This window comes from Lissotriton vulgaris, chromosome 6, assembly GCF_964263255.1.
Source record: "Lissotriton vulgaris chromosome 6, aLisVul1.2, whole genome shotgun sequence".
NCBI lineage: Eukaryota > Metazoa > Chordata > Amphibia > Caudata > Salamandridae > Lissotriton > Lissotriton vulgaris.
This window is the reverse complement of record NC_141694.1, coordinates 575,776,403-575,848,491: the sequence shown is the minus strand read 5'-3', so window position 1 is coordinate 575,848,491 and position 72,089 is coordinate 575,776,403.

Below are 72,089 nucleotides of genomic sequence, written 5' to 3'. Positions count from 1 at the left end.
TAAGATACCAAAGGCGTTTAGCAAACATAAACAGAAAAAAGGTGGATAAACCACAAAATTGATGCACAGCAAGAATCAGAAGCTTTCACTGGATACTGCATTTAAATAAGATTGATCTGGAAACTATTACCTACCAATCAAAAACGGAGCCACATCAGCTTCTGAGTACAATGGAAGGAGACACCTACAGTTTTAATCAATAGACTATTCCTCCACAAATTGAGTGGGCACCGACTGCTGATGGCTGGGGGACAAATTAGAGCTGAAATTTAGAACTGTTTGGGGGTTTTTGGGCAAGAAGAATTGGAGTGGTGCATTCAATCTATCTAGGTGGATGCGCAGACAGATATCACATCCATAGATAGATATCGGACGGCATTAGCTCATTGTGCGAGTGCTTGCTCCGGCTCTGAGGGCCTGCCCTCGCCAGTGGAGACAGCGGATGGGTGCCCCTATCACCAGACGCTGCCCTGAGGACTTCGACCTGGCCACTGATCCCAATTATTTTTGTGCATGCTGAGTGACCAGAACAATGGGCCTATGGAGGCAAGATGAGGATGGAGGCAAGATGGCAGTGCTGGCCTGCAGCTCTCTAAGGGGCATATTTACAATGCTGCGCACCATGGGGCAAAAATGGCACAGATGCGTCACGCATCTGTGCCGTAAAGGTGTCGCATTGCTCGAGTTGCGTTGCATGCGCGACGCAGCTCCAGCAATACTCTGGGGGGGGGCCCATTCTACTAATGCTGCATCAAGCCTTATGCCTGCTTCAAGGCGCAGGGTTTTGATGTAGCATTGGCCTAAAAGTGACTGAGTGAAATCTTGTAGATTTCACTCAGCCACTTTTAGGAGGCGTTCTTGCGCCGGAACGCCCCCCCCTGCACCAGAACGCCTCCTTAAGGCGCAGGGCTTTACAATGTGAACCATCTCCCAGATGCGTCCCGTTGTAAATAGTCCACACCATGGCACATCTTTTGCGCCGCCGCTGCGTCACAAAAGTGACGCTACGGCCGCACAAAAGAGGCGCAAGGGGCTTGTAAATCTGCCCCTATGTGTGGTGGGCCCGTGAGTCGCACGGAGCTCCAAGAGAAAATCTGCTCCTGCAGTCGGAGGCCTGGGGTCTGCAGCACAGCCCGAGACCTGGAGTGAGTCTTTAAGCTGCGGCTTGGAGGGACCCGTGGCAGAGAGCAGCAACATCGGTCACGGGCAGGCGCTGGAGCTTCCCCAGAGGGCTTGCCACAGTGCTGTGGGTGCACTTATGCCTGTATGACATTTGAAAGGGGGATCTGATCCCTAGCCCTTGAGGCAGTCAAGACCGGTGGATGACTGGGGCCCTTGCGCAGGTTTGACTGCTCTGCTAGGCCAATCTCAGGGCATGATGTCTACAATCTGGCTTGATTCTCCCCGTGCAGCGCAAGATGTACCTGCAGACTACCGCACACCGCCTCCGCCCACCACCACCTGGCCTTCTACTCCTATGGTCAGCACCATCTCTAGGATACTTCCAGGCCCAAGAACACCAGCCGTGAGTACACCTGCACCCGATGGCCTGGCGAACAAGCAAAACAATAAAGCGATCAATGGCAAGAAAATCATGCTCTGTAAATATGAAATATATATCTGTCCAAACCTAATCGCTTCAACTTTTCTTAAAATGTAATCTTTAGTGAATTTGTATCTTGTATATTTTTAACACTAACCACTAGTATCTGTAGTCGACATATGTACTTACGTCCATTCTTATGTGAGTTCAGAGTTTATCTGTTTCGTATCTTTTATTTAAGTCATGCACTCTGAAGTCCTTCTGTAATGTAACAGGTTCTACTGTAAAGCGCTCTGACACCTTCAAGAAAGGTTTATGCTATATAAAAACGCATAAATAAATATCAGATTAGCACATTATACTACATTTGATTCATACAAAACATGCTAATTTTCCTTTTTTGTGGTTTCTTCTGTTTCTTCCTAGTGTGACAAAACGTAGGGCCAGATTTACAAACCTTTTACACTTGGTTTGGGTCACAACAGTAATGCAAACCTACGCAAAAAGCTTTTTTTAATTTACTTTCCAGAGCAAAACGTATTTTTCACTGGAAGGCTGCCTAAAAGTAACCAAAGCAACGCAAATCACTGTTTTGCTTTACTTTGCTTTGGAGGGGCATTACATGGGTGGTACATGGAGGTTCCCATGCTACCACCCATGCTTTTTGATGCAAAACCTAGGGGCATATTTACGAGTTCTGGCGCATCTCTGCATATCAGCAGAGATGCGCCAGAACAAATGGGTCACGCAAAACTACCCTTGCGTCACGGCAGATGCGCCGCATTTACAATGCGGCGCGCCGTGGCGCAAGGGTAGGCAGATGCGTGACGCATCTCGTGACGTAAGGGCGGTGCATTGCTGGAGTCGCGTCGCAAGCGCAACGCAACTCCAGCAATGCTCAGGGCCGCCCAATACTTAACATGCTGCGTCAGTCCTTACGCCTGCTTCAAGCAGGCGTAAGGAATTGACGTAGCATCGTTGCGGAAGTGCCTGCGTGAAATCTTGTAGATTTCAAGCAGGCACTTTTGGGAGGCGCCGGAACGCCCACCCTGCGTGGGAACGCCCCCATTGTGGCGCTGGGCTTTATAACGTGACGCATCTCCCTAGATTTGTCACATTGTAAATGCCTCGCAGGGATGCACCACATTTACGCCGCTGTCGCGTCACGCAAGGCGGCGTAAACGTGGCACAAGGGGATTGTAAATCTGCCCCCTAATCTACTAACAACAGTAGAGGGGTTTTGCATCAAAAAATAACTACACTTTGATGCACGCATTAAAAGGAAAAATACCTTTATTTCTCTTCCCTTTTCTGACTTTGCATATGGAAACCCTTCCAGTACAAAACCTATATTGGATGCACCCAGACACCCCTGCTGTATGATGCAAAGGTTGTGTTTGTGTGGCACCTGATTGTGAGCCAGCCCTAGGGAGAGGGGAGGAGAGTGCCATTTCTCTGTATATATTGCGCTTTCCTTCTATATCTGTTACTCAGCATAGCACCTTTGGGGGCTGCGGTTCGTTGTGTGACAGGGTCGTAAATTTGACCTATAATGTATCCTTAGTTTACCTCTCTCGTTGGAAAACAGATTATAACATTTGAAATCCAGACCTATTTCTATGTATTGCAGTGCACCTAAGCCCATATAATTTCATGCGCCCAGTGAAAATTCATACCTTTGTGAACCCCGTCTTTAAAAACGAGCTCACGGAGTTATTGTATTTCAATTGGTATCAATCGGAAATTACGATTCTAGAATTGTAAATTAATGCAAAAAAGTTAATTGCTTTATGAAATCCATTTTATGAGCCCACCAATTATTAATGGGAAGTTCCCAATGTAACCTAAACAAGATGAAATTATATACCCTTTGCTAAACGTGGGCCATATGTGAATGTTTTAGAACATAAAGCTTCCCACCTAAAATGAAATGCAAGACTGCTATCTGTTTTCTTATTATACATTCATTTCTCCATAATATTTAAAATGTCCAACTAAGTTGACGAATACATAAATATTGACTGCAGCTGTTGAATTTAATAAAACCTCTGGTTAGAAATCACAACTTAAAAAAATGTATGATTGGAAACTTGTGGTCAAGCTTGAACTTGAAGGAAATATTTTAGCACTATCACTATATTAAGTTGCAATCAATATTTAATTTATCTTCTCTGAAATTACTTTTGGGAAGTGCACCAAAAAGGTCGTATTTACTCAAGCCAGAAAATAAGTCGGTGATCAGCGAGGTGGATGAAGCAATTGAAAGCTGACATGGGACAGGATAATGCCAGCATTGTAATAGCACTTACAGATATTGGTGGATATTGGGCTCACCAAGGAATACTTAAAAGCAGCTGAATGCTGCAAATAGTTTAAAATTAAAAAACCGAAGTGAGTGTTTTGTTGCAACAGCTGTACATACACATATTTAAAATACATCAATGTCAGAATGTCTAAATCTCTCGCTGGCCACACCTATAATAGTGATTTTTCTTGACTGCTGTACAAAACTAGCTGCAATGATCCACAACAAAAATCATACCTTAGAGAATCTTAAAAATGGTGGAGGAAAGCATGAATGTGCATTTCTTTCTGGGGAAAAATGCATTTAAAAACGCATGTACCTAACAGCATTTTGTTTCATCTGAATGAATTCATCTTTGTATCATCAGCTTTAAGTGTTGCTCCCGCTGAGCTTCAATTACTGCGCTTGCATTTTCACCCTAAAGCATAATTCACATGCAGTTCCCCAAAAACATTGTACGTGTACATCAAGTACAAAGATTAGGTAAATGAATTTATAAAAGTACTACAACCTATTTGTCTTTCAGTACTTTTTAATGAATTAACAACATAGCAAACAGTAATTTTACATACTGTGATGTCTTTGCCTGGCTAAAACATTATGGGGCATATTATCAAGGGGGTTTATCTCCGCTTTTCTGGCTTTAAAAGCCAAGAAAGCGGAGATAAAATGATCTCCCTATTACCTAGCTGTCGCCAACACCAGTTAGCGACAGCTAGTAGGAGATAGCGACCATCTTGGGCCCCACTTTGCATGTCAGTGATATTTATCACTAATGACATGCAAAGTGGGCGTGCCAAGATGTTAGCGACTGGAAACAGTCGCTAACATCGCTATCTCCTATTACCAACTTTTGGAGATATTCGCGCTAAGCGCGAATATCTCCAAAAGCTAACACCTGCCCTGAGCAGTTCTTAGCCATGTTATCCAATGGGAGGTGGATTACATGGCTAAGAGCATTAGTTCTAATACCAAGGTTTATCTGCGATAAAAATCGCCGCAGCTCGGCGATAATTTTTTCACGCTAACCAAGCAATAGCGATAATTATCGCTATTGCTTAGTAATATGCCCCTATATTCTTCAATGATGGATGCTAAGTGGCCGGAGAAATATCTTTGGACGTCTGGAAAGTCGTTTTCCTCTATGTGTGACGCAAGATCGCAAAGTAGTATAGCGAAATGGATACTGCCCTTGATCTGGAGCTTTGAGACCAATATCACTGACCCGCCACTGGCCAAACATATCACATACTTTGCATTTTTTTTTAAATGAAGCATCAGAGACTCACATGGGAAACTATATTGCATACCTAAGTATCCAGTTACGTTCTTTCCCGTTTTCTTGTAAGGTAAAGGCATTACTAAGGCCCTCATTACGAATTACTTCTTAATTTTGATGGAGCCGCTATCGGAATTATGGAGCAGATTAACCAAGCAGTTGCATCACCATTATGCCATGCAATGGGACGCAACGGCGACGCAACAACTAAGCAAGAGTTATCAGGCCACACAAGGTCACTTTGTACGGCCCTTCGTAGCTTGATAAATCTAGAGTAAAAATGTGAAAAATGCAAGTAATCATGCACTCTATACAATACCGATTGGAATTCTAAAAAGTTAATTGGCATATGTAGCCTCTAGAACGTGTGGGAATGGTGTTGCCACTGCATTGGTGAAATCAACACTGCCTTGCTAAAGGTAACGCCATCCTGCGGCTCTGCTGTGACATAATGCATGATTACTTGCATTTTTCACTCTCCTGTATATATCACTAACTTCACTTTATTGATAGCAACATAGTGAGTACTGAAGGGATCAGTTTCAGTCCTGATGAAGAAGTCCTGATGCTTCGAAACATGTTAACTTGATTAGAAGTAGCCGGACATTACACGCAGGACATCTCAGAACCATTGTTTTTAATAGTACCACCCCTAGTGACGGGAAGACCCCTATGATGAAGCATGACACCAAGGGCCCTTCTGGTGTGTGAGGGGCATTCAAGCAAACACTGTTGGGCATATTTACAAGCCCCTTGCGCCGCTTTTGTGCCGCCATTGCATCACTTTTGTGACACAGCGGTGGCGCAAAAGATGCACCATGGTGCGGGGTATTTACAAGTTGCCGCATCTGGGAGATGCGTCACGTTGTAAAGCTCTGCACCAGAAGGAGGCGTTCCTTTCCTGCGCAGGGGGGGGGGGCGTTCCGGCGAAGGAACGCCTCCTGAAAGTGGCTGAGGAAATCTACAAGATTTCACTCAGTCACTTTGGGGCTCATGCTGCGTCAAAACCCTGCGCCTGCTTGAAGCAGGCATAAAGATTGACGCAGCATTGGAAGAATAGGGCCCCCCGGGCATTGCTGGAGCTGCGTCGTGCTTGCGACGCACCTCCAGCAATGCAACACTTTTACGGCACAGATGCGTCACGCATCTGTGCCGTTTTTGCCCCATGGTGCGCCGCATTGTAAATGCAGCGCAACCATGTTGGTGTAGGCATGGCGCACAATAAATGGCGCATCCCTGCTGATATGCAGGGATGCGCCACTTATTGTAAATATGCCCCTGTGTGCGTCCAACCAATGTAGGAAACACACGTTTTTTGGCATAGTGATAAACTCAATCAATAGAACCTCCTTTACAGGTGGATCCTTGTGTTTTGTTATAGATTCTTAGAGGAGGACATATCCACCTCCAGTGTCCTCGACGGACACTACATCTTCACTCCCCATTCCTGTTTTTTGTAGCTGGCTATTTGATGGCAGACAATGGGATTTTCGACTACATGACAGATGTGTGGTAGAACCCGTACATTATCATCACACAGTGTCCGGCAATGCCAGATGTGGGTGGCCAGTTACTACGCACAAGCAGAACCTGTTGTGTCCTCTGTCCTGTGGTGTTGTTGTTGCACTTTGCACCACATTGCCGTCATTGCTGCTGTTCTGTGATTGCTACGTGTGTGTGCTGCATTGTGGGGGAGTCACCCCTGCAGCTCTGATTTGGTTGACCCTTGTCCCTTTGAGGCGTGTGCTTTTCGAGGACTGATATGTTTGCGACTTGGGTCATTTGTGCTCTTGGACAGATTTTGGGGCCTTGTGCATTGTTTGTCTGCTTCGTGTATTGTACGGCATGGGTTGTGGGTGCACATAGATATGTCAGAGTGTGACCTGCTCCCTTACGGATGTGATCCACACTGGGTCACCTCAATGTCGAATCGTGCACCATGTCATGTATTTTGGCTGCTGCCATGCTATTGGTCATGCAGTGTCACTTGCATAGTCAGTGTGGCTCACACAGCCACTGCTTTTCTGGATTCATCACATGTGCATGGATAGGTTGTGTCATTGGTGATTTGGAGGGGGCCCATATGTGCACATGGTGGATGGTATGTGTGCTGCAGTGTGCCAAGGTTATCAGGGACATGTTCCACAGTCATTGTGCATGTGCAGTGTGCTATACATGATTGTGCATGTGTGCCATTGTGCCCATCTCCTCCTTCCCACCAGTCTCTGGTCATTACTCACTCTGTTGCTGTTGGGTCAGATCATATCGAGCTGTGTCCAGACCCCCACTCCTGCCACCTTCTCCACAACGGTGACTGTGGCCGCCATTTCCTCCAGCTCATCCAGCTCCTCCTGTGGCACAGGACTTCACCCTCCAGTAGCTGTTGCTGCCGGGAAACATCATTTACAACGATGTCTTTTCCACGCTTGACGTTTTAAACGATCCACTTACCCCGCAAACGTCTCTTCAACGAGGGAGCCTTCAACGACCGTCTTGACCACGAAAAAACGTTCAGCGTGGGTTGGGGGGAGACGTGGTATTCCGTCCAGTCGTGCTGGGGGGGCTGGGGGAGGGTTGGGAGGGGGGCTGGGGGGGTCTCCCCCCCAAAAAATAACAAGCGAGCGAGCGAGTTAGATTAAAAAAAAAAACGCTCTGTGGTATTGATGAAGAAAAAGGAATGACCCTCCCCCAAAGACGTGCAGTGTACGTAAAAAAAACAGTCCTTTTTTATTTTAGAAGACGTGTTTTGACGCTTGTTTCCATGGTAGATGGAAGTAAGGGGCTGCAGGAGAAAGACATGCAGGTAAGACGTTTCTACCGTGGTACAATCCTTCGTTGTCAATTCCAGCGTGGTAAAGCCACTTGCGATGTAAAATTCGCGTGGTAATGCCATGCGTGGAACTTGTATTAGTTGAAAAATCATATATTCGTTGCTGCCTTCCTGTTGGCGGCAAGTTTCTGTTTGGTCTGGCTTTGCACATCATGCCAGCGCATCTTGACCTCCTCCATTGACCTCCTCAACACTCCGACTGCATTGACGTTGGTGACGATGGTCTGCTATATTTCCGTTTGTGTTGCCAGTGCTGCAATGGAGGTGACGAACTGTTGTTGAAAGTGTTCAGTCACCTCTGTGACGATGATCCGGTCTTCCAGCGGACTGAACCCCATCTTCCTCTTCCTCTTCTCCTTGCCCTTCCCCGAACACGGGGTTCCATGCTGGTCATCCGTGGGGCTTGTGGGGTTCGGCTTGTACTCTGCACTCGGTCCGGATGCATCCATGGTTTTAGTTGGTTTTGGTGTGGTTTTTTTTGGCTTTTATAGTGCATTTTCCCGCATGTCGCTGCTTTACGCTGATTTTGGTATCGCGCTTTGGGGATTTGCAGCTTTTTTGGCGTTCATGTTTTGCATTTTTTGTTTGTCACATTGATTTTTATGAGGTCTTTTGGCGCGTTATCATGCTACTATCGCATGGTGCCACCGGGGTGGGAATTGGACGTTAAGACAATGTTATTTTCTCGCTATAGACTGCAATATGCAAAGTTGCGTTAAGCTATATTTGCGATGGTTAGCACACGTTCTTGAGAATATGCCCCACAGTAGGTTAACTTAGTTGTCATCTTCCTTCCATGGCAGGTGTGCTTCACTCATCGCCTTGGTAAATGCTGTGTTTGTGCCTCTAAAACTTTACCTAATTCCATTTAACCATCCAGTCATCGAATTCCTAACCCTCTCCCCCCAACTTATAAGATATATAGTGCTGTTATCTATTTCCGTCATCAAAAAATCTCACACCGGGCGAGGCAGATGTTTTGCAGATGTTACAGTAAAAAGTACAAAACAACTAACCATAATATTAGTAATGATAGGTAACCATAATAAGATAAAATCCCATATGTAGGAAAAAAGAACATGCATAGTGGTACCAACTGCAAGCACATGTTAATATATTCAAACAGTCACACAATGGGGCTGATTTCTATGTCGGATGGACCTGAGTCTGTACAACATCGATCTGTAACTGGGAACAACCAACATCTTGTTGGCGGTCCGAAACCAGCAATTAGGATGCGATCGAACACTGTTTGGTTACACTACTATTCTTTTTAATGGGAACATGCATTCAGAATGGATTGCATCCTCCCATTGTAATGAGCAGAGGTGTAGTTCATCCCTGCACCCGGTGGCAGACACCTCAAGGTGCCGGCCACCGAGTGCAGGGATCAACAGAGGACTTGTGCCCATTGGGGCCCTACTGGGGTCCCACAAAGTCGGATTCCTACAGCCTTCCTGTGTCAGAATGGCCGGCACAGAAAGGCTGTGGGAATCTGCCATCGTAATTCCTCGGGCGGAAGGAGCTGTCCTTGGGATTACAGGCCCCTTTCCAAATGGCAGACGGGCTCTTTGAGCCCGTCGTAAGCCATTCGGAAATCCTGTTTGGATTCATTTTTGACCGACTCCATCCAAATGGGTCGGTCAGAAATTAATCCAAACAGGAGATTACGATGCTGCTGGAACATCTCTGACCGAGGGTCGGAGCCATTTCCTACGGCATCGTAATACGCCCCAGAGTTGTTGGTTCTCTAGAGCCACTGGTTTTTGGGTGTGAATCTGTGTGAAAGTATTTATTTTTGTGCAGATAACTCACACATTGCTTTTTTCAGTACATGGCATTGAATAACATATGAGATGACTACCTGCATAATGAAACCACTAATTTTAAATAAATTAAAAACAATGTAAACAAATGTAAAATTATTTCTAGCTAAAATATTTGAAATGCTTACTTCTACATTTTAAAAATTAGATAATGGGGAGATATGGATGACAAAACAATGATCAAAGGAAAAAGAAGGGAATGGAGAGAGAGGTGAAATGCAAACGAGGGGGAAGGGAGAGTTTGTTGCCTCAGTAAGAAAAAAAAGGGAGGAAAAAAATGGAAACAGATGGTAATATAAAAGGAAACATTAGGAGGTGTGCAGGATTAACAGATCCTAAAACTAGTGTCCAATAGAGAGGTGGTTAGGAAAAATTCCTAAAAGGGAAAATACAGAAGCCCATGATGCATATTGGATGAGATTGAGTTGTTAAATCAAGGAAGAGTAAAGAAATAAAATATCTTACAGTAACCAATCCTACCCACCTTGGTTTGGAAATTAGGTCCAAGTAGACACTACAGATCAAAGTGACCCATCTACTACTTTGCAGAAACAGATTAATGCTTTAAAGGAAATGCGGGTACTAGGCCAAGGACAAGATGGAGGACCAGGCCACTAAACAGCCAAAAAAGGAGAGGAAAAAACAACAAAGGCAGAGGAACATAGGGCACAATAAAGCAAAGATTAGAAAAAAAGTAGGGACAATTGATGAAGAAGAGGTCAATTAAAGTGACTGATAACTTTCCTATAATTGTTTTCTTATATTTATCAAACATCAACACAATAAAAATAATTGTAACCTCCCTCATCCCTTCCCCTCCCCCCACAGATCAAGAAAGAGAGGTATTACTTTGTAAACTTATTTTGCTGAGAGCCAGGGCATGACAATCAAATGTCATAATTAGAACTGTATATAGTGCAAATGGTGGCACCAAAGCCCCTAAAAAAAAGGTTTTCTGTTTGTTTCCTTCATGTTCACCTGTCACTCATCATCGTAGTCCGTTCCATTTTCCACAAAAGGTTCCTCTATTTCTTATTGTATGCAAATCTTCTCCTTCACTCCCTTTTGCCCCCCCCCCCAGTCTGTGCCTCACCCTGTATTCCGCTCACACCCATCGCGCTAGTTCCCAGAACCATTGTTTCTTAGTAGGTGATCTGTTAGTCAACCACCTTAGTGCCACACATTTCTTTGCTATGGTTCAACCTAATTCTGCTACCGAATCTGCATATTTAGGGCCTCATTATGATGGAGGATTTTCCGCCTCCTCCGGGCCGGGGGAAGCCACCTCCGGCCCGGAGGAGGCGGAAAATCCTCTGCGGACTCACCAAAGACCCACCGCCGCATTAAGATGGCTGGTGGGTCTTGGTTACTGTCCGCTGCTTTTCCGCCGCGGTCAGATTACAACCTCGGCGGAAAAGCTCTCATTTGGCTGGCAGTGTCTATCAGACACCGCCAGCCAAATTAGGAAGCATTTGTAAACATGCTTTTCCGCGGCGGTTTTTCCGCCGTGGAAAAGCATGTGTTCTTTTGATTTTGGGGGTCCGTTGCGGGCCCCCAGGGTGTTGGTGGGTGGGGGGTGCACATGGGGGGTACCTATGGTACCCCCCCAGCATTTACTTGCACAAAGCGGCAGGCACCGCGTGGTGCCTGCCGCTTTGTGCATGTAAATGTTAAACATGCACTTTTAACATTGCGGCGGGTGCTGCTTGAAGCAGCACCCGCCGCAATGTTAAATATCCAGGATGTGACCGCCAGGGTGGCGGTCACATCCTAATCGCACATGAGGGAACGCTGCAGCCCATGCGGACGTTCCCTCATCCTCTGGGGTCGCGGACGGACGCAATCCTAATGAGGCCCTAAGTGTGCTTGGATCGTGTTCCAGACCCAAAAGGCACAGCCACATCATGGGTGAGAGTAGTACCTTGGTCAGGACCCCCAGCACCTGGATCACTGCTCTCCAGAAAACGTCTACATTCGAGCATATGCACCACATGTGAATAAATGTCCCTGGAGCTGACCGGCATCTGTGGCAGTGCTCCTGCTTGGTCAGGTATAGTCTGTGCAACCAGTGTGTTGTGATCTAATCCCTGTGTGCACATTTCGACTCTATTAATTTCAGTTGTGCTTTACAGGCCACCCTCTTGCAATTACCCAGCACATAAGCCCAATCACCCTCACTCAGTTCCTCACATATATCTCCCTTCCGTTGTGTTTTCAGAGTAGCAATGTAGGAGGCTAACTTTACTGTTTTAAGTTTATCTGGCAGACTGTTAACTGATGATGAAGAGCGTGTGTTTTATTTGGCATTGTCGTGCAGCTCATCTAGAATATTTGTCAGTGTGCAAAAAATAATTTACATTTTTAGGTGATTGGAAAATTGAAATGAATGAAGGTGCATTGATTAACGTCCAGAAAATTAGAAATTAGGGGCCTTGTTTATGAAAATTGATGCATTGATGCGTGAAAACAGCGATGTGTCACTTTTCACAGCGCCCTCCTTGCGACACCAAAGATGCGTCATATTTACAGTATGACGCATCATGGAGCATGGAGTTACAGATACGTCAGTATTTCTGACGTATCTGTGTGGCGCAAAAGTGACGCATTGCTGGAGTGTGTCACAAAAGTGACGCAACTCCAGCAATGTGTCCTTTCACATGGGGCAAGCCCCATGTGAAAGGGCCTGCGTTAGTCTCACGCCTGCTGTGAGGCAGGCATAAGAAATTGACGCATTTGTGTCCTAGAAGTGGCGCAGTGAAATCTTATAGATTTCACTGCGTCACTTCTATTACCCTTTCTTGCGCCAGAACGCACCCCCCCTGCATACATTATACCTGGCGTAGGTATAATGTAGCGCAGGGTAGAAAGTGACGCATCTACCTAGATGCGTCACTTTGTAAATATGGTGCCATAAGGCACAATTTTTACGCTGCTGGTGCATCACAAAAAGTGACGCACCTGCGATGTAAAAATGACGCTAGGCCTCATAAATGAGGCCATAGGTTCTTACTGTGAAGGCTGACACATGATCCTTAGAAGACACAGAAGGCTTGTGTGAAGCCTACGGGCCTGATTCACAGAACTAACTTAAGACAAAATCCTAAACGTTCTACCATTTACTCATGTTGGTATTCACAGAAGGCACTTGCTCATTAATGAGTAAGTGCCTTCTGTAAATACCAAAATGAGTAAGTGCACTTACTCATTTTGGTATTCACAGAAGGCACTTACTCATTAATGGGTAAGTGCCTTTGGTGATTACCAAAATGAGTAAGTGCCTTCTGTGAATACCAACAATAGTAAGTGCCTTCTGTGAATACCAAAATGGTAGTAAGTTTAGGATTTTGTCTTAATCTAGTTCTGTGAATAGGGCCCTACAACCTGAACTTTGAGAATGGTGATATTCACATTATGGAACTGAATCATGTTAGGGATGTAGAACAGGTGATTGACATTTTGAACTCAATCAGTTTGAGAAGTCGGGCTTACTCTGGTAGATTTAAACCACACTCAAAAACAATATCTAACTACCATATAAGTCAATTGATGTTTTTCATGAACTTGCTATCAAAGAATTGAACATCTTATATAGCACTATTTTGGGCAGGTAAAGAAAACTCTGGTATGGTCCCAGTATAAAACCCTGAGAAAACTAAAAGAAGATGAGGACTTGTGTTTAAACACTCAGATTACGGGGCCCGGGAATTTTGTAATATGGCAGGGAAGGGATTATGTCAAAGAGGTTGTGAAATACCTCAATGATCCATGAGTATAGACATAAAGCATCAGTAAAGATATATATATTCCACAACCTATTAAATCAATGGAGAGACCAGGGATCATTGAAGTATGTTTAGTATACATCCCGGTTAAAAAGGGTGCCCCAAAATAACAACATTTTATATGTTACTAAAAGTACATGACAGTCTATTTAAACTTGCTGTGGGACCCATGGTTTCATCCATTGATAGCTTAGTAGAATAGACATCTGTGTGCATTGATCTTGAGCTTTTTCCATTGTTTTTTCAAAAGATAGTATAGATTTTATTAGAAAGATGCGCTTTAGAATAAGCCTTATACATAGAATAATTAGTTTTCGCGAACTGAACGATTAATCCAGATTGTTGAGTAAATGTCCTTGCGATGATTTGTCCTCACAGTCGACATTGCAGTTTTTTTTCTTTTGTAAGATCTCTTGGTCTCAGACAATGTCTTCCTGCACTTTTGGTCCTACAATTCCTAGAGAACAATTTTGTTATTACTTCCATTATATCGTTTTACATTTTTTTTTAATGTAGGAAAACTATTACGATATGAGATTATTTTAAGTGAGATCAAGCAAATGGATTATTATCTGTGACTAAATTGATGTTTTAGGATTTTATACTTCTTTCTTTTTTAGAGTTTAGAAATTTCCTGATGAAGTGAAAAGTTTAATGTAATTCCTTTGTATGTGCTTTTATGATTATTTTATGTAAGTAATTGAATAAAGCTTTATTTGAATTTGAATTCATTAGAAAGATTAATGATGTTCCTGAGAAGCCATCCTATATCATGGTAACACATGATGGCAATTCATTGTATGCCAGCTTTTACCATGATAAAGGTATGAAAGCTGTGGGTTACTTCTTGACTGCATGACTATTGCTATATAATGAACACACTATGAAGTTGCTCCAACTGATAGATGTTTATGAAATGGATTTCTGGTTGAAGGTGCACTGTATAAATAACTAAGGGGATACTGTGATGGGTACCTGCTTCTCCCTCAACTACAGGTATGTATTCATTGGTTGTGGAAGAGCAGTGGACTGGATACATTGGGTTTGAAAAATATATGTGCAGGATTGCTTTATGGCTCCATTATATAAATGATTTTTTTGATTTGGGATGGTGAAAGAATATCGCTAATGCAGTTTTGTGATCAAATCAATTGAATTGATTACAACCTTAGGTTTTCCACCAGTTACAGTACAACAGAAATAGAATTTCAAAACATCAAGCTACAGACATAAGAAGAGGGAATAATTACCTTAATTTCCAAGAAAGACCCTCTGGGGAGAAGCACTCTACATTTGAATAACATCAATCCAGCCAGTACAAAAAGTAGTACCCCTTTGGGTAATTAGTCTAATTTAGGAAAACATGCAGTAGATATGGCCTGTATCAGAACAGAATGTGAAAGAGAAAGCACTATAGAGATCCAGATTGAGGGGATACACTGAAAGAATCTTACAGCTCGCAGTTAAAAAGCAGAATCCATGAATAGGGAGGATTTGTTATTCCATCACAAGATGTGCAAGTAATTGATCCATTAACCCCAAGCAAACATCTAAATAATATAAGAATGATCACTACCATTTCTGCTCAATTTTGAATTAGTAAAAATATTCTCTAAAAAACATTGGGGCATATTACCAAGCAATAGCGATAATTATCGCTATTGCTTGGTTAGAGACAAAAATTTACCGCTGAGCTGCGGTGATTTTTACCGCAAATAAACCTTGGTATTACCAAGGTTTATCGCAAATACGATAAAAATCCCCGCAATGCATGAATATCGCTGAAAAGTCAGCGATATTCATGCATTACCGAGCTAATGCTCTTAGCCATGTTATCCACCTCCCATTGGATAACATGGCTAAGAACTGCTCAGGGCAGGTGTTAGCTTTTGGAGATATTCGCGCTTAGCACGAATATCTCCAAAAGTTGGTAATAGGAGATAGCGATGTTAGCGACTGTTTCCAGTCGCTAACATCTTGGCACGCCCACTTTGCATATCATTAGTAATAAATATCACTGACATGCAAAGTGGGGCCCAAGATGGTCGCTATCTCCTACTAGCTGTCGCTAACTGGTGTTAGCGACAGCTAGGTAATAGGGAGATAATTTTATCTCTGCTTTCTTGGCTTTTAAAGCCAAAAAAGCGGAGATAAACCCCCTTGATAATATACCCCATTGTGCTGTCCTCAGAAATGAAAGATAGTTGGGCAGCTGGTACACAGGGGCATATTACCAAGCAATAGCGATAATTATCGCTATTGCTTGGTTAGAGACAAAAATTTACCGCAGCGCTGCAGCGATTTTTACCGCAAATAAACCTTGGTATTACCAAGGTTTAACGCAAATGCGGTAAAAATCGCCGCAAAGCATGAATATCGCTGAAAAGTCAGCGATATTCATGCATTAGCGAGCTAATGCTCTTAGCCATGTTATCCACCTCCCATTGGATAACATGGCTAAGAACTGCTCAGGGCAGGTGTTAGCTTTTGGAGATATTCTCGCTTAGCGCGAATATCTCCAAAAGTTGGTAATAGGAGATAGCGATGTTAGTGACTGTTTTCAGTCTCTAACATCTTGGCACGCCCACTTTGCATCTCATTAGTGATAAATATCACTGACATGCAAAGTGGGGCCCAAGATGGTCGCTATCTCCTACTAGCTGTCGCTAACTGGTGTTAGCGGCAGCTAGGTAATAGGGAGATAATTTTATCTCCGCTTTCTTGGCTTTTAAAGCCAAAAAAGCGGAGATAAACCCCCTTGATAATATGCCCCACAGTTCTTTGCTAGTGACATTCAGAAGTAATATGAGTATTCAGAACACCATTGTCTCTTCCTATTTATTTCATACAAAATAAGAAAGTAGAAAACTGGATCAGATTCTAGGGGGCATATTATCAAGGGGGTTTATCTCCGCTTTTTTGGCTTTAAAAGCCAAGAAAGCGGAGATAAAATTATCTCCCTATTACCAAGCTGTCGCTAACACCAGTTAGTGACAGCTAATAGGAGATAGCGACCATCTTGGGCCCCGCTTTGCATGAGAATCATAAGCAATTTCTGGTACAAACTTTCAGGTACAGGTATTATGATGATGAAATTAGCCCTCTTTGAATGATTATGTAAACAGAAAAGAGAGTGTGCCAGATCTGTTTGAAATGTGATTACATTATGACTAAAAATTATGAATAATAGTCAAGTCAATTTTATGGTTTCAACTTACAAATGCAAACCATGGAATACACCATAAAAATTCAAGTTGCAATTGCACATGCTGAAAGATCTGTATAGGTGTTCCTTGGCTCAGCAATCTAAGGTCTGATACATAAACACAGAACATGAAATGGTATAGGATGCAGTTTCCTTCTCGCATAGGAGCTTGAACTGAGCCACGCGAACCAATATGCCTTACCCTCCCTATAAACCGTGGTAAAACTTGAAAGACCTTAACTGTACTGCTTTGAAATGAGGTATGTTAAATAAAGCTGTAAAAATATCATTTACCTTATGAACGCATTCACCTACTGAGCCCATCTGAAATATGAAATATTTAATATCCCCTACAACAAAAAAGCGGACAATATGTATTTTATCCATACTTAATAACAATATGACTGCAGAAGTTGGATCGAGGTGTCCACGGGCTAACAGAGGTAATTCTCGGAAGACCGTTCCAATATGGCCGACCGATCCAACGTAGTGCAATCAGTTTGCCGATAATAATTGTGATAATTCTGACCCTTGATACCAGACTTGAGTATTGCCCACCCTCTTCGATACAAGAAATGTGATATTTGTTTTAAAATTAAACAATATAGGAAACGTAAACACTGGTGATAAGCTCACAGTTTACAGACTCGGACTAATCACATGTGACCGCTCGGACCAATCACAATCCGAGTTAGGTCGAAGCCGGAAAATAAATTGAACTCACTCTACTCGCTCGGCGTTCCGGTGCTGAGAAGACGCTGAACGAGTAGTCTCCACGGGTAAACGCTGCGGAGTGGATATACCTGTTGGGAACTGCAACTCAGACGCGGTGAGACTAGAATGACTGTCTCTAATGTCCGCCCATGGGGCTTTCTCCTTTGTACCTTTCCTCCCTTCTAAAAATAGAAGGGAGGAAAGACCATACTCACCGATCGGGAGTGGGTCCATGATTTTATGAAGACGTAGCAGTAACGGTATGAAAGCAAAAGCCGCCAGTTAGGTAATTATTGTCCTTTCTATGGTGTAAAGCAATAATTTGATCCTACACAGTAAAATTACAGGCAGTCCCTCATACGTATATGTTCACCTTGATTTACAGCACGTAAAACACAGTATTGCTGGCAGTGGCTTTCCAATAATCTTTGCCCTGAAGAAATTGCCTGAATCATACCAAGGCAATGAAACATGTCGGCTGCGAGCTGAGTGCGAATCGATAGGTAGTATTCACATCACTCCTTTTTATGTATATATGTTTACTGTTGGCAACAAGAGAATACAAATAAAAGGTTCCTGTATCTTGTGTGCACAGTAGTTGTTGTGTTATATGTTGAACGTTGTTAGTCCTTGTCACATATAAGTTTTTGCGTACACTGCACCATTCACTGTCCTTTTTTCCTTTGGGTGTCGGACACGTTTACGTTAATCTAGGTGACACCGATGATGAGAACAGGGCCATCCTGGTGAGTACCAACCAGGGGTCCCATTGGTGGTGCGCCCGTGAGGTGTCATCTAGCTATTCACACATTTTTCCAAATGTTGTCCTTCTAGTGGATGTTTGTACTGTGTTGTCTAGTTATATGTCTATCAGAGATTGGCTATTTTTATTAATTTTCTGGCATTAGTCTGGAACATGATAAACAATGTCTAGAATTAGAGGTGTGTTTGGAATGATCTCTTTGGCAATCCACATATGTTCACAGATCTTTATGATTAATTGCCTTGAGGACTAGGTTTTTTGTGATTTGCAATTGCACATGAAACAACATATAAAATACTACTAATAGTTTTATACCTGTTCCAAAAGGAGATACATTGTACCAATGGAATAGTTTTTTTTTCACTGTTGATCACAGGATGAAGTTAAATTTTGTGGTTTGGAGGAATGGCTTCCACATGAGCAAGGCTGCATAGCCTGCCAAAACATGCTGGAAGGACTGCATGTATAGTGAAATAAAAGTTATATGGCACAATAATGTGGGACTGATGGATATAGATAGAAAGATTGATAGATAGATAGATAGATAGATAGATAGATAGATAGATAGATAGATAGATAGATAGACAGATAGACAGATAGACAGATAGACAGATAGACAGATAGACAGATAGACAGATAGATAGATAGATAGATAGATAGATAGATAGATAGATAGATAGATAGATAGATAGATAGATAGATAGATAGATAGATAGATAGATAGATAGATAGATAGATAGATATTCACTGAAGACACCAAAGGTTAATATCACATCATAGGTAGGTGTCAACATGAGATAAGAACTAATGTTCAAAAACTGAAAACATTGAAATGCACCAGTTATAGTATACTGGGTTACCTATATATTCCGCTCCTGCCATGCACTACTTATGACCTCACATATTTCAACACTCAAGGCATGTTAAATGACTTAATTGATGACATCACTGATGACATCTCAAATGACATAATTGATGGTATCGCTGATGACATCATCCAGTCACTGTGACAGCGTCCTATAGTTTTTTCCTCTCCTTAAACCCCACCGCCCTTTTCCTGCTGCTGCGGCCCCATGGCCCCTCCCCCTTGCCACTCACTGCCCGCCTCCCAGCCCCGCTTTCCCACCCACCTCCCCTATTTAATTGCGCCCGCTGCGCAGCCTCGCAGTGAACGTGCGCAGCGAGTGTGCCGCTTGTGCGCCAAAGGCAAGGCCATCTGCGCCCATCTGTGACCCAACCGCAGCCAGGGCCAAGAACCCTGGATCTACGACCCCCCACCGCTACAACTCCACCGTCCTCCTCGCACTCAACCCTGGAAGGAAAATCAACTGCCAGAGATCGACGCCGAATACCACCAACGGCCAGTTCGCCTGCCTACACTGCCAATAGTCCTTCACCATCAACAGTGCTCCCACCACAGCTGAACCCATTCAAGACGCCTGCACCACCAAAGGCCTGACGTGCATCCTCCTCAACGTATGCTCCCTCCAAAGACACACTGTTGAGATCTAGGACGTGCTCGACACACTGTCACCCAACATAGCTTTCTTCACAGAAACCTGGACCAACGCCACCTCCCCCTCAACATCACCACCGCTATCCCCGATGGATAAAAGATCCAGAGAAAGGACCACCCCCACCACCCAGAAGGAGGACTCGCCATTGTGCACAAGAGCTCCCTTCAACTCTCTACATCCAGCACAAGCGACCCCTCTCCAACACAGTACACCTACACTTTCAGATCCAGACCAGCCCCAGGACTACACTGCATGGCACCCTCGCCTACAGACCCCCTGGACCTCGCATCCTTTCCGCAACCACCATTGATAACCTCGTCGCACCCCACGCCATCACCTCTACGAACTACATCCTCATCGGAGAACTGAACTTCCACCTCAACAACCTCAGTGACCCCATCCCCTCCACCCTCCTCGACAACCTCGCCAACCTCAGACTGAAACAGCTCATCACCACCCCACCCACAGAGCTGGACACACCCTCGACCCCATCTTCACAGGTGGGAACAACATCCACTTCAGCCACACCACTGTGCCCCACTGGACAGACCACCACTGCGCACACTTAACCTTTAACACCACCACTGCACCCACACCGGCCCCACGCCCACCACGAAGGAACTGGAGCAAGATCGCAGAAGAACACCTCAAGTCCACCCTCCTCCATGACCCTCCTCCACCACGACAGACGCCAACTCCGCAGACGAAAGAACTTCACCACTGGATCTCCAGCTGCGCAGACAAGCTCTCACCTCCCCGAAAAACTGGCGGAACAGGAAAACCACTGAAGACCTGAACAACTACATGAACGCCCTGAACGAATACCACCAGAGTATAAGAACCACCAAACAAACCCTCATCAAGAACAAAATCCACACCAACTCAAGCAACGCTAAAGAACTCTTCAACGTCATACAGCAACTCACCAAACTCCCCAGTGAATCCACCGGTGCCACACCATCCCAAGACCTCTGCAACAAGCTCAGTTCCTACTTCCACCTGAAAATCAAGCGAACTGACTCCGACACCACCAACCCTCACCACTGACAACCAGCCGACCATCACCACCTGGAACCCTGCCACCACGTAAGACAACACCACGACCATGAAGAACACCCACTCTGGAGCCCCCATGGACCCCTGCCTGCCACACTTATACCACAGAGCCGCTGGCGCCATAGCACCCGAACTGGGCCAGACCATCAACACCTCCCTCGAATCCGGCACCTTCCCCGATGACTGCGAGCGGGCAGAGGTCAAACCCCTCCTTAAGAAGCCCTCGGCCGACTCGACGGACCTGAGAAACTACCGGTCCATCTCTCTTCTCCCCTTCACTGCCAAAGTCACTGAGAGATTTGTAAACGCCCAGCTGACCGCCTTCATCGAAGAGAAAGTCATACTAGACCCCTCCCAGCCCAGTTTCCGCAGCAACCACAGCACCGAGACAGCCCTCCTCGCCGCCACCGGCGACATCCGCATGCTACTCGACCAGGGCCACACAGCGGCCCTCATCCTAATAGACCTCTCCGCAGCCTTCAACACTGTCTCACTTCGCTCTCTCTCAGCCAGATTCCTCGACGCTGAAAACAACCTCAACTGGATCGGATCCTTTCTCTCCGGCAGTACCCATAGGGTCAGACTCCCACCCTTTCTTTCCGAACCCAGAGAAACCAACTGTGGAGTACCCCAAGGATCCTCACTCAGCCCCTTGTCTTCAACATCTCCATGGCCTCCCTAGCCCTCATCATCAGACAGCATGGGCTCAGCATTGTATCTTACACCAACGACACCCATCTCATCCTCTCCCTCACGAAGAACCACAAAGACACCAGAATCTGCTTCCAGGAACGGATGAAGGACGTTGCAGCCTGGATGAACAACAGCTGCCTGAAGCTAAACTCAGAAAAGCCAGAGGTCCTCATCCTCGGACCCTCCACTGCTACTTGGGACAACACCTGTTGGTCCTCTGCCCTCGGGAGCCCACCCACCCATCAAACGACGCACGGAACCATGGCATCATCCTCGACTCCTCCCTCACCATGACCCGCCAGATCAACTCCGTCGCCTCCACCAGCTTCAACTGCCTCCGACCCCTCCACAAGACTTTCAAATGGATCCCCCCCAAATGCAGAAAAACCATCACCCACGCACTTATAACAAGCAGAGTGGACTACGGCAATGCACTGTACGCCGGAATCAACAGAAATCTCCTCCATACCATGCAGAACACAGAGGCCAGACTCGTCCTTGGAACCCCACGGCACAAACACATGACTCAACACCTACAAGAATTCCATTGGCTCCCCTTCGAGAAGAGAGTAACCTTCAAACTACTCACCCATGCCTACGAATCCCTCTACAACATCGGACACAAATACTTCAATGAGAGCGTCCCCTTCAATGTACCCAAAAGGAACCTCCGCTCCGCCGACCTCGCCCTGGCAGAAACCCCACGCATCCTCAGACTCAGAGCAGGCTGAAGAGCCTTCTCCTACATTGCAGCCAAGGCTTGGAACGAGCTTCCTGTCAACATCAGACTCTCCCCCACCCTACACACCTTCAGGAAGAACCTCAAGACCTGGTTCTTCGACAGAACCGGAGCTGCAACCCCCGTCCCAGCGCTTTGAGACCATCAAGGGTGAGTTGCACATTTTATAAAACCCTGATTTATTGATTGATTGATTGATTGAAGTAATTCAACACGCTACACCTATGCCTAATTTTCTATCTCCAATCAAGTGATCATGGACTTAACCCTTGACCATATGCTGGGCACACAGGATATCTGTCAATTCACTCACTTATGGATGTTACCCTCTTTTGGATGTTACCACCTAACAATCAAAATTCCTTCAAAGACTCTAATGGGGTAACCCTCACATTGAACATTCTAAAAAAAAAAAGAGTTTGTACTCTGTTCATTTCAATAAGATGACTCTCTTACAAACTTACATGATCTGCAATTTTAAATTAGGAGGGTGACAAGTATGCATTTGTCACTGATAAAATACCTTCTGCCAGGCCCTGTTGATAGCCCTCACAGGTTGCCAAAGTACACTATAAACATTCCTGAAATCAGCAAAATGCCATACAACCTTACAGCCAGACTGTGAAACCTAGTGTAAGTTAAACCACCTCTAAGTTGATTACACAAACAGTCTATATTATTCAACAATCTGCAGTGCTTCTTAGTTTTCAGCGAAATTCTGGAAATAAGCATCCACAACTTTGATGTGCCCTTGTTACATAGAATTTGTCTATAGCACTGTACTGTAATTGTTTAGCATGATACATGCTCAGACATCCACTGGTGGATAATGTATTGTCAACAGAATCAATCAATCAATCAATCAATCAATCAATCAATCAATCATTTGTAAAGCGCACTACATACCCGCAAGGGTCTCAAGGCGCTGGCGAGGGGGGTGGGGGGCGCTACTGATCGAACAGCCAGGTATTGAGTATCCTCCTGGAAGGGTGTTCCATATCTTGGCGGCGAGGTGGGAGAAGGATCTCCTGCCGGTGGTTGTTCTTCTGATGCGCGGGATGGTGGCGAGTGAGAGTTCGGCGGAGCGTAGGCAGCGGTTGGGGATGTAGAAGGAGAGTTGTCTGTTGAGGTATGCTCGGCCGGTCTTGTGGAGTGCTTTGTGTGCGTGGATGAGGAGCTTGAAGAATATCCTCTTGTTGACGGGGAGCCAGTGCAGGTTTCTCAAGTGGGGGGTGATGTGGCCGTGTCGTGGTACGTCAAGGATCAGTCGTGCCAATGTGTTTTGGATGTGCTGTAGTCGTTTGATGAGCTTGGTCGGGGCTCCCGCGTAGAGGGCATTTCCGTAGTCGAGTCTGCTACTGACGAGGGCCTGGGTGACTGTCTTTCTTGTATCTGTCGGGATCCATCTGTAGATCTTTCGGAGCATGCGGAGGTTGTTGAAGCAGAAGGAGGAGACGGCGTTGACTTGCTTGGTCATTGAGAGCATTGAGTGGACGATGATTCCCAGGTTCCGTGCGTGGTTGGTGGGTGTCGGGGCTGCCCCCAGTGCCGTCGGCCACCAGGAGTTGACCCAGGATGAAGGGTTGGAGCAGAGGATGAGGACCTCTGTCTTGTCCGAGTTCAGCTTCAGACGCTAATCTTCATCCAGTTAGCGACGGCCTTCATTCCTTCGTGGAGGTTGGCTTTGGCGGTGATGGCATCCTTGGTGAGGGAGAGGATCAGTTGAGTGTCGTCGGGGTAGGAGATTATGTTGAGGTCGTGCTGCCCTAAGACGTGTGTGAGCGGGGACATGTAAATGTTGAACAGTGTCGGGCTGAGGGAGGATCTCCGGGGTACGCCGCAGATGATCTCGGAAGCTTTGGAACGGAATGGGGGGAGGCGGACGCTCTGGGTTCTGCCGGAAACAAAGGAGGTGGTCCATTCCCGAGCCTTTTCTTGGAGCCCTGCGGCGTGGAGGCGTGCTTGTAGAGTGCGGAGGCAGACAGTGTCGAAGGCCGCGGAGAGGTCTAGGAGGATGAGTGCTGCGGTCTCACCGTTGTCCAGCATGGTCCTGATGTCGTCGGTGGCGGTGATGAGGGCAGTCTCAGTGCTGTGGTTGCTGCGGACCCCTGACTGGGAATGGTCCAGGATTCTGTTTTCTTTGAGGTATCGTGTTAGCTGTCTGTTGTCGATTTTCTCGATGACCTTGGCCGGGAAGGGGAGCAGAGAGATTGGCCGGAGGTTCTTGAGGTCTCTTGGGTCTGCCTTAGGTTAGTACGGCATTGATCTTGGCATGTTTCCAGCTCTGTGGGAAGGTTGTGGTCTCGAGGGAGAGATTGATGACGTTGTGCAGGTGGGGAGCAATGGAGCTGCTTGCTTTGTTGAAGACGTGGTGCGAGAATGGGTCTGACGGAGAGCCGGAGTGGATTGTGCTCATGATCTTGATGGTGTCATCGACACTCACTCTGGCCCAGGCTAGCAGGGGGTCGTGGTCGATGGTGTGTGGAGGGTCTGTTGTATTATTGTCTGTTGGGGCTGTCTGGGTGTTGAAGCTGTTGTGGATGTCTGCTATCTTGCGGTGGAAGAAGGTGGTGAGGGAGTCGCACAGGGCTTGCGACGACGGGATGCCGTTGGTGTTGGAGCTGAGGTTGGAGAGTTCCTTCACGATGTTGAAGAGCTCCTTGCTATTGTGTGTGTTGTTGTCGAGGCGGTCTTTGAAGGAGGTCCTCTTGGCCTCCGTGATGAGGTGGTGGTGGTTGCATATGGCGTCCTTGTGTGATGCATGGCTGTTCAGAGTTTGTTCACTGTGCCATTCCTTCTCTAGTTTCCGGCAGGCTTGCTTGGAGGCAAGGAGTTCTGGGGTGAACCAGCTGGCCCTCTTGCTGGTGTCTCTGTGGGGGGGTTACTTCAGCCGGGCGAGGGTGCTGGCGCAGTCCTCGATCCAGCATCTGAGGCTGTGGGCAGCGTCGTCGGTGTTGGAGGGTTTGGTGGGTGGGCTGAAAGCGAGGTTTGCATGTAGTTGATCTTCGGTGATTTTGCTCCAGCAGCGGCGGGGGATCTGTTGGGTGCGGTGGTGTGTGGTGGGTTTCCGGAAGGCGAAGTAGATGCAGCTGTGGTCAGTCCAGAGGAGTTCGGTGGTGTGGCTGACGGAGACGTTCGGGCTTGAGGAGAAGACGGGGTCGAGGGTGTGGCCAGCGGAGTGGGTGTGCATTGTGACGATTTGCTTCAGTCCGAGGTTGGCGAGGTTATCGATCAGGGTTGTGGAGTTGTTGTTGTTGTTCTCAAGGTGAAAGTTCAGGTCTCCGAGGAGGATGTAGTCGGTGGAGGTCAGGGCATGTGTGCTGATGAAGTCTGCGAAGGAGTCGCTGAACTGGGGACGGGATCCGAAGGGGCAGTAGATGAGGGTGCCTCTGAGGGTGGAGTTAGGGTCTATGTGGATCTGGAAGTGCATGTGTTCGACGGTGCTGAGCACGTCGCCGGTGCTATTCGAAACCCTGATGCTGTTCTTGTGGACGAAGGCGATTCCTCCTCCGACTCCATTGGTGCGGTCTCTGCGGGTGATCTTGTAGCCGTCTGGGATGGCTATGGTGATGTCGGGTGCACACGAGTCATTCAACCAGGTCTCTGTCAGGAAGGGGATGTCCGGGGATGTTGTGTGGAGCAGGTCCCAGAGCTCGACGGCATGTTTGCGTGTGGAGCGGGTGTTCAGTAGTATGCATCGGATGTGGTTGGGGTCTTTCTTGGCAGGTAGTTTGTCGGCTCTGAGGCTGGTGTAGCTGCAGTTACGGCAGGTGAAGGGACCGTGTGTGCGTTTCGGGCAGCCTTGAAGCAGGTGTGGGTCCGTTCGGAGTTGAGAGCGTGAAGAGTGCTGGTGTCATATTGGCGACGGTCATCGTGGCGGGTGCGGGGGCCAGGGGTTCTGGCGCTGGGTGCTGTCCAGGCGCTGACTGGCTCAGACAGGCTGGCCTTAGGTGCGCCCTCTGCGCGGCCGCTCATCGGCCGGCATATATGGGGAGGTGGGATGGAGGAGCAGCTGGGAGTAGGGAGGCGGGGCAGTGAGTGGGCAGTCAGGGGGCGGGGCCGCAGGGGACGCAGTGGCAGGGGCGGTGAGGGACGATGAAGGGAACAGAAGGCAAAAGGGCACAAAAGACGAGGGAAAACGAGTGTCACAGAAAGCAAGAGGGCACAGAAATACAGGGAAATAACGAGTGGCACAAAAGGCAACAAAAAGGGCACAGAAATACAGGAAAAACGAGTGTCGCAGAAGGCAAGAGCGCACAGAAATACAGGGAAAAAACTAGTGGCACAGAAGGCAAAGAGGGCACAGAAATACAGGAAGAACGAGTGTCACGGAAGGCATGAGGGCACAGAAATACAGGGAAAAAACGAGTGACACAGAAGGCAAAAGGGCACAAGAATACAGGGACAGCTGAGAACCAGAGGCAAAAACGGACAGAGAGGCACGTTGGCAGCGAGAGGAATAGAAGGGAAAACCGGGCTGAGAGACACTGGGGCAGCAAGGGACACAGAAGGAAAAACAGGGCAGAGACACGTGTCAGCGAGGGGTACAGAAGGAAAAACCGGGCTGAGAGACACGGGGACAGTGAAGGGAACAGAGGGAGGAAAACGGGCACGGACCACTAACAGGCAGCGATGGGAGACAGAACAACAGCAGTCACAGACACAACAATGAAATATAGGCAATACAATAAAACAATAAAGCGGAAGATAAAGAAACCTACGGCCTACCACTGGCCAACAGGGATGAGGCGCAGGTGGTAGCCTGTGGGTGGTGGAGGACCTTGAACTTCCTCAGCAGCGGCAGCTGGGGCAGGGACACGCAGGCGGTGCTGTGCAGAGGGGGAGCGACCTACCTGGTGGGGTCAAGGGTCGCTCCCCAGAATATTTGGCTTTTTTCACAGATTGCTTTGTAACAGGCTTTGGTGTTAAGCCTCACCCACTTTGGAATATGTTTCTGCCTCCACATCAGATACAGTCAGCTTTTACCTTGTTTAACATGGAGTACTACTGGCACCATAAACCTTGCAAGTTTGTAAATCGTGCACCATATAACTTTCAAAATGCATAACCCTGATTGCTTCTAAGGGTTTACTCTAGTTCCCTTCTATTCACTTACATGTGCACACATATGCTGTATATGATTATAGGCCCTTGATTAGCAACATTTATTTTTAAAACAATCGTTTTTTAAGTAATGTGAATAGCAGTATAATGATTGATGCCATCAATGACATTGTCTGGAATGTCATCAATGAGGTCATTTAACATGTCATGAGTGATGTAATATGCGCGGGCATAATTAGTACATAGCAGGGCACAAGTTATAGTTAGTTTTAGTTCTATTCTTATATTTTTATTAGCCTCCATATCACTTCTCAGCATGGGGCTGCCAATCTTGAAAAAAAGATTAGGCAAAGTACTCCAGAGAGATATTTGCTGCCCTGGGAATCTCTTTCAAAAAATCCCTGCAGAAGGTACCAGTTCTTTAGGCAGTGTCTAAACTTCTCATTCTTCTGACCAGTGATATTGAATACTAAGAAAGCAGAACCCTTTCACTGAGCATTGAAAGAGAGTTCAAGAAAGATTGGACTTTTTTATATTTTCTGATCATTAGTGCCTAGAGAACCAAGGGGCATATTAACAAGGAACAGGGAAAATTAACGCTAAGGGCGCTTTGCGTCAATTTTGTTAACACCCACTATCGCTGGATAATATCGCCTGGTTATCGCGTTATTACCAACGCTATCCCCCTAGGCGATAAAAAATCCAGCGATGGCGGTATTTTGGAGGTTATCGCTAGTAATGCAGCGATAAAACAAGGATAGGGATATCCTTGTTGATTGGCCATGGTGGATTTAGCCATGTAATCCACCTCCCATTGGATTACATGGCTAAGTCTGAAAATTAGCAGACGTAAAAAAGCAGCATTAACCATGGTTAGCGCTGCTTTTTTTGTCTCTAACAGGGTTAGCGTGAAGATTGATAATAGGAGAAATGCGATTTTGCACATTAGCACCCAGTTGTTGATAGTGCAATATTTTTATCGCTGAATCTTTGGCTTTTAAAGACAAAAAAGCTGAGATAAAGCCCTTTTTAATATGCCCCTTAGTCTTCTTAACTTTCATCGATGTGATGTGATGAAACTTTCATCATGTGCTGACCTTCTCATGTGAAGAGGAATGAAATGGGCCGCAGTAGACTGATAGGATTTGATATATTTCCTAAAAACAGCTTCCAGCACTGAATTTAAGTGCCCATTTAATGGATCTAGGACAGGTTTACAAAAAGAATAGCGCTATGCAGCACAGCAGCCAAAGTTGTTGTGCTGCTTGGACTTTGCTCACTTTTTCTCACTTTGCTTGACTTTTTTGCAGCAGTAAGTCTTGAAAGATCTGACCCTTAGTATCATGGAACAAATTCATAAAGAGATGGAGCCTTCTAGACAGCAACATTCAAATTTGACAATATCTATGAATGTTTAGTGACAGTTTTATAAATCTAACCCTTAGTATATTGGAGGCTATTCACAAAGAGATAGAGCCTTCTTTAAACAAACATTCAAATTTGACAATATCTATGAACATATCATTACAATTTTATTTTATTTGATGTCTACTGGGTGTCTACACACCCCATAAAAGTAATTTTGCATGAAGGAGTCTAACCCATATCATCAGGGTGGCATGCTTCATCATCAAGCCCTCATTCAGAATGCAGGTAAATCCGGACGGGCTTAACCTTGATTAAAGGAGCTCTTAGATTTTTTTATGCCCAGGGTACTTACAAATCTACAAAATTTAAATTGCCTATTACATTAGTGTGTAGAAGTGGATTTAGCCTCCTTCCTGATGAAAAGGCCTAGTATTATGTACCAGATAATTACCCTGCATCTGCACAAATTTGCCTTTTGGTTCCCTTTATGATGAGGATTATACCTCTTTTGATTAACAATCAATCAATCATTCAATCAATCAATAATACTTTTATATGATTTCGTAAAAAATTATAAAAGGGTGGGGCAAGCTACCATTGTACATGTTAAATTGGATAAACATTGATAAAGCTAGAGATAAACAGACGGCAAGTCATATCCTTTATCGATAGACAACTAGTTCGATAAAAACAAGTTTGTAAAAAGTGTAGATGGAAAAACTACAAAAAGATCAATTTAAAAACGATTTCTCTTTGTTGTCCAGTTCTTTTACCACAATATTCCAAAATGTAATGGCTCTGTAGGACAATTGGATCAATGAGCCTCCAAGGCATTTGATAACTGTCGCTCTGCATGTCCTTATCTGTGCTTTCCTTAGTGACTCCCGAAGAACGATTTTTCGAGTTTCTAATAAAGATGAGCAAATGCATAAGAAATGGAGTAAGGACTCATCGCCTTTTCCACAGAGGCAGCATTCTTTTGACGGCCATGTCTGCATCCATTTCGGGGTCAGGTCTTTTATAGGGAATGATCCCCGCCGCAACAGCATAAAGTAATGCTTTTTCTGGTGTGAAAAATGCTCAGACAAGTACTGCTGGGGTTTCAACATCTGATAAGATTGTATCACCGCCCATGCATGATGTTTTTTTGAGAACGCTTTTTTGTCCATTAGAAATGAGGTCCATTTGGTTGTGTTATTCGCTACGGATTTGAATCCGGAATGACTAGTAATAGTGAGCCAGGCCACATCAAGCTGTAGTGCAGCAAGAGATTCTTTTAAAGCTTTAAAAGTAGAGTTGTTTAACCTGCCTTGTGTTTCAACCTCCTGCCAACAGTAATGGGCTAAGGTGTTATCTTCTGCTGCCCTCTTCCTCCAATAATATTTGGCCAATGTGCCTTGTATGGCTGGTTTCTGTTTTTTTAGTCCATACTCCAGTCGAATTTGTGCCTGTGAGATGTGTCTGGGGATTAGGAACAAACGCTTAAAGAGGCTAGATTGAGCAGTATTTAAGACTGTGGCGTTGTTCGTATTCAGCATTTCTGATCTGTATGATATAGAGGGCAGGAATTTTGAAGTGATTAGCATAAGCAGGTGACCTGTGGAGCTGCCATTAGGCTTTATTTTTAGGATTTTAAATGTGAAAAGCAGTTGTTTGGATTTCGTTTTTCCTAGTTCCAGGTATTGCCTAAAATTAGGGCTACAGTCAAGTTGCAACCCGAGATATCTATATGAGTCTACCCGGGACAGTGGTTTCTCATCTAAGATCCAGGTAAAACTGCATTTGTTTTTTGTTTTACGGTGTTTAGAGAAGCACATTACTTTCGTTTTTTGATGATTAATCGTCAGTTGAGCAGAGATGGTGTACTCTCCTAATTGAGTAATCAATCGTTAGAGGCCTATGGGTGTCTGGGCAAGGAGGACAATGTTGTGCGTGTATTGGAGGCTAGTTTTTGGTGTTATACCTAGTTTTGGGGAATCAGTTTGTATTGAAATAAGGTGCTGCTCGAGGTCGGCAGTGTAGATGTTAAATAAACAAGGGGTCAGCACGCACCCCTGTTTTAGTCCATTGATTGTTGGAATCTTGTTTGTCAAGCTGTGCCCATATCATTTCCGAATTCAAACCCATGTTTGTAAATAAAGGTTGATAATAGCCTCCAAATGTTTGGGTGGGGCCCCTAACCTTGCATTTTGGCCCATTGCTTAGCTCTCTGTACTTTATCAAAAGCCATTTAAGGTCTATGAAGTATGCATACAGTGTGGTGGATTTTGAGTGGGCTTGATTAGCTAAGAAGGTGACTGAGGAGATATTCGTAAGGGTGCCCATCCCTGCCCAGAATCTGGTTTGCGTATTTGGAATCAGGTTTGACCCAATCCTCTAATTCTAACCACAGATTCAATGCATATATTTTCGCCTCAACATCTATTAATGCGATCAGTCTGTAATTGGACGGGTCAGAACGTGAACCCGCTTTATGTATTGGGTGTAAGATACTTCCTCGCCAGGAATCAGGGATCGTGCAAGACTCTAGAATTTGTGAAAAAAGGGGGGTAAGGTAGCCTGACCAGAATGGTGGATCATACCGGAAGAGGGCATTTGGCAGTCCATTGGGCCCTGGAGCTCCTTCAGATCTTAGTTTTTTAATGATTATAAGGACCTGCGCTTGTGAAGTCCGCTGGGGGGATTCTATCGATATTAACTGAGTTGTATCCTGGACTGTTGCTGCTGAAACTTCCCCCTTACCTGTTGGTGTTCCATTATTTATTGTGTCTGAAAGTGTAGTAACGTTGTATGTGAGTTCGATGTGAGCTCTCCAAGTATCCTCCATTATGTCTGAATGGTAGTGACGGTTCTGGCCGTTTGATAGTTGATTGATGTTTTCCCAGAAAAGCTTAGAGTCTTTTTGTTTGCAGGCATGGAGAAGTTTTGACCAGAAATGTTCTTTAACCTCTTTCTTGGCCGCCATGATGTTCCTTTTTATTTCTTTTCTAGTTCTTGCTATTAGCGTGAGAATTTCTTGGGAGTGTTTGGAGCTCCTGGTTCGCAGTTGTCTAAGGAGCTTGTTTAGACGTTTTTATTTTGTCCTGAAGCTGTTAGTGAACCAAGCTGCCCCTGTTGATCTGCTTGCTTTGTGGCCATTGCCCTGTCTGGAAAATTTGGCATTTAGTTCATAAATAAGTGACTCCCAGGCCTTTATGCTCGATCATTCGGCTTTGAAACTCTTCAGTAGGCTGGTACATGTCCCCATAATGTCACCTATGCTTTCCTTATTACAAGTGATAAGTTTTAAATTTTAACATTGAGTTCTTTCGGTCATCGGGTTATTTTTCCTAGATTTTACGGTGTTTATGAGCAGGATAAAAGTTTGGGGGTGATGGTCACTTTCTGCCCTTTCTTTTATTTCTCTTTTGATCAACATAACATTTGTGCAGTAACCAAGCCATGGTTGAGGAGGTTACATTTTGTTTTTATAAGAATTCTCAGTAAAGTTGTCTATCAGCTAGCTGAAAGAGAGAGGCAGCTTGAAATCTATTCATCTTTTTACAAAGCATTTATATGATGCAAGTTCCTTCAATGTATGCCTTCATCAGGTGAACTTCTAGGAGCCAGGAAATGAGAAGTCATTATGCTATATAAATTTGTTACGGGTAGACTTTTGGCACAGAAGCTTATTTTGCCAATTTCGTAATAAGCAGCTCTAAGAAAGATACATAAGCCCTAAAGCATCAGGCTAATCCGGGCACCTTGCAGAGGTGGGATAGTCACACTTTACTACACTCACCAAACTCTCCCAGGAAAGCATTACTGCTTTCAGGAATGCAATAAGAAATAAGTACTAAATTCCAGGTCATGGGTGAAGTAAATTCTAAGGAGCATGGGCCTGCTTCAGGGGTTTATGTACAGACTACTGTTGGTGGAGTAGAAAACTGATCAGCATGGAATGATTAGCACAGAGCAACTTATAAAGATTAAGGGGCCAATTACACGTTTAGCGGTCCTCCTTCAGCACTGCCACCACTGTACTGGCAGGAGGTCTGACAAGCTCCTGGTTTGCCCACCCATTGGATTCTGAGTTAAATCCAGGGTGCGTGGGGGTGCTGCAGCAGTCTCATTGTGACGCTGTGTTAGGCTCATAGGAGAGCCTTAACAGCATACCGCAGCTGTAACAGTGCCTACAACATGTTCCAGCATGGTGTGGCATGCACCATGTTGTGCATGCCGCACTGTTCAGGAATGGGGGTGCAATTCCAGGGGGCACCACATGTACCCCCGCATTCACCTCCAGGCCAGAAGTGGCTGAGAGCCCTGTTAGGGCCCCCTTAATTGCATCTCCACCACCCTTTTCATGGCGGGCTCACTGCCATGATATGGGAAGTAGAAACGCGACTTGGAATATGCTCAGCGGTGCCACAGTGGCAGCGCCAGCATATTCCTGCCCATTTCCACTGTGCCACTGCTGCAGGATCCTGGATCCTGGATGAGGCAGCAGTGCGACCTCCACACTCGAAATATGGTGGGTAGACCTGCAGTTGTGGCAGTGGTCAGATCGACACCGCAAACACAGGGGTCCTAGGACCCCTGAACTCGGAATAAGGCTCTTAGACATAATTGGTTGGACAGGTGATCATTAAGATGGTAACCACAGAAACACTCCTTTCTCACGACTTGAAAGGCCATATAAGCACTATAGTAGCTCTGCAAAACAAATTTAAGCACTTGTTTTTACAGGACGAAAAGTTTTCACCAAGCCTTAGGTGACATGCTTTATCATTGGCCCCCTCCTGGCACTTGTTTTTGTAATCCTGGTGCGAGCTAGTACCCTTGAGTATGCTTCTTGAAAAGAAGCATGCACAGGGTAGACACAGCTATCAGAGTGAGCCTGACCCCAAATCCTTCCATAGAGATGAGTTGCCTAGAGGCCTATAGATCAGAGGCCTCATTTATGAGGCCGTGTGTCACTTTTACACCGCCAGTGCGTCACTTTTTGTGACGCACCAGTGGCGTAAAAAATGCGCCTTGTTGCGCCATATTTATAAAGTGACGCATCTATGTAGATGCGTCACTTTGTAAACCCCTGCGCCACATTATACCTGCGCCAGGTATAATGTATGCAAGGGGGGCGTATTGACGCAAGGAAGGGCCGTGGAAGTGACGCAGTGAAATCTATGACATTTCACTGTGTCACTTTTAGGACACCGTTGCGTCAAAATCTTGCGCCTGCCTCACAGCAGGTGTAAGACTGATGCAGGCCCTTTCACATGGGGCTTACCCCATGTTAAAGGACGCATTGCTGGAGTTGTGTCACTTTTGTGACACACTCCAGCAATGCGTCACTTTTGCGCTTACAGATACGTCAGAAATACTGACGTATCTGTAACTCCTTGCGACATGATGCATCATACATTAAATATGACGCATCAGGAATGTCACAAGGAGTGCGCACTGTGAAGTGACGCATCGCTGCTTTCATGCAGCGATGCGTCATTTCTCATAAATGAGGCCGAAGTGTTTGACCTAAGAAAGATGGGTCCCCAATCATGTAGCTTCACATGAATCACCCCAGATCACGTGATAATCCCTTTTCCATGAAAGTTTTTGATTATGGTGCATCTTTTTTTCTTTTGAGAAAGTCTATTGATTGATTTCATTGTTCTATGTGAATGCTAATGAAATATTTTTCTTACATGAAAAAATTGAAATGTATACTGCAATAGAAAATATGTATTGATAATAGCAGAGTGTGTATGCATTACATTTATGCAACTTAGTAACATATGAAATGTAAAAATTAATTAATTCTGTCTCTGACACTCACTTAGAATTTAGGGACATATTATCAAGACAGGCGATATGAGATGATATGCGCTTTTGCGGCCGTTTTCGGCCGAAAAACGGCGATAATTTTATCGCCCTATTAGCAAGCTGTCGCTAGCAGCAGTTAGTGACTGCTTGTAGGCAATAGCGACCGGTTTGGGGCCCGCTTTGCATGTCAGCGATATTTATCACTAATGGCATGCTAAATGAGCATACCAAACCTGTTAGCGACTGAAAGCAGTCACTAACATCGCTATCGCCTATTATCAACGCAGGCGTAGCAATAAAAATATTTGCGCTTATCACCAAAACCTAACGCCTGCTCTGACCACTTCTTAACCTGTATATCCAATGGGAGGTGGATATTCAGGTTAAGACACTATTGGCGTTATTGCCTGAATATCGCTAGATTCCCAGCGATATTCACACATTTCGCCTGTATCGCTGGACATTTTATCGCTTTAGAGATAAACGTTACTAATAGCACGATATCTCTGCGATAAAATCCGGCGATGCGCGGCGATAAAAAAAATATCCCTAAGCTCATTTAGCGATAAATATCGCTTGTTGTTGATAATATGCTCCTTAGATTGTTAAGGTTAAAAAGAACAGCTCAAGGACAAGAGAATTGTTTTTTATTGTATCACCACAGTGATATGGGTGTTTTATTGATTTGAAATAATTCCAGAATGTACAAAATTAATATTGTGTCAAAATTATTGTCAATCATTAATATCACTGCTGTAATATTGAGCATAATTGACATGGTCTATTTTAAGAGGTCATGGTTTAAGACACTCAGGGTCTTCAAATCTATCTGGTCCTTGTTCAAACAGCAGAGCTTGGGGGTTACCCTATTTAATTTTTACTCCTATTTGGGGTATAATCCCAACTTTCCTTGGCAAGCGCCTGAAAGTTTTATTGACTACTGGCAGCATCGTATTTATTCACACTGGACTGTTTCTATGAGCGCAATAGTCTTCTCCCCTTTGAAATGCTGTCTCAGCACTATTTTCTCTCCCGCAATGGCTATTTGCAAATTCTGCACTTTATTAGGGATCAGAAGGAGAAAGATATAGGCTCTTCGGCTAAAATACTTTCTGGACTATATTACATTTCTGCAGGCGGAGGTTCAACAATGGCCTGATATCTTTCAGACCATGGCCGATAAGTGGAGCCCACATCTTGGGGTTGTAGTTAACCCCGTTGACATAAGACGCACCAGCGTCTTTTCACAAACGGTACTGAACTTCTTCCGGGTCAAATCTCATCCATTTAAATTTATCAATGCTTTGTTATACTCCTTATTGTTTATTTGTCATGAGATTGAGACAGGATTTTAAGTGCTTTCAGTATTCTTGCAACTGTACTGTTTCTGTTCACATTTTTGCCACCTGTCTTCTATTTTTAAATACTGGCAAGCTGTTTTCTGTAAGCTTTATTCACTTTGTCTGATCACCTTTAGGTGAAACTCCATAATAATCATACTAGGCCACACATCTGCTATACCCTGCCATCTAAGTGATATCTACTTATTTACTATTGCCTTACCTTGCCTGATTTTGGCCAAACATTGGTTATTGACCCAGGCCCCCAAGCCTATGACTTGGTGGCGTGAATCTATCCATATGGGTCTCTTAGAGTTCCTAATTAGCGATAATGATGAGTGGCATATTTAGCTCTGGAAGATCTGGGAGCCATTTAGGGGATATCGTCTTCAAATTCAGTCTGTTCATGACCACCCATCTCCAAAGTCTGTGTATTATTCGTTTTTTTATTCTTTGTGTTTTGCTTTATTCTATTGGCTGCATCTAGCTGCCCCTTTAATGATGCTTTACCCATTATTCTTTGCCTTTCAATGTGATTGATCTGTATTTTGTATTACTGTGGCTCATCTATGACCTCAATAAAAAAATATTTAAAAAAAAGTGAATGCTAATAACGTATTTTGCTACATGAAATTGAAATGTATAATGCAATAGAACAACTGCAAGGAACTCTTCAACATCGTCAAAGAGCTTTCCAACCCCAGCGCAGGAAACAACGACATCACCCCATCGCAAGACCTCTGCAACTCCCTGGCTTCATACTTCCACAACAAGATCGCGGACATACACAACAGCTTCAACAACGAACCAACGCACACCATGACCGAACAACCACCCCCCACCACCACCCTCCGCGCCTGGACCCCGATCAGCACCGAAGACACTATCCGCACGATGAACTCCATCCACTCCGGATCACCGACCGACCCCTGCCCTCACCACGTCTTCAACAAAGCCGACGCTGTCATCGCACCCCACCTGCGAGACATCATCAACACATCCCTCGACACCACCATCTTCCCCGAGAGCTGGAAACACGCCGAACTCAGCGCCCTACTCAAGAAACCAACAGCGGACCCCACCGACCTCAAGAATTACCGCCCCATCTCGCTCCTCCCGTTTCCAGCCAAAGTCATCGAGAAGACCGTCAACAAGCAGATGGCCGCTTTCCTCGAGACGAACGGATCCCTCGACCCCTCACAGTCCGGCTTCCGAGCCAACCACAGCACCGAGACCGCCCTCATCGCCGCCACCGACGACATCCGAGCCCTGATGGACAATGGAGAAACAGCGGCCCTCATCCTCCTAGACCTCTCCGCGGCATTCGACACGGTCTGCCACCGCACCCTAGTACGGCGCCTCAGCAACGTCGGAATCCAGGACAAGGCGCTGGAGTGGATCACCTCCTTCCTCGACGGGAGAACACAGAGAGTCCGCCTACCACCGTACAAGTCAGAGGCCACCGAAGTCATCTGCGGCGTCCCCCAAGGATCATCTCTGAGCCCCACCCTCTTCAACGTCTACATGAGCCCCCTCGCGGCCATCGTACGCAAACACAACCTCAGCATAATCTCCTACGCCGACGACACCCAGCTGATCCTCTCCCTGACCAACGACCCCGCCGCCGCCAGAGCCAACCTGCACGAAGGGATGAAAGAGGTAGCCGAGTGGATGACGACCAGCCGCCTGAAACTGAACTCGGACAAGACGGAGGTCCTCATCCTGGGCTCCTCTCCCTCCGCCTGGGACGACTCCTGGTGGCCTCCCGCCCTGGGCACCGCACCCAAACCGACAGACCATGCACGCAACCTGGGCTTCATCCTGGACTCCTCCCTCTCCATGACCAGGCAAGTCAACAACGTCTCCTCGGCATGCTTCAACATCCTACGCATGCTACGGAAGATCTTCTGGTGGATCCCCACCGAGACCAGGAAGACCGTCACCCAGGCCCTCGTCACCAGCCGACTGGACTACGGCAACGCCCTCTACGCCGGGACCACCGCCAAGCTCCAGAAGAGACTCCAGCGGATCCAGAACGCCTCAGCCAGACTCATCCTCGACATCCCACGAACCAGCCACATCTCCGGACATCTGCGAGACCTTCACTGGCTCCCCGTCAACAAAAGAATCACCTTCCGCCTCCTCACCCACGCACACAAAGCCCTACACGACCAAGGCCCGAGCTACCTCAACAGCCGAGTCAACTTCTACGCTCCCAAACGCCACCTCCGATCAGCCAACCACGCCCTCGCCGCCGTCCCCCGCATCCGAAGAGCGACTACAGGAGGAAGGTCCTTCTCCCACCTGGCCGCCAAGACCTGGAACTCCCTCCCGACCGACCTGCGCCTGACCCAAGACCACCTCTCCTTCAGGAAAAAGCTGAAGACCTGGCTGTTCGAGCAGTAGCGGCTCCCCCCCCCCCAGCGCCTTGAGACCCCACGGGTATGTAGCGCGCTTTATAAGTGTCACTGATTGATTGATTGAATAGAACATGTGTATTGATAGTAGTAGAGTGTGTATGCATTACATTTATGTAACTTAGTAACATATGAAATTGGAAATTAATTCACTCTGCCTCTGACACTCACTAAGAAATTTAGATTGTTAAGGTAAAAAAGAACAACTCAAGGACTAGAGAAAATAATTTTATTTCACCACAGTGATATGCGTTTTCCATTGATTTAAAATAATTCCAGAGTGCACAAAATTAATACTGTGTCCAAAATATTGTCAGTCATTGATATTGCTGCTGTAATATATATTGAGAGGTCATTTATATGATGTGATATTTTATTGCAGGAAAGAATATAGGGGCATATTATCAAGGGCAGGCGATACATTATCGCCGCTTTTATCGGCAGGAAACTGCTGATAAAGCGGTGATGATGGCCTTGATAATATGCTCTATGCATTCCAATCGAAGCCCATGTTAGATGTGTTCACATCGTACATGGGCTTCGATTGGAATTCATAGAGCATATTATCAAGGCCATTATCGCCGCTTTATCGGCAGTTTCCTGCCGATAAAAGCAGCAATAATGTATCGCCTGTCCTTGGTAATATGCCCCATAATTCCTATCTTGTTATTTAATATGGTTATATTTGATATTTTTCTTGTGTACATTACATTGATTTTAAATGTTTCATGGACAGGTTATAGGGTAGATAGGGATAGGGTAAGAAGTGTTTTATTTTATTTTTATATTAATGTTATTTAAATTTGTTTTATTTTAAGTTTATGAATTTTGTTATTGTGTTTATGGTAATTTGAGATTGATTCACATTTCTTTTAATAATAATTTATTGTGTAATATTTTAAATTCTTATTGTTTAGTCATCATTTTTTGTTTGCAGTTTCCTTTGTTTCTGATATTTTTCAATTAATTATTGAATATTTTTGAAGAAAGGCATGCATTTCATTAAGATTAAATTATACTTTTAATTTGTATCTGAAATCATCTCATTATTTACATTTTTTTAAATGAATGTAAAATATTTACATTTTTGCTCTTGTGATTTGTTTTTAATTTGTATTTAACTGTTTATTTTATTACAATTGGTATTTTTGTTTTAATGTTTATTGGTTGTTTAATAATTTGTAAGCATAAGTATCTAATTTTAAGAAATTGAGTTAATTTTAGTTAAAAAAAATCTCTACTTTTTTGATTTGACAGAATGTGATTAATATTGTACTGTGAATATTAAATGTGCCCCCGCCCCAAAAAATTTTTAAACTTTCCTAAATGTAAAGTCTGTAGTGGGAATAGTTAATGTAACTCCCTGAAGTCCAACACTTTTCCTAATATGGCTACGTTTGGAGCCAAAATAGCAAATCTACCCCCCTTCCCCAGTCCAACACTTTCCACCATTTGGTTAAGATGAGAATCTAACCCCCTCCCTTCCTTACCGCCCGCCCCTTTCCAAAGTCCATCACTTTCCCCAGTGTGATCAAGTTTGGGGGGGGGAAGAGTTAATGTTACACTTTTCAAAGTCTAACACTTTCCCCAATGTGGTTAAGTTTGGGGTGGGTATAGTAAACATAAACCCATCTCACCAAATTCTTACACTTCCTTCAATATGTTATTTTTCAAATGGGAATAGTAAATGTATTCCCATCATTTTCCACACTTTCCAATTGTGGTTAAGATTGGAGGCAGAATAGTAAATCTGTCCCCCTCAGTCCAACACTTTCCCCAGTGTGGTTACGTTTGGAGTAGAAACAGTAAATCTAAACCCCACAAAGTCCAACACTTGCCCCATAGTTTGTTGTGGGAATAGTATATATAACTCCCTCAAAGATCAGAACTTTGACCAATGTAAGTAACTTTGGAGTGGGAATAGTAAGTCTGCACCCCACCCAAAAGGTCAACACTTTGCCCGTAGTGGTCAAGGTTCGAACAGGAACAGTAATTCGAGCCGCCACTCAAAGCCCAACATGTTCCACAATGTGGTTAAGTTAGAAGTGGGAATACTTAATATATGTAATAAATATAGGGGCAGATTTACGTTGCCTGGCGCATCTCTGCAAATCGGCAGAGATGCGTCAGGAAAGATACATCCTTGCGCCACCCATGATGCGCCGCATTTACAATGCGGCGCACCATGGTGCAAAGAAGGGCAAATGCGTGACGCATCTTTTGGCTTACGGGCGGCGCATTGCTGGAGTTGCGTTGCAAGGTCGACGCAACTCCTGCAATGCACATGGACCACCCATACATTACATGGTGCGTCACTCCTTACGCCTGCTTCAAGCAGGCATAAGGAATTGACCTAGCAGCTTTGGGAAAGTGACTCAGTGAAATCTTGTAGATTTCACTGAGTCACTTTCCAGGGGCGTTCCTGCGACGGAACCCCCCCCCCCCCCTGCACCGAAATGCCTACATGAAACCTGACGCAGGTTTCATGTGGCGCAGGGCCTTACAACGTGACGCATCTCCATAGATGCGTCACGCTGTAAATGCCTCGTAGGGATGCGCCATGTTTACGCCGCCTTGTGTGACGCAACAGCGGCGTAAACGTGACGCAAGGGGCTCGTAAATCTGCCCCTTAGTATTTAATTAAGTTAACTAAATTGGTGTGCAGTTAATTTGATTTTTTTTAATTTGTACTAATTTAAACTGTTTACAATTTTTCATGGTTACATTTTCAAATGAAAAATATCACAATTTATTGTAACAGTTTTTATTGAAATGAACATGTTTTATTGTAAATACCCATGCTTCAATGTGCAATCATAAAAAATTATTTATGTGCATACATATCTTTTTAACCTTTTTCATACACATTTACATGCATATTGGTGTTAACATTTTTAACTTAAAGTTTTGATGTTTTTTCATATATATTGATATTTGTTCTATCTATCTGTATCTATACTAATATAATAAAGAGAGAGCCCAAACCTTTGAGGCGGGTAATCTCAGGAACCACAGCACCAATCACAACACCCAATACAGCGTTGAAAAGGGCAGTTGCAGCAGAAGGACATAGGCTATGCAGACGCCCACCATATACATTTAAAAGGTAAATGAACAGTGCCAGCAAAGTAGTCCCTTGTGGGCGTGTCTGCATTGTGCTGTGGGCGTGTGCTGGGGGCGTGACAAACTCTGGGGGCGTGTGGTACGTTCCGCCCTTCATGCCATGTCTCATATCGTGTGCTAATCCCACCCTGGTCTCTTTAAATACCCCTGCACCCCCTAATCATAACCCACCCTTACTCCTTAAAATACCCCAACACCCTTAAACACTAACCAATCTTAACCCTATAAATATACCCTGTACCCCAAAACCCAAACCTATCCCTAAATCCTAAAAATAGCCCTGTACCCCAAAACCCAAACCTACCCCTGAACCCTAAAATACCCTTGTACCCTAAAACCCAAACCTAGCCCTGAACCCTTAAAATACCCCTGTACCCCAAAACCCAAACCTACCCCTGAACCCTAAAAATACCCCAGAACCCCAAAACCCAAACCTAGCACTGAACCCTAAAAATAACCCTGTACCCCAAAACTCAAACATACCCCTGAACCCTAAAATACCCCTGTACCCCAAAACTCAAACCTAGCCCCGAACCCTAAAAATACCCCTGGACCCTAAAACCCAAACCTAGCCCTGAACCCTTAAAATACCCCTGTACCCCAAAACCCAAACCTATCCCTGAACCCTAAAAATACCCCTATACCCCAAAACCCAAACCTAGCCATGAACCCTAAAATACCCCTGTACCCCAAAACCCATACCTATCCCTAAACCCTGAAACTACCCCTGTACCCCATAACCCAAAACTATATCTGAACCCTTAAAATACCCAAACACCCCAAAACATATACCTCAGTACCCCAAAGAATATACCCCTATACCCATACTTACCTTATACAAACATTAAAAAAACAAGCATTAGGAATGCATTAGGGCTCGGGTTTGTTTGAGTTAGAGATAATGGCATTGTAAATGGAAATGTGTTTTAGGCATGTGTTTTGGAGTGGAAGCATGTGGTGTGTGTTGGAGATATGTGTGTTGGATTGGAATGTTATCAATGGTGGCATGCTGCACTTTAACGCACTATCTTTAAAAGGTAAAGTGCAGCATAGTGCGATAGGTACAATATTAATTGGTGGAGGCGTTATCAATTGGTGTGTGCATTGATGGGTGGTGGATGTGTGTGCCTGTAGGAATTGTGCAGTGATGGCTGTTGGTGTGTGTGTTTGGTGGAAGCGTGTAGTGGTGGCTTGAGGTGTGTATGACTGGTGGTAGCGTGCAGTAAGAGATGTTACTGAGTGTGGCTGTCAAGCTGGATGGTAATGCGTGTGGTTGGTGAAAGGGTGCACCGACAGCTGTTGATGATTGTGCCAATTGAAAGAGTGGCTGGTGCACTGTCAGCTGTTGGTGTGTGTGTGTGTGTTTGGTGAAAGTTGCACTGACATTGTTTGTTGTGTGCGTGGGTGTTTAGCGGCACTGATGCATTGTCGTGTTTGTTTTTGGTGAAAGCGTACATTGATGGTTGTTGTTGTTTGTGCCTGGTGAAAGCATTCATTGACGGCTGGGGGTGTGTTGTTATGTGTGCTGTTTTGTGTGTAGTGGTGAGTGTGTGGTGGTGAGTCTGTGGGGATGAGTCTGTGGGGGTGAGTGTGTGGTGGTGAGTGGTGACGAGTGTGTGGTGTTGAGAGAGTGAGGTGTGTGTGGTTTGTGTGTGTGTTATGTGTGTGGTGTATGTGTGTGTGGTGTGTGTATGGTGTGTGTGTATGGTGTTTTCTGCACACTCACACACTGCCCCTACACATTCACACACTGCTCACCCGCACACTCCCAATGTCACCCTGCATAGTCACACACTGTTTATCCTGCACACTCATTCTGCACACTCACACAATGTGCACCCTGCACCCTTACACACTGTCTCTGCAGTCACTCTGCACTCACTGTCACTTTACACTCACTCTGCACTCACTGTCACTCTACACTCACTCTGCTGGTGTGTGTGCGCAGTGCCGGTGTGTGTATGTAGTGCCTGTGTGTGTGAATAATGCCTATGTGTTCGCAGTGCTGGTGTGTGTGAGCAGCCTGTGTGTGTATGTAGTGCCTGTGTGTTTGAACAGTGCCTGTGTGTGAGCAGTGCATGTGTGTGAACAGTGCCTGTGTGCGAACAGTGCCTGTGTGTGGACAGTGCCTGTGTGTGATGAGTACGCCTGTGTGTGCGCAGTGCCTGTCTGTAGACAGTGCCTTTGTGTGAACAGTGCCTGTGTGTGATGAGTACGCCTGTGTGTGTGCGCAGTGGCGGTGTGTGTGCACTGTGCCCGTGTGTGTATGTAGTGCCTGTGTGTGTGTGAACAGTGCCTGTGTGTGTGAGCACTGTCTGTGTGTGAACAGTGCCTGTGTGTGAACAGTGCCTGTGTGTGAACAGTGCCTGTGTGTGGACAGTGCCTGTGTGTGAACAGTGCCTGTGTGTGGACAGTGCCTGTGTGTGGACAGTGCCTGTGTGTGATGAGTACGCCTGTGTGTGTGCGCAGTGGCGGTGTGTGTGCGCAGTGCCGGTGTGTCTATGTAGTGCCTGTGTGTGTGGCCGTACGCACCAGAGACCCTCATGCACAAACTAATTCTAACTTTGGAGAAAGAAAGGAAAGGATCAAAAAAGACCAATAACACTTATACAAAAAAAGAATGATCTATAGACAACTGGTATCAACAATATCTCAAGGAGTCCACTAGAGGACATTTTTACTTGTTTTTCATTTTCTCTCACTGTTGTGTGTTGTGTTAGTCATGTCAGCACCACTATTATGAAAGATTGAGTATGTATGAATGTTGGTATGAGCGAAAATAACTGTATTTGTAAAGTGTAGGGGTTTTTGTCTAAGAATGATTTATTCTTGCATTTTAACTGATTTGTACATATGTTACCATGTCACTGTATTGTAATTTTGATAAAACAATCACTAAAAAATGAGAAAAAATCTAACTGTTATGAAAATTATAGAAAATAATTGAAAGAAATAAAATATCAATACTAAGGGGCAGATTTATGAGGCCCTTGCGCCACGTTTACACCGCTGTTGCGTCACGCAAGGCGGCGTAAACGTGGCGCATCCCTATGAACGATTTACAACGTGACGCATCTAGGCAGACGCGTCACGTTGTAAAGCCCTGCGCCGCTTGTGGGCGTTCCGGCGCAGGGTGGTCGTTCCGGGGCAGGTGCGCCTCGCAAAAGTGGCTGAGTGAAATCTATGAGATTTCACTCAGTCAATTTTAAGCCAATGCTGCGCCAAAAGCCTGCGCCTGCTTGAAGCAGGCGTAGGTCTTGACGCAGCATTGTTAAAATGGGGCACCCCCGAGCCTTGCTGGAGCTGCGTCGTGCTTGCGACGCAACTAAAGCAATGTGCCACATTTCTGGCACAGATGCGTCACGCATCTGTGCCGTTTTTGCACCATGGTGCGCCGCATTATAAATGCCGCGCACCATGGCTGGCGGAGCTGTGGCGCACTGTGGCGTATGTTAACTGGCGCATCCCTGGGGATGCGCCAGTTAACATAAATCTGCCCCTGAGTCTAAGTGAATGTATTCATCTTTCTTGCAGCATCATGTATGTAATTTTGAAGTAACTTTATTGCTAATGTAAAAAGAAATATAGGTCATCATAGAGGTTTCCCCTTTGTTTGCTGCTGGTTTGCCACTCCCTCCTCTAGACCTAACATAACTTTAGGGAGTACCCTTTTTCCCATGCTGTGCCTGTGTGTGTGAACAGTGCCTATGTGTGCGCGCAGTGCCGGTGTGTGTGAGCAGCCTGTGTGTGTATGTAGTGCCTGTGTGTGTGAACAGTGCCTGTGTGTGTGAGCACTGTCTGTGTGCGAGCAGTGTCTGTGTGTGAACAGTGCCTGTGTGTGAACAGTGCCTGTGTCTGGACAGTGCCTGTGTGTGAACAGTGCCTGTATGTGAACAGTGCCTGTGTGTGAACAGTGCCTGTGTGTGAACAGTGTCTGTGTATGGACAGTGCCTGTGTGTGAACAGTGCCTGTGTGTGATGAGTGGGTCTGTGTGTGTGCGCATTGCCGTTGTGTGTGCGCAGTGCCGGTGTGCCTATGTAGTGCCTGTGTGTGTGAACAGTGCCTATGTGTGCGCGCAGTGCCGGTGTGTGTGAGCAGCCTGTGTGTGTATGTAGTGCCTGTGTGTGTGAGAAGTGCCTGTGTGTGTGAGCAGTGTCTGTGTGTGTCAACAGTGCCTGTGTGTGAACAGTGCCTGTGTGTAAACAGTGCCTGTGTGTGGACAGTGCCTTTGTGTGAACAGTGCCTGTGTGTGTGCGCAGTGGCGGTGTGTGTGCGCTGTGCTGGTGTGTCTATGTAGTGCCTGTGTGTGTGAACAGTGCCTATGTGTGCGCGCAGTGCCAGTGTGTGTGAGCAGCCTGTGTGTGTATGTAGTGCCTGTGTGTGTGAACAGTGCCTGTGTGTGTGAGCACTGTCTGTGTGTGAACAGTGCCTGTGTGTGAACAGTGCCTGTGTGTGGACAGTGCCTGTGTGTGAACAGTGCCTGTGTGTGATGAGTGTGCCTGTGTGTGTGCGCAGTGCCGGTGTGTCTATGTAGTGCCTGTGTGTGTGAACAGTGCCTATGTGTGCGCGCAGTGCCGGTGTGTGTGAGCAGCCTGTGTGTGTATGTAGTGCCTGTGTGTGTGAACAGTGCCTGTGTGTGTGAGCACTGTCTGTGTGCGAGCAGTGTCTGTGTGTGAACAGTGCCTGTGTGTGAACAGTGCCTGTGTGTGATGAGTACGCCTGTTTGTGTGCGCAGTGCAGGTGTGTGTGCGCAGTGCCGGTGTGTGTATGTAGTGCCTGTGTGTGTGAACAGTGCCTATGTGTGTGCGCAGTGCCGGTGTGTGTGAGCAGCCTGTGTGTGTATGTAGTGCCTGTGTGTGTGAACAGTGCCTGTGTGTGTGAGCACTGTCTGTGTGCGAGCAGTGTCTGTGTGTGAACAGTGCATGTGTGTGAACAGTGCCTGTGTCTGGACAGTGCCTGTGTGTGAACAGTGCCTGTATGTGAACAGTGCCTGTGTGTGAACAGTGCCTGTGTGTGAACAGTGTCTGTGTATGGACAGTGCCTGTGTGTGAACAGTGCCTGTGTGTGATGAGTGGGCCTGTGTGTGTGCACATTGCCGTTGTGTGTGCGCAGTGCTGGTGTGCCTATGTAGTGCCTGTGTGTGTGAACAGTGCCTATGTGTGCGCGCAGTGCTGGTGTGTGTGAGCAGCCTGTGTGTGTATGTAGTGCCTGTGTGTGTGAGATGTGCCTGTGTGTGTGAGCAGTGTCTGTGTGTGTCAACAGTGCCTGTGTGTGAACAGTGCCTGTGTGTGAACAGTGCCTGTGTGTGGACAGTGCCTTTGTGTGAACAGTGCCTGTGTGTGATGAGTATGCCTGTGTGTGTGCGCAGTGGCGGTGTGTGTGCGCTGTGCCAGTGTGTCTATGTAGTGCCTGTGTGTGTGAACAGTGCCTATGTGTGCGCGCAGTGCCAGTGTGTGTGAGCAGCCTGTGTGTGTATGTAGTGCCTGTGTGTGTGAACAGTGCCTGTGTGTGTGAGCACTGTCTGTGTGTGAACAGTGCCTGTGTGTGAACAGTGCCTGTGTGTGGACAGTGCATGTGTGTGAACAGTGCCTGTGTGTGATGAGTTTGCCTGTGTGTGTGCGCAGTGGCGGTGTGTGTGCGCAGTGCCGGTGTGTCTATGTAGTGCCTGTGTGTGTGAACAGTGCCTATGTGTGCGCGCAGTGCCGGTGTGTGTGAGCAGCCTGTGTGTGTATGTAGTGCCTGTGTGTGTGAACAGTGCCTGTGTGTGTGAGCACTGTCTGTGTGCGAGCAGTGTCTGTGTGTGAACAGTGCCTGTGTGTGATTAGTGCCTGTGTGTGATGAGTGCGCCTGTGTGTGTGCACAGTGCAGGTGTGTGTGCGCAGTGCCGGTGTATGTATGTAGTGCCTGTGTGTGTGAACAGTGCCTATGTGTGCGCGCAGTGCCGGTGTGTGTGAGCAGCCTGTGTGTATGTAGTGCCTGTGTGTGTGAATAGTGCCTGTGTGTGAACAGTGCCTGTGTGGGAACAGTGCCTGTGTGTGGACAGTGCCTGTGTGTGGACAGTGCCTGTGTGTGAACAGTGTCTGTGTGTGAACAGTGCCTGTGTGTGAACAGTGCCATTGTGTGATGAGTGCGCCTGTGTGTGTGCGCAGTGCCAGTGTGTGTGCGCAGTGCCGGTGAGTCTATGTAGCGCCTGTGTGTGTGAACAGTGCCTATGTGTGCACGCAGTGCCGGTGTGTGTGAGCAGCCTGTGTGTGTATGTAGTGCCTGTGTGTGAGAAGTGCCTGTGTGTGTGAGTACTGTCTGTGTGTGAACAGTGCCTGTGTGTGAACAGTGCCTGTGTGTGTGAGCACTGTCTGTTCCGAGCAGTGTCTGTGTGTGAACAGTGCCTGTGTGTGAACAGTTCCTGTGTGTGAACAGTGCCTTTGTTTGAACAGTGCCTGTGTCTGGACAGTGCCTGTGTGTGAACAGTGCCTGTGTGTGATGAGTGTGCCTGTGTGTATGCGCAGTGCTGGTGTGTGTGCGCAGTGCCGGTGTGTGTATGTAGTGCCTGTGTGTGTGAACAGTGCCTATGTGTGCGCACAGTGCCGGTGTGTGTGGGCAGCCTGTGTGTGTATGTAGTGCCTGTGTGTGTGAACAGTGCCTGTGTGTGAACAGTGCCTGTGTGGGAACAGTGCCTGTGTGTGGACAGTGCCTGTGTGTGGACAGTGCCTGTGTGTGAACAGTGCCTGTATGTGAACAGTGCCTGTGTGTGGACAGTGCCTGTGTGTGAACAGTGCCTGCGTGTGATGAGTGCGCCTGTGTGTGTGCGCAGTACCGGTATGTGTGCGCAGTGCCGGTTGTCTATGTAGTGCCTGTGTGTGTGAACAGTGCCTACGTGTGCGCGCAGTGCCGGTCTGTGTGAGCAGCCTGTGTGTGTATGTAGTGCCTGTGTGTGTGAGAAGTGCCTGTGTGTGTGAGCAGTGTCTGTGTGCGTCAACAGTATCTGTGTGTGTGAGCAGTGTCTGTGTATCCCTGCACCTAAAATCAACCTACTTGTCATGAGGCCCAAGGTTAGACCACAAGCACAACTGTTGCAACCTGGCTACTCAAACCCTCCATGCAGAAACACATTCCTGCCCTCGGAGGTTTGGTTTTGTTGCTGAACAAGAAATGAGCCCCTTTGATGAGATGAGTTGAATGCAGCAAAATGTGGGACTGTTCGTAAGCCAGTGAAAAGAATTCCGTTTCATACCTGGACGTTACTGTCTCCAATACAAACGCACTTACATACTTTGTGGGGTAATGAAGACTGTGTGTCTCATTGTCGGCGCACGACCAAGCCAGCTCTTCAAAGGCCAACACTTACACATGAAAGGATGCAGACGAACGCGCGCCCACCAAACTCACTGCAGACTGGTGAACGCGCCCCGAACAAGTGGGTTCAATTACCACGGCACCCTGACAGCTAGTAATTGACAATTTATTGCACTCCCCTGCGGGTAACCGCACAGAATATGCAGGAAGTGCACAAACTGAAATCCATATGGCCTATTGCGTGAAGGCTACTAGAAACACAGCACTGCGAGGACCAATTAGCACGCAGATGCCAAAATAAAATACGGAAAAATCTCGCGCAGTGAGGAATTTTTACTTCTCTATTCTGAGCCCCGTAGCAAGACGGGTCGGAGCTCCACCCCACTTCTGACGAAGTGGTGACGTAGGCCGAGCCCTAAAAACATGCTTTTCCCATTCATGCATTTACAACGAATTTCGTTGTAAATGTATGCGTGGTAAAAGCATATAAAATGTAATGCCATGCGTTATAATGGCATTGCGGAGTCATGGTACTTTCGTAATGAAAGTATGCAAAGTGATGGTATGCAGAAAGAAAGTTGCGGAATAATGGGTGTTTACCCTCTCCCGGTAAGTACATTGGTGGCACGGCGGCCCACATCTCCAGCAACATACTCATTTTTTTTCACCACCCATTTGAAAAATGCACAGGTCTCTCTCATTGATGGCCAGCACCGACATACACTTTTCGACACACCTCCCGCCACAAGTTCTAGAATTGCGAACTTTAGAGCTGGGGAGCTACGTTCGAATCTCGGCATCAGCTCAACATCCTGTGATTCCAGGCAAATCGCTTTGTCTCCCCGTGCCTACCACAAATGAATGTGTTCTTCTGTAATGTAAATTGTGCTCATGCCATGTTATCAAGTTCGCCTTATATAATATTGCAAGGAAATATAAAGTAGGGAAACTCGAGTTCACACACTACTGAACGCGCCCTCTTAAGTGCATCAGCAGTGCACTGTGAATCAGAGCGTTTGACAGGCCTGTCACAGATAATAAATACTATAAAAACGAAATCCTACAAAACAATATACTACTGGCCGGCAGCAATTCATACCCGGATAACGTCGGAACGGGCTGCTAGTATTGTATATAGCCTTATAGCCCGCCGTAGCGGGCTATACCGGCTATTAAAGGCCCGCTGAATCGTTAAAGTCCCGAGCCGAAGACGAGGGACTTTAACGAGACAGCGGGACTTTATTTGCAGGCATAGCCCTGCTACGAAGGGCTATAAGGCTATTAGAACATTCTGCCACTAGAGGGCAGAATGTTCTAACAATTTAAACAAAGGGTTCTCGAAGCTCGAGGGGATATAAATCCCCTCGAGCTTCGAGAAGCCTTTGTAGAACATTGGAATGTTGCTCTGCCGGTCTTTACCAGCCCGTAGAAGCAGGGACCACTCCATTGTCTGCAATTGAGCTCCCAACATTCCAATGTTCTAATATATTTAAAACAATGAACGTAAATTATTTTTAAAATAAAGGCAATATTTTTTACATATTTTATAAGACAGTTTTTAACCAATTTTTACACATCTTTACAGCTTTCACACATCTTTTTTTTACATTTGTTTAGAATAATAATAACTTATTTGCTTCTATTTACTGTATTGGTATGAACGGTAAGAAAGTATTTTCTTTTCATTTCTGTTATTCTGCCATTTCTTTTTTTACAGCTTGCTTTGTTTCGGAATTTGCTTTCATTATTTTGGACAGGTACCTCATTGCTCCTATCCCTTAAAGGTAAATTTAACTTTAATCCATATTCTATGCATGATATGTCTGGGGGGGGGGGGGGGGGTATTATGATATTAGGGTTCACATCTTTATGTCTATGTTTTTTAGGATATGGTTAGGGTTTGCTTTTGACATAGTTATTTGAGGTGCATGCAGTAGGCCTAGTTGAGCTTTTTGTGTACATTTTATGCTTTGTTAGGATTTTTTAAAATGTGCATTGTTAATCCATTTGGAGTGTCCCTATGCTAGGCATCCACAGGCCACAAGGGTTCCACAGCATACTACTTAAAATTGTCTGAAGAACCAGGGGGCATATTACCAACGTTAAGCGATATTTATCGCTAACGATGCTTAGCAACGAATTTTTTAACGCTAAGCATCGCCGTAAATTATCGCAGAGATAACCTGCTATTAGCAAGGTTTATCTCAGGAGTGATAAAAATCCTCTCACTAACTGCCAATTGAGATATTATCACTGGAAAACCAACGATAATCTCTCAAAGTTTGGCGTGAGCTTGATGATAGGGGCTCACAAACTTAGCCATGATATCCACCTTCCATAGGATATCATGGCTAAGTCAGGAAAATACCAGGTGTAAAAAAAGCAGTGCTAACCTCAGTTAGTGCTGCTTTCTTTTATCACTAACAGGGTTAGCGAAATCCTTGATAATAGGAGAAATGTCACTTAACAACATTTCTCCTATTATTTTTCTCTGGAAAGCCCCCTTTGCATCTCATTAGAGATGCAAGGGGAAGCGTAGAGAAAAAGGGTGCTAACATGCAAATTTGCGTGTTAGCACCCTGTTGCTGATAGGGAGATAATTTTAGGTCCGCTTTCTTGGCTTTTAAAGCCAAAAAAGCTGAGATAAATCCCTTGATAATATGCCCCATGGTTTTAAGTTTTTTTTGGAACATGGTTTCAGAGTATTCAAGTTTCAGATCAAGAGGGAGAGAGTTCCACATCTTTGCGGTCATGTAGCTAAAGGAACCACCACCCAGGCATGCTCTTATTATCTTAGGAATCACAGTCAGAGCTGTTTCTGAGGACCTAAAATGTGTATTTGGTGGTAAAGTATAATGAGGGAAAAAAGGCAGCGAGCACTTTTCTGATTCAAGATTTTGAGGCAGATACAAAGGGGTCCATTAGGATGGCGGGCGGACTTAGTCCGCCCGCCATCATATTGGGTATTGGGATCGCCCGCCATAAGGGCGGGGGTCCCGTGGGGGGTATTAGGATGCGCCCGCCACTGTGGCGGGCGCATCCTGCATTTTTAGCATTGTGGCGGGCGGTGCTCTCAGCACCGCCCGCCAAAATGCTAAAAATGCACTAATGCATTTGCATTAACAAAGCGGCAGGCACCACGCAGTACCCCACCGTGTGCATCCCCCCTCACCCTCACTCCGGGGGCCCCTGTGAAGTGAAGACCGCATGCCTTTCCGTGGCGGCATCGCCGCCATGGAAAGGCATCTGTTCTGGCCCATCCTAATATGGCTGGCGGTGTCTAATAGACACGGCCACCATGTTAGACCTTTTCCGCCCCGGTCGCAAGGCGACCGGGGCGGAAAAGCGGCAGACTGTTTTTCCGTCTGCCGCGGTCCCCCCTGCCATACTAATATGGCGGGGGGCATTTAGGTGAGGATGGCGGGCGGATTGCCCCCGCCAGGCCGGCAGTGGCTACCGCCAGCCTGGCGGTGGCAATTCGCCCGCCATCCTAATGGGCCCCAAAGTGCCTTGAAAGAGACTCTTTCTCTGATAGAGAGCCAATAGAGCTTTTAAAGAGCAGTACCAGTGAGAGAGTATCTGGGAATATTTAAGAACATCCTTGCTGCCACATTCTGGACACTCGTGAGCTTTTCAGTCTGTCCTGGGTAACCCCAAAAGAGAGAACATTGCTTTATGGTACTTCTTTAGAGCTCTCAGATAATTTGTTTTATCGATTGACTAATTCCTGCTCTATAGGCGTTCCAGATGTTTGCACTCCATTTTCATCAACAACAGGTCATATGTCTTTTTAGTGTTAGAAAGCAGGGTATATTTTCATTATTTTAGGTATTTTAACTAGTGTGTAAGTGTTTACGTGGGGTGAGCTTATTTTGAAGTTGGGTTTTTGTGTCTAGTCTTTTACAGATCTTTTTAAAGTCAAATTTCTGCTATTAAATGATGGTTGCACTTGATATTTTTTATGAGGAACATAGCTGAGAGTTTTTAACCAATGGTTTATTTTGTTTTTCCATGTTTTTTTTGTAGTTTTCCTGGAAGGAGGTTTGCTTTTTAGTTGTGTTTAAGTTTTTGACGTGTCCTTGGATTTTATTTACTCAGATTGCATTTTATGTATATTTTGTTTGTATTTTTGCAATTTATGAGCTATATGCTTTACAATTTTTTGATGCATTATGTTTTGTATGGAGGAAATATTGTCTACAGAGCACTTCAGCTACACAATTGTGAATAATTCTATATTTTAATTAGTTATTCGGTGGGAATTTTATTGTTTATTATTTACTCACATTTTATTGTATGTTAGTTCTTTGGAAGTGGTTTATTTTGTAAATAATAATTATTGTAAATTGTTTATCATGCTGAAACCATGTTTCTTCTAATTTTATATTGTTACACCTGCATTTCTAGCTGAGCCCAGTTTGTTTGCATGGGCTCCTATAAGCCTCAAAAGATTCCCATCACCTGCGGAGCCCCAGGGTTCCATACTGTCCCCTGTCAACTTCATCCTCTATATGGAACCACTTGGTGCTTCAATCACAGATAACATCAAACATCTCCTAAATGCCAATGAAATACAAATCTCCTTGAAAGTCTCAACTTCAGACATCGCAAGCCTCAAACACTGCATGCACATCATCCGGACTTGGATGACCAGCACCTACCTGAAGCTAAATCAAGCCAAGTCAGAATTCCAGTTATTTGTCAAAAAACAAACATAAAATAGTACAAACCTGGCTCCAAGAAGTACTCTGATGGCTTTGAACCCAGAAGTTTCAATTATTGCAAAGTTACTTGGATTCACTCTGGACACGGATCCCACTCTCAAGGAGCACATTGCCAAAAAAAACTCTGATACCAGTTCTCCCTTCTAAAAAAGGTAATTCCATTTCATCCTCAAATCAACTTCAGAATTGCTGTTCAAGCCTTCGTACTTTCTCATCTGGATGGGGCAACACCCTCTTCCATGGCCTGGATCTATCGCTAATGGCATACTACACACCACAGCACGCCTCATCCAGGGCGTTTGGAAGTATGAACACATCACCACCATTGTGATGGGTCTTCACTGGTTCCTTTTGTCTGTCCACACCTCCTTTAAAGCCATAACGACTAGCACCTCTGCTCAACTTGCAAAGGGCTCACCATCTCTGGTGGTTCTCAGCACTCTAACAGCCAAAACACATTTCTGGACATTTCTCCTCGTGGCAAACATCATCTCACTGTTGATGCTGGTGTTTTCCCCACAGTAATTCTTTTAACGGTGGTGTTCCCCAATACTCGCCTCCCTTTCCCAATGCTGACAGACATTGCCCCACCTACAACTGCAGTGATATTTAATTTGGTGCTGCAGTGCATTCGTTGAAATGACCATTGGCAAGAACTTAACAGGCCAGCGTATTTACACCACCAGAACACCATAAGACTATAGACTGAGAAGTGTAAAAAAAAAAAGGAAACACGCCTTTTCCATCTATGTACCCAGACTCTGGAACAACTGTCCCATATCCATAAGGACTGCCCCAACGCTGCTCCAATTTAGGAAAGAGTTAAAATTACCTTTTTCAAGATCACCACATCACAATACATTAATAGTTCATCAACCAATTACTTTTGTCATTTGGTGACATTATGCTTGTCTTTGAACAGGCTCTGCTGCTATTTGGTTAGGTTTGCACAATTGAAATGCCATATACCTACATACATGCATACATACATATAAATATATGCCCCAAGAATGATAAAAATGAAACACAGCAATAGACTTAAAATCACTCCTCAACTTGTGTTTTTAAGTCTATTGCAATTTGGCTCCAGTTATGCACTGTTTATATCACACCTTGTACAGAGACTGCTCGCTGTAGAGGCTGCTTGTAAATTGCCCATGATGTAGGTTTAACTCTGTGTTTTTTTATTTCAATACTGGTATTTGGTGATTCCAAAGTCTTCCTTATGCTAACCCCTCAAAGTCAGGCTTCATTTATTATGTGGCCTTCTCGTTTGAGGTACAGGTCATCTTTGCAAGACTGCACATTTTTCTATCAGTCTTCCCACAGTCTAATAATGATACGCATAACCCACATTTTTAATTTGTTTCAAGACACTTGCACACACAAACCTTTAAAAAAAAGTTGCATACTGGTAGAATCTTTATATACTTACAAACAGACACCGCTTACAAAACACTAAAAACATTGGTACACAATTCAATCTTGGGTCTCACATTGCTGGACTCTAGTCACAATCCACCTGCTGTTCCCTCATTCTTATGTGGTGTCCAATCGGTGAGGGCCATGTACACGTTCACTTACTTACTGAGCTGGAAATGTGTAGCACCCACTTTTAAAATACCTCTGTGCTTGGCCTTCGACCAGGTGATTTAGACAGCAATAGTGGTGTCTTATGAGCTCTCCAAGACTTGATGTTGTATTGAAACCACTGTTAGTTCTAATATCTGAGTCTAAAGGCTCCTGTCAGGGACAGGTCGCTTAGTTATCAGGATACTGGCAGTGCTGTCTCTGCTGTTTGAGAAGACCAAGCCTTCTTTTTGAAAGGGCATGGACCCCAAATTGGTGGGTCCATGAAATTACCTGTGACCTGTCCATAACGTATATTGTTCTAATGAGCACCTCCGCCTGGATGGCACACACTCAGGATTCCACCAGCGGCTGGAATGCCAGAAACCGGTCCTCGGAAGCTTGTTTCCCGTCCAGGGAAGGCATGGCTTGGCAGTTCGGGCTGGACTGTTCCCATGAGGCACAGGGTCAGACTGATTTGCATATGGCCATGTCTGAACTGGGGTGGTGTTGAGTGCAAAAAAAATGATGGATTTAGGCCCAGATCTCTGTACTGGGGTGAATGTATGACATTGTTCTGCATTCTGTCCATCAATTGTGGTTTTTGCATTTGTCACCCCGAGTGGGATGGGTATGCTCAGACGTGACTCCCATGCACTCCACACCACTGGATTCAAGCAAGCCGGGCTGAAGACGGCTGGTATGCCAGGAACCGGTCCTCTGAAGCTTGTTTCCTGTCCAGGGAAGGCATGGCTTGGCAGTTCGGGCTGGACTCTTCCCATGAGGCACAGGGTCAGACTGATTTGCATATGGCCATGTCTGAACTGGGGTGGTGTGGAGTGCAAAAAAACGATGGATTTAGGCCCAGATCTCTGTACTGGGGTGAATGTATGACATTGTTCTGTATTCTGTCCATCAACTGTGGTTTTTGCATCTTTACAAATGATGGCACACCATCATCTGATAATGTCTCATATATTTCGGGCCATCCATGTCATACAAAGTTATGGTAAAAAAAAGGAGAGTGCTGTTTGCCTATGAGATGCAGTATTGATGGACTTGCCCTAAATCCAGTTTTTAAAATTATATATATTTCTGTCCTTTATAATTCTAGGTTATGAATTGGTGTGTTTCTTGTTTTCTTTGATAACGTTTGACCATTTCTGCAGTGATCATTTTGACATAAAAGTTTCAGTTAAAAGGCAGGAACATTGTAAAAGCAGCAATGCACAAGGCACACATCCTCGTTTTATCCATAAGGCATTGCACATGGTATTCCATGCTCATATTACTGTGTGTGTTTGTCATATGGTACAATACTTTTCGATGAGCTTACCTTTTGTGCTGGCTTTGTTAGGCAAAGTAACAAGCGATGTTACATTTGATGGCCCAGTAGACTGAAGGGTTCACCGTTGAGATCTGTGTGTGACCCTGTGGCCACAGGTTCATACTCCTGACAGACCTCTGCCAGTGAGTCCTATTCTAAGATGCAAAAACCTGTTCTATTTTAAGTTCCATTTAATGCAGATTTAAATAGTTAAAAATAAATAGAAAATGTAAATTCGTATTTGTAAAGCGCACACTACTCACAGGTCTCAAGGTACTTGGGGCCGTTGTGGAAATTAAGTGAGCTATTGCTCACTTAATGGTACTGAGCTGAGCTGCCGCCAGAGCCAGGAATCAAACCGTGAGCCCTGTGCTCCGAAGTCAGCAGCCCTGGCCGCTGCACCACTCCTCTCCTCTCCTTGAGTAGTTCAGTATACTGTCTGACAAAAATAGTGTGTCCTAAATAACGTTTACAAAAGTTATTTTACCCCATTGGAGGTAATAACAGAAAATCTACACCAGATGAAGAAAATGTTTTATTAATGTTATGTGGGCATGAAATGTGCATTAGATTTTTTTTCATGATAATCTGACATACATCCTCTGAAACAATGTCACCACAGTCTGTACCCTGTGTGTAGTAAGAAGAATGGCCATTTCCATACAGTTCAGGGGAACAAGAAACACACATGTTAATAATAAAAACAAAACTGGCTAGCTAAAAGGAATAAAAACAACGTAAAAAAAACACTAAAAAGAAAAAACACACTAGCACACGGGGCCATTAAAAACTGAAAGGTATGTTAGGCAGCCCCGTCAATGTTTCAGCTGGAAAAGAGTATCATTAAACCCTGAGCCTGAAAGAGCAGGAGGGGCTGATAGAGTCTGCTAAGAACACCTGTGCTGCAAGCACTTACAGAATGGCAGCGGCACACTCCCAACATCTGCTCCTCTCAGTGAACAGAGCTGCCTGTAAATTGAAATTCCTCCACAATGTTTTTAGACTGAACTGAAGCACGGAGACTGTCAGAAATCCTCTTTAAACTCACCCTTATCCAAACAGGAAACTGACCTTCGACCCTCAGGGCGTAACAGTACACCAGTGGAAATTTCATTATCCTTGTTTCAGCTGTACTAAGTGAAAATTAATTGTGTAATTATCTGGATGAGCGCTTGTGTAAAATTTTACAATGTGTCAGTTAGATTAAGTAACATGCTAGTAGCATGGTTTAGTGTACAGAACGGACTTCACACAAAAAAACTGCTTAAAACCCCTAACAAAACATTTAAAGGTAAAACACGTTCTAGCAAACGAAAAGCACAACAAATTAACTTTGGTCATAGCTTCATGAATTTATTTGCATATGACTGCTCGTGTGTTTGCTTAGGAATAGAGTGCTCAGAATCTCACCTGAATGTAAATTCTAACACACACTTAAGTGGTTAGGTCATGCCACCTTTCATTTACTTCAGCAGACATGTATTAAAGTGCAGATGTAAGAGCGTTAGCACCTTTTCATTATCCACAACTAATTGCCCTGGCTATTCATTTTCTTCTATTTTCCTTGCTTGCACCAAAGCCCATCGCATCCTTGCTACACTAGACCCAAGTTACGTTAAAGCCTGTTTTTCTATTCTTTGAGCAATAGCTCCAAAGGTAAAGCTACCAGATAACTCCATATCATCAGGGATATCCTATATAAATTCAGAGTTTCCTACTGTAAAGCGTGGTAGTTTTACATTTTGGTTCAGCTTGTTCAATTTAGGAGAACTGGCACTATAAATCCCACAGAACTTGCACAATGTGCAACTCACTCCCACTCAGTCTCGCCATTCTCTCGCAGCAATGCGCAAGAAAAGATATTAGAACAAATATGTGGTTTATCATGACGTAGCCTTTCTATTCAAATCAACACTTAAAATTTGTCATAAGCAAAGTCCGTCAAGGGACAGGTGTTTTTTTGAAAAACATTCCTTTAGTAGATAACAAAAGCAAGCAGGAAGATAAAATACACAAGTTAAACATCATATTTCACATTCAAAGAACATCCCAAACACTTTGTCTTGAGATCCGCCGTGTTCATTGTGTCAGAAGGTCCTAACTTGCAACAGCCCACTGGTTTCATCCAGGGCATCCATGCACAATTACCAAAAGGGGTTGACAGGAAAATCATTGGTACAACTTTGCCACATCCCCTCTATCCCAAAGGAGTACCACAAACTAAAATCCAGGGCACAGCCTTGCGCAACGACCCAACAGAGTCCCTAAACACAGGCGTTATCCCCAAAGTTCAAAACCAGGCATCACAAGGTAAGGAAGGAGAGTCCAAGTCCACCGGCAGGTCAATCCCCCCTCCGGACATCCCGGTAACCACACAAATTATTTCCCACCAAGGGGTCAGCCCAGTCCCAGAATCAAAATTCTTGTGTATCCCCCTTTATTGCCACTAGTTGAGAGGTGGGATGGTGGTTGATGAGTGATGGCTGCTCCTGATCCACACCAGGATTTATTAAAGGGACAAAGAGAATGCTATCAGCCGTGTGCCGGCTTAAATGACCCACAAAGGCTTCCCTGCTCTTCTTGATGATGTTGCCATACAACCCTCCAATGCCTGCAGTTCCTGTGTAAGGCAGGGCTCCAGCCAGTGGCACGACAAATGGCATCCTCATCTCTAGTTGCGAGGGCGCCTGCTTATAGTATGCACACAATGTACAACTCTCCCCTACACAATCTCAACATTCTCTTGCTGCAAGGCTCAAGAAAACATATTAGAACAAATATTTGGTTTCCCACGGCGTGGCCGTTTTATTCACTTCAACGCTTCAAATTGCTCATAAGCAAAGTGCATCACAGGATAGGTGTTCTTTTGGAAAAATATTCATTTAGTAGATACCAAAAGCAAGCAGGAAGATAAAATACACAAGTCAAACAATTATATTTTACATTCCAAGAACATTTCGAACACATTGTTGTGAGATCCGCTGTGCGCATTGTGACAGAAGGTCTACACTTGCAACAGATCCCTCGTTCCACCCAAGGCATCCATGCACAATTACAAAAATGCATTGCCAGGACAATCATTGGTGCAACTTCGCCACATCCCCTCCATTCCAGAGAAGTACCACAATCTCAAATCCAGGGCACCGCATAGCGCACTGGCACACCGGGGTACCAAAACACAGGCCTAATCCCCAAATTTCAAAACCAGGCATAGTGGGGTAGGGCAGGAGAGTCCAAGACCACCAGCAGGTCAGTGCCCCCTCCTACCAGCCCGGTGGCCACATACATAATCAAACCCAGCCAAGGGGTCAGTCCAGTTCCAGAATCAGATTTTTTGTGTATCCCCCTTTATTATCTTCCTGGAGCACCTCCAGTTAAGCGGTGAACGGGTTGTTGGCAATCGATGGCTGCTCCCAATCCACCCCAGGAGTGATGAAAGGGACAAAGAGGATACTATTGGTCGTGTGCCAGCCTAAATGGCTTCGCAAGGCTTCCCTGCGCTCCTTTATGACTTTGCCAGATGAACAATGCAAAGCCTGCACTTACTATACAAGGCAGGGATCCAGCCTATGGTGTCACTAAGTGCGCCCGCCTCTAGATGTGGGGGGGGGGGGGCGCCTGCTCAGTATTTGCACAAATTGCAACACATCCCAACTCAATCGCAACATTATCTCACTGCAATGCTCTAGAAAAGATATTAGAACAAATATGTGGTTTCCCATGGTTTAACCTTTTTAATCACATCCACCCTTAAAATTACTGATAATCAAAGTCCGTCAAAGGAAACATTCATTTAGTAGGTACCAAAAGCAAGCAGGAAGATGAAACACATAGGTCAAATATCCTATGTCACATTCCAAGAACATCCCAAACACATTGTTGTGAGATCCGCTGTGCACATTGTGCCAGAAGGCCTCAACTTGCAGCAACCCCCTAGTTCCACACAAGTCAGGAGAGTTCAAATCCACCAGCAGGTGTTAGTCCCCTATCCTGCAAGCCCGATGCCCACACAAATAAACCCCTTCTATTATCTTTGCTTGTGAATATTGAGCCAATTTGAGGGTTGATGAGAGCTGCCAAACTGTTCTTAACTGTACTCATATATGCTTGTGAAGCTTTGCAAAAGTTTTCTCTAGCCTTTCATCGAATTACTTATGGCTCCTTTATGCTATGGACACATAAACGTTATGAGGAGCAAAACCATGATGATTTGCCTTGCCACTCCGTTGCCCCTTCCTCTGGGCAAACTCTTGTATCACAACCAAGAATTGTGCTAGAAATAATGGATTCAACCCAATACAGCCAAGCAACTCAGACTAAACCTAGTTATTACTAAGAACACCAAATGGAGAGGACCAAAAGGATTTTGCGCTCCCTTCCTTAAATATAAATGACTAATATCCTCTGACAAACCAGCCTGCTATCAGCCGTCCTATGTTGGAATATGACCTGTGTTACCTTATACTGGGATACTGTGCTCATTTACATATATTGCAATTTTGCAGGTACCTATAACTAGTTCCCCTGCCATGCACTGCCTATGACCTCACATCCTACACCATTCATGGCATGCTCAACAACATCAGTCTATATTAGTCCCCTCCTGACACCTATGAGACTTTCTGTGTCGTGTAGGGGATACCAAACCGACTGACACCTTGAGGATACTTCTCCGTGAGGAATCTATCTGTTTGCAGCCCAACCCCTCAGGGGTTGCTGCATTACTATTTTGAGCATTAGCTCATAGAGCTCTGCTGTGGCAGTGACACTCTGTATGGATGGTACACTATGTTCTTGTCCGAGCACTTCCCAGTGCTTTCTACCCCTGACATGACACTACAGTGCATTTAGGTAAGAAGCAAGTTAAATAAGCCAACTTCCTACCCCTTCTAATGAAAGAAAGATGGGGCATGCCGAGAGTCTCCAGCGAGGGATACCACCACTGAAGTTAAGTCCACTCCACCTGATGGACTATACCATTAGTGTTTTTAAACTCCGCTTTACTAGGGATATGAGCACTCATAATTTCTTCTCGGGTTATGTGTTAGATTTGATTCATATTGCAATATCTGCTTAATGCAAACCCAATCCTGGCACATTTGGGCATGGTTGCTGACACTATTGCTCGATCTCTTTGCCCCCGTTGCTCGTCTGCTGAATTTAAGGGTCATGCTGAGTGCTTCTCTGGATCCCGGACTGCGTGTCTACCAGCTTTATCACTGCAAACACTATAAGATGAGGGACAGAGTGCTTAAACTTTTCAGACACTCACCCAAGTCACTATTAGATCTTGGTTAAATCCATCGTTATTTTTTGCCACCGAAGATCAGACCCAGCCATGTGCAAATCAGTCTTGACCCTGTTCTTCATGGGAACAGTCCAGCCCAAACTGCCAAGCCAGGTCTTCCCCGGGGCAGACACAAGCATCTTGGGACCGGTTTCAGGATAACACCCCCCCATCAGCAAGGCTAGCTTGAATCCAGTGGCAAAGTGAGCAAGGGACCCACTTCTGGGAATACCTGCCAACCTAGGGCGAACAATGCAAGCACAATAAGATGGTGGAAGGAGCCCTGAAACTTTTCAGACACTCACCCACAGTCACTATTAGATCTGGATCAAATCCATCATCATCATTTAGCTCACTTCGCGCCCCCAGTTCATAGCCAGGAATATGCAAATCAGTTTTGACCCTGTTACTCACCGGAACAGACCAACCTGAATGGCCAAGCAAGGTCTTCCATGGACCGAAACAAGCAACATAAATTGTTGATATGTAAAAATGCATCTATGGCTTTTATTGTAATGATTTTAGATAATCACACAACAAAGAAAGTATCTATCTATCTTAGTAACTGGCGAACAATACATTTTCGATACCTGGCAAATGTAGCCGTATGATCTCCACTAATGTTGAATGCACTTTACTTCAGATCAAAAGGCAGAATCCTCATTACGAGCCAACAGGGAGAACATCAAACTTCATGAAGTGTCAAGCTTCTTTGTGAAACTATACTCGCTATAAACTATAATCCCCCTTTCAACCAATCCACTTAAAAACGTCTGTGCCTGGAGAAATTGCAGCCGTGATAGAACAGCTAAAAAGAATTAGCAGTGCTTCAATCCTATAAAACGTTCCTTCCTCAGAGCAGATCCAAAAATGACTGAACAATCACTACTGCAGACATTCTGTCTGTCTTTGTCATGCTCTTTCCACTGCTAACATAATCTTGTGTGTTCGCTTTGCTTAAGGGATTGCCTCAATTTCGAAAGAAAGTGAGAAATTCAGAAAATAATTGATACAAATAAATGCAGTACAGTAGCAAAACATTTTCAGAGGAGGACGAGCCAGTAGGAGAAATTGGGATTTTCCAAGGAGTCCGGCATCTCTCTAAAAGGCCAAGATGGTGGGGAGGAACCAGTAGCCTGCCCAGTATCTGGGGAGGCACTTGACTCTAAACGATGGACGGGATGGTAGTTGACGTGTAATGTTTTCTCCACACTACCCACATACATCCCTGCTGGCCAAATTGTTGGTGGTGGGTAGATTGCTCAGGCGCACCTGGTGCCAAAAGGCAGGATGTGCCCAATACCCTGACACCTTACAAAACACACGCCTTAAAGTCAACTGCGAGCAGTACTCCAGCACAAAAAGAACATCAGCACAGTTATGATTAGCAAAAGCAACAGTGTCCCCCGATGGAGAGCAGCAGCTCAGACCATTGATAACAAACTCACAAGGAGCGACCGCCCGCAGACTTACCCACTCCAGACGACCCCTTACTCAAGCACACACTTACCAATACCAGAGTAGCTCGCCCCTCACCGGCAAAAACTACAGCGCCAACCTAGCTGACAAACCCATGCAAATGCCACCCAGGAAATTCACCCACTCCCGGTGACCACTTTATATCAACCAAACTTAAATACAAAGCACAGCATGCAACATGCTGGGAGTACTCAAAATTCCCTCAGTCCTGTCTGGCTTCCACATGCTCCTCATGCACATGCCAGTGCGGTTAACAAGTAAGCTAGCAGCAAGCACATAATAGCGGCTTTGCAGTGTGGCCCCTACACAATGCCTGATCCCCGCCAAGAACATCTACTCAAATTATCCCGAAGAGATGTCCACGAGCAACATGACGATGTCTTGACGAGCGATGGCTGCTCCTGTTCTGCACCAGGTGTGATGAAAGGGACGAAGAGGTTGCTTTCCATCGTGCGCTGGTTTAAATTGCCCACCAAGGCTCCTCTGCGCTTCTTAATAATGTCGCCGGATGACCCTCCGATGCCTGCAATTTGTGTGCAAGGTGGAACTCCAGCCTGTGGCGCTACTAAGGGTGTTTCCAGTTGTGGGGGGCTCCTGATCAGAATGCCTTGTGTTGTTAAACACATGGCCATAACTGGAATTTGGCACCCTGATGACCTCTATCCATGTTGTAATCTTGCACAAATGTATATTATAAACCCTGCCTATTTCTTAACTTTTAGAGTTGGACGATTTAAAATCATCCGTGATCAAGGGCTGGTGGCATTTTGTTTGTCTTTTTTAACAATTCCAGGTTGGTCATGAAGCTCAAGAGTTGGTTGTTCCATTTGGGTGGAAAACAGGGTTAAAAAATTACTTTGTTAAATTCATAATATCTCCTATATCGTATCTTACATTTCAAATTCACAATCTGTATAACATATATAGATTCAAATCCTGTAAATAATGCAGAATATTATTGGATGTAATAAGCTACCTAATGTTTCACTCAAAAGTATTCTTTTTGCTGTGCTGCTGGGATTCTTTACTTGGTCTCGTTATATTTGGCCCTCCAAACGTAAAAAAAATATGTATGTGCAGGATTTTCCCTAAATACAGGAGTAACAAATTACTCCTGCATTTATTGATGACAGGATCACACAATACATGTTTCAACCCCTGGTAGCATGGTATATCTAGGGCTTTCTCAGGGCTCAATTTCAGAAATAGGTTCTGTCACTTAGATGTGCAGGGTGTACGAATTTGTCTGACCATGATCTCCATGCAGATTAGTGGTAAGGATTCTTCTCAATCCAGAGGTCCCCATATGGTTCTTTGTTTCTTTGGGTTGATAGATTTAAGGCTTTGTGCAAGCATCCTTCTTTTGTTAATTTTAGTAGATGTATTTATTTGGCCATTTCTCTAATCTTTTCTCTTTCTCAGGTGGAGTTATTGTTAGTGATTCAGGACAAGCCCACTAGGAATATGGAAGCGGCTCAGACCAAGGTTCAATGAGCCTCCGACTGACACTAGTAGAGTAGTGGCATGGTTGCCACTTTATAACTTTGTGCAAGGACTGGTATGTAACCAGTACAGTGGAAGTAATACCTAGACAACTTACTTGTAAATTCCCATTACCTCTAGTAGTACTCTTTCTTGGATACAGCAGTACTTACATATCTTTTGGCCCTCCTACAGGGTGGGCAGCTTCATGAAAAGTTTAAGGGATTACTTTCATATTCTCAGGAAGACTGTCAGATAGTTAACCCTTTTATGGCACTCGAGGAAGCGAACTTAAACTACAACAGCCATATTGTTTCAATTTGATTTCATGGCTATATCATGGGCTGATGAGCTTGGAAGTTACTATGGAATGCTATTCCTCAATGTACCCGAAACTACTTGTTTGCCTCGTTTTGACAAGGGTTTGCCATGCAAATTGAAGCCTGATGAAGCAGAATAGCATGTTGGCAGATGCAAATAAGACAGTTTATCTAGCTAAGGTTTCGATAATGGAATTTTATTGGAATTAAAACTTTAAATAAATGGAAAACAAGGAACTGCTCCAACTGGTAAAATTCTTGTATCTCATATGCCGCTCATTATCTCGCATTGATTTTGGAGCGGGCCCGCTGCATCTGAGGGTAAAATAAAGACGGTCCAAAAATACCATGTGTTACTCTCTTGGATCTGAAATTCACCTTAATTTGTAACGACTGGAATGTGGAAGAGTAGGACTAGAGGAATGTGAAATGAGAATCACCATTGAGTAATCTAGGCATTTTATATGACATTCATAGCATATGCGTTAGTAACTGTTGGTTATGTAGTCACTAAAGGTTTTTGAATCACAAGAACAGATTCAGAAAACAATTGGAGGTGCAAAAAAATGTCTGCACATTCACAAATATGACATGCACAAATGATTAAATATGTTAGTATGTACAAACAGAATTCATATACATCTGGAGGTGATCATGTCAATAAAATGATTTCACATATCTATAAATTGCTCTACGAATTTAAAAGATTATGTGTAGCCTAGCTGTTTTGATATATGTATGCCAAGTTCACTACAGGAATTGGTATGTTACGTTACGTCATACCCACATATGCAAGTTGTGGCTGTTATTCAGCCAATGATGACATGTAGGATTGACAAATTATTATGTTTACTGAACATCACAGATCCTGTCTTGGACTTTTATTTAAGAAATAGGAAATTCTGGAAAATTTAGAGACAGATTCAGACAGATATTCGGTTCATAAATCATAATTACACTCAAACGCTTCAAACTATGCATGAAATTGACAGTGGGTGGAGAAACACATTCTTTCTGAAGAAAATATAGGTTTTGAAGCTGCTGTCTACAAATGTCAGCTATTCAAATGTCCAGGTTTGGTTTAGCTGACAAAGAAGAGAAGACTGATTAAACAAAGGCTAGCAGTGATTCTAAGCAAAGTTATTTGGGCTATAATTGTCTAAATATCATGTTGTGTTGTACATAGTTAGCTTGAAGCAAGGAAATAGGAATAACTCTAGGCCTCCTCACAAAATGCCTAATTCATTGAAAATAGTAATATCAGTGAATTATCGAAAACAATTCACAGGTGGGACATCCTCTCTGTTCATTATACATTTGAAAGCCACTGTATTAGACCTGACACCACTGGCGTGGGTCTCCCTTCCCTTTTTTTAGCTGTTGCCTCCTGTATTTTTGCTATGTTATTGCTGTTCTAGATGCTTTGGGCACTTTGCCACTGCTATTCAGTGCCAAAGTGCAAGTGGTCCCTATTGTAAATTGTTGTAATGGATTGTTGACTCCATGATTGGCTATTCGATTTACTTGTCAGACCCTAGTACAGTGCACCATAAGTGCCCAGGGCCTGTAAATCAAATGCTGCTGGTGGGCTTGCAGCACTGGTTGTGCCACCCACAGAAGCATCTTATAAAATATGGCTCAGGCCTGCCAATGTAGAGCCTGTGTGCAGTCTGGGCCTGCCATGTCGACTTAGCAAGTGTGCACACTTGCCAGTCCCTACACCTTCCCTTTTCTACAAGTTAGTCACCCTTAGGTAGGCCCAAGGTACCCCCATGGGCAGGGTGCATTGTATGTAAAAGGTAGAACATGCCCTGATGTGTGTGGCATCTCCTGATAGTTAATTACCGCCAATTACAAGGCTTCCTGTTCCCATACTCAGAATGGGCAGTTTGATTATAACAATTTGTAATCCTAACTGACCCAGGGAACAAGGTAGAAATTCGAGTTTAGTATGCCTGCACTCAGAATGTTAAAATAAATCTTTTAGTGAGGGTGATCTTACATTCTGTGTTTGAAAATACCACTTTTAGAAAGTAGGTATTTTCTTGCCTAGCCATCCAGTAGGTCTATTCTAGGTTTGTGTATTCCATGTCTAGTTTGTGAGTCACAGGGGGCTGGAGAGGGCCTTGGCTCCAGCAGTCTGATGGGTCAGGGCTGGGCTGAATAGAACCTGCATTAAATAGAGAGTAGGGGGAGGAGATTTCATGTCACTGACCTGAGCCTTCATAGAATAGAGAGTAGGGGGAGAATATTTCCTTTCAGCTACCTGGGTCAGGTCTGCTTTCAGCAATGCTGTCTCCACTTCCTGCCAGGAAGCTGCATCCAGGAGTCCCAAACTGGTTTTGACTAGGTACAGCCACTCTCTGCCTTCAGAGAACAAAGGATTTTGCAGTATAAATATTGGCAGACCCCAGACCTTTAGATCATTTCTGGAAATCAAGACAAACCTTTGCCAAGGAGAAGAACCAAGGAAGCTGAAGGAGGAGACTGCCCCTGCAATAGTGACTGTTTGGGGTTGTCCTGCAGTGGTTACTTTATTGCCAAGGAAAGGAGAAAAGAAATGTGTGTGTGCTTTAATCATCTTGAGGATGATCTCCCAGGGCTTGAAGCTGAGCTTAAAGTCATGGGTCGCACTCCGACTCCACCCACCAGCGGGTGAACCCCAGGAGCATCACGGTAGATGCATTTTTGTGGTGAGTGCGCTATTTCGAAAGTTCGTGTGTTTAAGCAAGTTTGCAGCACCAACTCTGGACACCGGTGATTCGGAATTGTTGTTCCTCGTCAGCAGAGTGTACGTCGGACAGGGGTTTGCTGTGCAGGCTGCCAAGTGTTCTCAGGTTGATACCTCTCAAGGCGCGTGGGTGCGGGATCCGAGCTCGTCAGCTCTTAGCTCAAGGGAGCCATATAACTGAAAGTCATGGGTCGCACTCCGACTCCACCCACCAGCGGGTAAACCCCAGGAGCATCACTGTAGATGCAGTTTTGTAGCGAGTGCGCTATTTCGAAAGTTTGTGTGTTTAAGCAAGTTTGCAGCACCAACTCTGGACACCGGTGTTTCGGAATTGTTGTTCCTCGTCAGCAGAGTGTAGGTCGGTCAGGGTTTGCTGTGCAGGCTGCCAAGTGTTCTCAGGTTGATACCTCTCAAGGCGCGTGGGTGCGGGATCCGAGCTCGTCAGCTCTTAGCTCAAGGGAGCCATATAACTAAAAGTCATGGGTCGCACTCCGACTCCACCCACCAGCGGGTGAACCCCAGGAGCATCACGGTAGAGGCAGTTTTGTAGCGAGTGCGCTATTTCGAAAGTTCGTGTGTTTAAGCAAGTTTGCAGCACCAACTCTGGACGCCGGTGTTTCGGAATTGTTGTTCCTCGTCAGCTGAGTGTAGGTCGGTTAGGAGTTTGCTGTGCAGGTTGCCAAGTGTTCTCTCAGTTGATACCTCTCAAGGCGCGTGGGTGCGGGATCTGAGCTCGTCAGCTCTTAGCTCAAGGGAGCCATATAACTGAAAGTCATGGGTCGCACTCCGACTCCACCCACCAGCGGGTGAACCCCAAGAGCATCACTGTAGATGCAGTTTTGTAGCGAGTGCGCTATTTCGAAAGTTCGTGTGTTTAAGCAAGTTTGCAGCACCAACTCTGGACACCGGTGTTTCAAGATTGTTATTCCTCGTCAGCAAAGTGTAGGTCAGTCAGGGGTTTGCTGTGCAGGCTTCCAAGTGTTCTCAGGTTGATACCTCTCAAGGCGCATGGGTGCGGGATCCGAGCTCGTCAGCTCTTAGCTCAAGGGAGCCATATAACTGAAAGTCATGGATCGCACTCCGACTCCACACACCAGCGGGTGAACCCCAGGAGCATCACGGTAGATGCAGTTTTGTAGCGAGTGCGCTATTTCGAAAGTTCGTGTGTTTAAGCAAGTTTGCAGCACCAACTCTGGACACCGCTGTTTCGGAATTGTTGTTCCTCGTCAGCAGAGTGTAGGTCGGTCAGGGGTTTGCTGTGCAGGCTGCCAAGTGTTCTCAGGTTGATACCTCTCGAGGCAGCCTGCACAGCAAACCCCTGAAAATCTACCTACACTCTGCTGATGAAGGACAATAATCCTGAAACACCGGTGTCCAGAGTTGGCCTGCAACTTTGCATTTACACTTCGGAACTTTGGAAAAGCGCACTCGCTTGAAGAAACTGCATTTACCGTGATGCGCCTGGGGTTACCCGCTGGTTGGTGGAGTAGTGTGCGACCTATTGAACCCTACTTAAATATGGCTCCCTCGAGCCTTCGAGCTGACGAGCTCAGGTTACGCACCCACGCGCCCTGAGAGGTACCGAACCTGATGACACTTTAACAGCCTGCACAGCAAACCCCTGAAAATCTACCTACACTCTGCTGATGAAGGACAATAATCCTGAAACACCGGTGTCCAGAGTTGGCCCGCAACTTTGCATTTACACTTCGGAACTTTTGAAAAGCGCACTCGCTTGAAGAAACTGCATTTACCGTGATGCTCCTGGGGTTACCCGCTGGTTGGTGGAGTGGTGTGCGACCTATTGAACCCTACTTGAAGCTGAGCTTGCCTCTTGTTCTGAAGTCTCAGGGACACAAAGACTTCACCACCAGCTCCCCCTGAATTCTCCTGCTGGGAATTCTACATGCAATGAAGCGCCCACTATTGTTTGGGCCATCTGAGAGACTGCGTGCCAATGGGAGCTGGAAGCGCGATGCAACAAGGAGATGCGTGTCACCGCTGCAGCAGTTGCCGTTGCATCGCCGAAGAAGCATGCCGCTGCTGCAGCTGTTTGCCGTCGCATCGCAGGCAAAGTGTGTCGCATCACCGGAGAGGCGTGTCGCCGGCGCATAGGTCCCAGTTGCATCACCAGAGAAGCTTGTCGCAGTGCCTGTCACTGCTCCAAAGTTCATTGATTTCACAGCACGGCCGTCGGGCGTGCACTTATCGCATCAAACGTTGTCGTATCGCGTCCAAGATGCAATTTAGTCGCATAGCAACAGATCGTTGCATCGCATCGAGGCGCCATCTTGCTGCATCGCACCGGATCACAGTAAGAAAGCTTTGCCTCCTCTCCGGTGAAGAACAGACGCATTGCTTCCCCTGCGCTTATGTAAGGGAATGGTGCGCCACCTCCCCCGAAGCAAGGAACTGACGCATCACCTTCCCTGCAACCCTTTTGTTTGTATTGCGTGACGCATCCAAGGTACTTTAAGAGTAAAGTGTTGCATTTACCATCTACATTGAACTATGCTATTTCTACCATTTAAAGTCATAATCTTGATAGTGTGTTGTGGATGTGTGTTGTTTGGTCTTGTGTTAAGTCTAGTAAAGATTACTTACTGGTGTGCTGTCCATTTGTAGTGTTCTCACTATATTACTGTATGTGTTTACAAATGCTTTATACACTGCCTCTGAGGTAAGCCTGTCTGCTTGTACCAAGCTACCAAGGGGGTGAGCAGGTTTTATTTTAGGTGTGTATCCCCATTTCCCTGACTAGAAGCAAGGGTCCCTATTTGGACAAAGGTGCAAACCATTGCCAACTAGAGAACCCTATTTCTAACATTGGTGGTCAGCGGTGACGATTTGGACTTGCATTGTGACCCATATACAGTAATTGGTGGACACTACTAGTGAGTGCAGACCATAACGCGACCACATACATTTTTGGTAGAATTTTTTTCCTTGGGACTTCTATTCTTGTTAAGAACTACCAATTATTGTCACCATGGCCAAAGCAGCTTCCAACGCATCTTTGGATCTACAGTTTGAAGAAGACAGGGTGGATACCTACACTGTGCCACAGCCTAATACCTTTTGTAAAAGATTTAAAATCCCTGTGAAAGGCATCACCAAGAAGGAAGAGTTCCAGAATGCGCTGAGGGCCTGGTTGGAATCTAGAAAAGCTATTGAGCATCCTGAAGAGCCACTGGATGAGGCAGAGAATACAGATGGGCAGCTGGATGGGCCATTGCGCCTGACCGGGGAGAAAGTACCTTCCAGGCCAGGCAGCAGTGTTTCTTCAGAGGGCCTGTCCTCAGAAGAGTTGGAGGGCAGGGTGCGAGATAGAATTCATAGGATGGAGCTAACCAAGCTCAAAAATGGGTGGTCAGATGGAGTTGGAGAATAAGAAGTTAGCCTTGGAAGAAAAGAGAATGCATTTAGAGCATGAGAGAATGTTGAGGGAGTTGGAGTTGAAAGCTAGGAGCTTAGAAATTACTCCCTCTGGTGGCAGCACACCATCTGTGCCTGTAGAAGCAAGAGTATTCATCCCCAAAGATGTAATTAAGGAGTTCCACAAACATGAAGATGTTGTGCAATGGTTTAAGGCCTATGAAGTAGCTATGACCACCCACCAGGTCTCTGAGAAGGATTGGGGAGCGGGGTTGTCGGGCTGGTTTCTCAGTGATGGATGGGATACCTTGTTAGACTTGCGCTCTGAGGACCTGAATTCCTATGCCCACATGAAGGAAGCCTTAATGATCAGGTATGGGTTGACCCCAGAGCTTTATAGACAAAGGTTTAGAAATTGTAAGAAACAGTAGTCAAGTACTTGGGTGGAGTATGTGACTTTTTTTGCAGTACAAAAGGGGATGATGGACGGAGCGTTTGAGCAAATCAAACACTCACCCTCAGTCAACTGATCTGGGTTTAATCCATCACCATTCTTTAGCTCACTCTGCCACCCCAGTTCAGACATGGCCATATGCAAATCAGTCTGACCCTGTGCCTCATGGGAACAATGCAGCTCAAACTGCCAACCCATGTCTTTCCTGGACCGGAAACAAGCATCTTGGGACCGGTCTTGGATTCATAATCCTCATCAGCAAGGCTATCTTGAATCCAGTAGATACGTATAAAGTGGTCAGAGTCTATTGATTAACTGAAACATTAAATGTATCATAAGAATATTGCAAATGTAGGCACGAAGGATAAGCCCTTGCTGAGGACCCACATTTCATCTTCTGTTAGCGTTTGGTTAGATAGATTCATGATTGGGCTTTCTCTGCTTACCAGCGGTAGGTTTTTCTCTTGGTGTTGATCTCTCCGTGGTTGTCCTGTTGGAATCTCACTTGTTTGTTACTGTACCCTTGTTGTCTCGAGTCGTCCCAGTTCTGTGGGTTTTGTGGGTTTTGACCTCTGGTAGGGCGTCTGTTCCAACCACCACCCCTCCCACGGGGGGGTCTCCAAGTGCTGTCCTCTAAAAAAGGCTGTTGTCTGTTCTGGGGATCCTGTGGGGATTGATACCA